This window comes from Saccoglossus kowalevskii, chromosome 1 (assembly GCF_978046115.1).
Source record: "Saccoglossus kowalevskii chromosome 1, keSacKowa6.1, whole genome shotgun sequence".
Classification (NCBI taxonomy): Eukaryota; Metazoa; Hemichordata; class Enteropneusta; family Harrimaniidae; genus Saccoglossus; species Saccoglossus kowalevskii.
The window spans coordinates 44715599-44787687 of record NC_140641.1 but is presented as its reverse complement, the minus strand read 5'-3'; the positions used below and the strand labels follow the sequence as shown (position 1 = coordinate 44787687).

General features: G+C 34.8%; 1 protein-coding gene and 1 pseudogene across 1 annotated transcript; one reads left to right on the top strand and one right to left on the bottom strand.

Annotated features, from left to right (window-relative positions):
* Positions 1–36011: 36011 nt before the first annotated feature.
* On the top strand, positions 36012–51307 carry LOC100374745 (F-box/SPRY domain-containing protein 1-like). Its single transcript, XM_002740068.4, has 2 exons — positions 36012–36616; positions 50995–51307. Exons 1-2 carry the CDS (start codon positions 36044–36046, stop codon positions 51178–51180), a joined length of 759 nt encoding a protein of 252 aa, XP_002740114.1. The 5' UTR covers positions 36012–36043; the 3' UTR covers positions 51181–51307.
* Positions 51308–59072: 7765 nt separating this feature from the next.
* On the bottom strand, positions 59073–61952 carry LOC100376757 (uncharacterized; annotated as a pseudogene).
* Positions 61953–72089: the final 10137 nt, after the last annotated feature.

The following is a 72089-nucleotide window of genomic DNA, read 5'->3' as shown; positions in this document are numbered from 1 at the left end:
ATCATTAGGAACCGTGATTCAATGTACAGGTGGAATGGGGAAATCATTTGGAACTGGGATTTAATGTACTGGTGAAATAGTGCAATCTTTAAGAATAGAGATTCAATGTACACATGTAATAGTGAAATCATTAGGAACTGGGATCTAATGTACCGGTGGAATAGTGAAATCATTAGGAACTGGGATTTAATGTACAAGTGGAATTGTACAATCATTAGGAAGTGGAATTTAATGTACCGATGGAATAGTGAAATCATTAGGAACTGCGAATTAATGTACAGGTGGAATAGTGAAATCATTAGGAATAGAGATTCAATGTATTGATGGAAAAGTGAAATTATTAGGAACTGGGATTTAATGTTCAAGTGCAATAGTACAATCATTAGGAACCGTGATTCAACGTAGAGATGGAATGGGGAAATCATTAGAATCTAGTATTCAATGTACCAATGGAATAGTAAAATTATTAGGAACTGGGATTTAATGTACAGGTGGAATAGTGAAATCATTAGGAATCGAGATTCGATGTACCGATGGAATAGTGAAAGCATTAGGAACTGGGATTTAATGTACTGATGGAATAGTGAAATCATTAGGAACCTTGATTCAATGTACAGGTGGAATGGGGAAATCATTTGGAACTGGGATTTAATGTACTGGTGAAATAGTGCAATCTTTAAGAATAGAGATTCAATGTACACATGTAATAGTGAAATCATTAGGAACTGGGATTTAATGTACAGGTGGAATAGTGAAATCATTAGGAACTGGGATTTAATGTACAATTGGAATAGTACAATCATTAGGAACCGGAATTTAATGTACCGATGGAATAGTGAAATCATTAGGAACTGTGATTTAATGTACAGGTGGATTAGTGAAATCATTAGGAATAGAGATTCAATGTATCGATGGAATAGTGAAATTATTAGGAACTGGGATTTAATGTTCAAGTGCAATAGTACAATCATTAGGAACGGTGATTCAACGTAGAGATGGAATGGGGAAATCATCAGAATCTAGTATTCAATGTACCGATGGAATAGTGAAATTATTAGGAACTGGGATTTAATGTACAGGTGGAATAGTGAAATCATTAGGAATCGAGATTCGATGTACCGATGGAATAGTGAAAGCATTAGGAACTGGGATTTAATGTACTGATGGAATAGTGAAATCATTAGGAACCGTGATTCAATGTACAGGTGGAATGGGGAAATCATTTGGAACTGGGATTTAATGTACTGGTGAAATAGTGCAATCTTTAAGAATAGAGATTCAATGTACACATGTAATAGTGAAATCATTAGGAACTGGGATTTAATGTACAGGTGGAATAGTGAAATCATTAGGAACTGGGATTTAATGTACAGGTGGAATAGTGAAATCATTAGAATATAGAATTAAATGTACCGATGGAATAGTGAAATCATTAGGAAATGGGATTCAATGTACAGATGGAATTGTAAAATCATTACAATCTATTATTCAATGTACCGATGGAATAGTGAAATCATTAGGAACTGGGATTTAATGTACAGGTGGAATAGTGAAATCATTAAAATCTAGTATTCAATGTACCGATGGAATAGTGAAATCATTAGGAACTGGGATTTAATGTACAGGCAGAATAGTAAAATTAATACTAACTGGGATTTAGTATACAAGTGGAATAGTACAATCATTAGGATCCGTGATTCAATGTAGAGATGGAATGGGGAAATCATTAGAATCCAGTATTCAATGTACCGATGGAATAGTGAAATTATTAGGAACTGGGATTTAATGTACAGGTGAAATAGTGAAATCATTAGGAATCGAGATTCGATGTACCGATGGAATAGTGAAGTCATTAGGAACTGGGATTTAATGTACAAGTGGAATAGTGAAATCAATAGGAGCTGGGATTTAATGTACAGGTGGAATTGTGAAATTATTAGGATATATGATTCAATGTCCAGATGGAATAGTACAATCATTAGGAACCGGGATTCAATGTACAGATGCAATAGTACATTCATTAGGAACCGGGATTTAAAGTACAGGTGGAATTGTGAAATCTCTAGGAACTCGGATTTAATGTACTGGTGGAATAGTATAATTATTAGGAACTGGGATTTAATGTACAGATGGAATAGTGAAATTATTAGAATCTAGTATTCAATGTACTGATGAATAGTGCAATCATTAGGAACCGAGATTTAATGTACAGATGGAATAGTGAAGTCACTGGGAACCGAGACTCAATGTACAGATGGAATAGTGAAATTATTTGGAACTGGAATTTAATGTACAGATGGAATAGTGCAATCATTGGGAATTGAGATTCAGTGCACAGGTGTAATAGTGCAATCATTAGGAACTGGGATTTAATGTACTGGTGGAATAGAGAAATTATTAGAATCTAGTATTCAATGTACAAGCACAAGGAACTATGATGCAATGTACTGATGGACTAGTGTAATTTATTGTAATCTAGTATGTAATGTACCGATGGAATAGTGAAATCATTAGGAACTGGGATTTAATGTACAGGTTGAATAGTGAAATCATTAGGAATAGAGATTCAATGTACATATGGAATAGTGAAATCATTAGGAACTGGGATTTAATGTACAAGTGGAATAGTACAATCATTAGGAACCGTGATTCAATGTACAGATGGGATGGGGAAATCATTAGAATCTAGTAATCAATGTACCGATGGAATAGTGAAATCATTAGGAACTGGGATTTAATGTACAGGTGGAATAGTGAAATCATTAGAATCTAGTATTCAATGTACTGATGGAATAGTGAAATCATTAGGAACTGGGATTTAATGTACTGGTGGAATAGAGAAATTATTAGAATCTAGTATTCAATGTACAAGCACAAGGAACTATGATGCAATGTACTGATGGATTAGTGTAATGTATTGTCATCTAGTATGTAATGTACCGATAGAATAGTGAAATCATTAAAATCTAGTATTCAATGTACAATCACAAGGAACTGTGATGCAATGTACAGATGGAATAGTGAAATTATTTAAATATAGTATTCAATGTACAATCACAAGGAACTATGATGCAATGTACAGATGGAATAGTGAAATCTTTAGAATCTAACATTGAATGTACTGATGGAATAGTGAAATCATTAGGAACCGTGATTCAATCAATGTACAGATGGAAAGGGGAAATCATTAGACACTGGGATTTAATGTACTGGTGAAATAGTGCAATCTTTAAGAATAGAGATTCAATGTACAGATGCAATAGTGAAATCATTAGGAACTGGGATTTAATGTACAGGTGGAATAGTGAAATCATTAGGAACTGGGATTTAATGTACAGGTGGAATAGTGAAATCATTAGAATCTAGAATTCAATGTACCTATGGAATAGTGAAATCATTAGGAACTGGGATTCAATGTACAGATGGAATTGTAAAATCATTAGAATCTAGTATTCAATGTACCGATGGAATAGTGAAATCATTAGGAACTGGGATTTAATGTACAGGTGGAATAGTGAAATCATTAAAATCTAGTATTCAATGTACCGATGGAATAGTGAAATCATTAGGAACTGCGATTTAATGTACAGGTGGAATAGTGAAATCATTAGGAATAGAGATTCAATGTATCGATGGAATAGTGAAATTATTAGGAACAGGGATTTAATGTTCAAGTGCAATAGTACAATCATTAGGAACCATGATTCAACGTAGAGATCGAATGGGGAAATCATTAGAATCTAGTATTTAATGTACCGATGGAATAGTGAAATTATTAGGAACTGGGATTTAATGTACAGGTGGAATAGTGAAATCATTAGGAATCGAGATTCGATGTACCGATGGAATAGTGAAAGCATTAGGAACTGGGATTTAATGTACTGATGGAATAGGGAAATCATTAGGAACCGTGATTCAATGTACAGGTGGAATGGGGAAATCATTTGGAACTGGGATTTAATGTACTGGTGAAATAGTGCAATCTTTAAGAATAGAGATTCAATGTACACATGTAATAGTGAAATCATTAGGAACTGGGATCTAATGTACCGGTGGAATAGTGAAATCATTAGGAACTGGGATTTAATGTACAAGTGGAATTGTACAATCATTAGGAAGTGGAATTTAATGTACCGATGGAATAGTGAAATCATTAGGAACTGCGAATTAATGTACAGGTGGAATAGTGAAATCATTAGGAATAGAGATTCAATGTATTGATGGAAAAGTGAAATTATTAGGAACTGGGATTTAATGTTCAAGTGCAATAGTACAATCATTAGGAACCGTGATTCAACGTAGAGATGGAATGGGGAAATCATTAGAATCTAGTATTCAATGTACCAATGGAATAGTAAAATTATTAGGAACTGGGATTTAATGTACAGGTGGAATAGTGAAATCATTAGGAATCGAGATTCGATGTACCGATGGAATAGTGAAAGCATTAGGAACTGGGATTTAATGTACTGATGGAATAGTGAAATCATTAGGAACCTTGATTCAATGTACAGGTGGAATGGGGAAATCATTTGGAACTGGGATTTAATGTACTGGTGAAATAGTGCAATCTTTAAGAATAGAGATTCAATGTACACATGTAATAGTGAAATCATTAGGAACTGGGATTTAATGTACAGGTGGAATAGTGAAATCATTAGGAACTGGGATTTAATGTACAATTGGAATAGTACAATCATTAGGAACCGGAATTTAATGTACCGATGGAATAGTGAAATCATTAGGAACTGTGATTTAATGTACAGGTGGATTAGTGAAATCATTAGGAATAGAGATTCAATGTATCGATGGAATAGTGAAATTATTAGGAACTGGGATTTAATGTTCAAGTGCAATAGTACAATCATTAGGAACGGTGATTCAACGTAGAGATGGAATGGGGAAATCATTAGAATCTAGTATTCAATGTACCGATGGAATAGTGAAATTATTAGGAACTGGGATTTAATGTACAGGTGGAATAGTGAAATCATTAGGAATCGAGATTCGATGTACCGATGGAATAGTGAAAGCATTAGGAACTGGGATTTAATGTACTGATGGAATAGTGAAATCATTAGGAACCGTGATTCAATGTACAGGTGGAATGGGGAAATCATTTGGAACTGGGATTTAATGTACTGGTGAAATAGTGCAATCTTTAAGAATAGAGATTCAATGTACACATGTAATAGTGAAATCATTAGGAACTGGGATTTAATGTACAGGTGGAATAGTGAAATCATTAGGAACTGGGATTTAATGTACAGGTGGAATAGTGAAATCATTAGAATATAGAATTAAATGTACCGATGGAATAGTGAAATCATTAGGAAATGGGATTCAATGTACAGATGGAATTGTAAAATCATTACAATCTATTATTCAATGTACCGATGGAATAGTGAAATCATTAGGAACTGGGATTTAATGTACAGGTGGAATAGTGAAATCATTAAAATCTAGTATTCAATGTACCGATGGAATAGTGAAATCATTAGGAACTGGGATTTAATGTACAGGCAGAATAGTAAAATTAATACTAACTGGGATTTAGTATACAAGTGGAATAGTACAATCATTAGGATCCGTGATTCAATGTAGAGATGGAATGGGGAAATCATTAGAATCCAGTATTCAATGTACCGATGGAATAGTGAAATTATTAGGAACTGGGATTTAATGTACAGGTGAAATAGTGAAATCATTAGGAATCGAGATTCGATGTACCGATGGAATAGTGAAGTCATTAGGAACTGGGATTTAATGTACAAGTGGAATAGTGAAATCATTAGCAACTGAGATTTAATGTACAGATGGAATGGGGAAATCATTAGAATCTATTATTCAATGTACTGCTGGAATAGTGAAATTATTAGGAACTGGGATTTAATGTACAGGTGGAATAGTGAAATCATTAGAATCTAGTATTCAATGTTCCGATGGAATAGTGAAATCATTAGGAACTGGGATTTAATGTACAGGTGGAATAGTGAAATCATTAGGAATAGAGATTTAATGTACCTATGGAATAGTGAAATCATTAGGAACTGGGATTTAATGTTCAAGTGCAATAGTACAATCATTAGGAACCGTGATTCAATGTAGAGATGGAATGGGGAAAGCATTAGAATCTAGTATTCAATGTACCGATGGAATAGTGAAATTATTAGGAACTGGGATTTAATGTACATGTGGAATAGTGAAATCATTAGGAATCGAGATTCAATGTCCCGATGGAATAGTGAAATTATTAGGAACAGGGATTTAATGTACTGGTGAAATAGAGTAATCATTAAGAATAGGTATTCAATGCACAAGTGGAATAGTGAAATTAGTAGAATGTAGTATTCAATGTACAGGTGGAATAGTACAACCTTTATGAACCGGGATTCAATGTACAGATGGAGTGGGGAAATCATTAGGAACTGGGATTTAATGTACTGGTGAAATAGAGCAATCATTAAGAATAGGGATTCAATGCATAAGTGAAATAGTGAAATTAGTAGAATGTAGTATTCAATGTACAGATGGAATAGTGAAATCATTAGGAACTGGGATTTAATGTACAGGTAGAATAGTGCAATCATTAGGAACTGGGATTTAATGTACTGATGGAATAGTGCAATCATTAGAAACTGGGATTCAATGTCCAGATGGAATAGAGAAATGATTAGAATCTAGTATTCAATGTACAGATGGAATAATGAAATCATTAGGAACTGGGATTTAATGTACAGGTGGAATAGTGAAATCATTAGAATCTAGTATTCAATGTACCGATGGAATAGTGAAATCATTAGAAACTGGGATTTAATGTACAGGTGGAATAGTGAATTCATTAGGAATCGAGATTCAATGTACAGATGGATTGGTGAAATCATTAGGAACTGGGTTTTAATGTACAGGTGGATTAGTGCAATCATTAGGAACTGGGATTTAATGTACTGATGGGATAGTGAAATCATTAGGAACTGGGATTTAATGTACAGGTGAAATAGTGAAATCATTAGGAATCGTGATTCAATGTGCAGATGGAATGGTGAAATCATTAGGAACTGGGATTTAATGTACAGGTGTTATAGTGCAATCATTAGGAACTGGGATTCAATGTTCTGGTAGAATTGTGAAATGATTAGGAACTGGGATTTAATGTACAGGAGGAATAGTGAAATCATTAGAATCTGGTATTCAATGTACCGATGGAATAGTGAAATCATTAGGAACTGGGATTCAATGTACAGATGGAATAGTGAAATTATTAGAGAATCTAGTATACAATGTTTAAAATCTATGTGGGTCACACTGCGGGTAAATAATTGACTACAAGGAAACGCGTTGTTATATAGTCTTTTATGGAAAGTAAAAAGGATCATCAGATCAATGTAGCAGCATGTAAATATGTTTACTATCCCACGATGCTCGGTGACAGACTCACTATGAAGTAGTGGAATAGTACAATCACAAGTAACTATGATGCAACGTACAGATGGAATAGTTACATTATTAGAATCTATTATTCAATGCACCGATGGAATAGTGAAATAATTAGGAACTGGGATTTAATGTACAGGTGGAATAGTGAAATTATTAGGATCTATGATTCAATGATTCAATGTTCAGATGGAATTGTACAATCATTAGGAACCGGGATTCAATGTACTGATGGAATAGTACAATCATTAGGAACCAGGATTTAAAGTACATGTGGAATTGTGAAATCTTAGGAACTCGGATTTAATGTACTGGTAGAATACTGCACTCATTAGGAACTTGGATTCAATGTACATATGGAATAGTGAAATCATTAGGAACGTAGATCCAATGTACATATGGAATAGTGAAATTATTGGGAACAAATATTCAATGCACAGGTGGAATAGTGCAATCATTGGAAACTGGGATTCAACGTACTGGTGGAATAGTGAAATTATTGGGAACTGGGATTCAATGAACAGGTGGAATATTGCAATCATTGGGAATTGGGATTTAATGTACTGGTGGAGTAGTGCAATCATTAGAAACTGGGATTCATTGTACATATGGAATAGTGAAATCATTAGGAACTGGGATTCAATGTACAGATGGAATATAATAGTGCAATCATTGGGAACTGGGATTTAAGATGCAGCTGGAACTGCGAAATCATTAGGAATTGGAATTTAATGTACAGGTGCAATAGTAAAATTATTGGGAACTGGGATTTAAAGTACAGGTGGAATACTGCAATCATTATAAACTGGGATTCAATGTACTGGTGAAATAGTGCAATCTTTAGGAACTGGGATTTGATGTACAGATGTAATAGTGAAATTACTGGGAACTGGGATTCAATGCACAGGTGGAATAGTGCAATCTTTGGGAATTGGGATTCAGTGCAAAGGTGGAATAGTGCAATCATTAGGAACTGGGATTTAAAGTACAGGTGGAATAGTGCAATCATTTTAAACTGGGATTTAATGTGCTGGTGAAATAGTGCAATCATTAGGAACTGGGATTTGATGCACAGATTTAATAGTGAAATTACTGGGAACTGGGATTCAATGCACAGGTGGAATAGTGCAAGCTTTGGGAATTGGGATTCAGTGCACAGGTGGAATAGTGCAATCATTAGGAACTGGGATTTAAAGTACTGGTGGAATAGTGCAATGATTAGGAACTGGGATTCATTGTACAGGTGGAATTGTGAAATCATTAGGAACTGGGATTTAATGAACAGATGGATTAGTGAAATTATTGGAGCTTGAATTCAATGTACACGTATATTCAACGTATATGCGGAATAGTGAAATCATTAGAAGCTGGGATTTAATGTACAAATGGAATAGTGGAATTATTAGGAATTGGGATTTAAAGTACAGATGGATTAGTGAAATCATTAGGAACTGGGATTTAATGTACAGATGGAATAGTGAAATCATTAGGAATCGAGATTCAATGTACCGATGGAATAGTGAAATCATTAGGAACTGGGATTTAATGTACAAGTGGTATAATACAATCATTAGGAAGCGTGATTCAATGTACAGATGGAATAGTGAAATCATTAGGAATCGAGATTCAATGTACCGATGGAATAGTGAAATCATTAGGAACTGGGATTTAATGTACAGGTGGTATAATACAATCATTAGGAAGCGTGATTCAATGTACAGATGGAATAGTGAAATCATTAGAATCTAGTATTCAATGTACCGATGGAATAGTGAAATCATTATGAACTGGGATTTAATGTACAGGTGGAATAGTGAAATCATTAGGAATAGAGATTCAATGTACCGATGGAATAGTGAAATCATTAGCAACTGGGATTTAATGTACTCGTGGAATAGTGAAATCATTAATATCTAGTATTCCATGTAACGATGGAATAGTGTAATCATTAGGAACTGAGATTTTGTGTACAGATGGAATAGTGAAATTATTTGGAACTGTGACTCAATGTATTTGCGGAATTGTGCAATCATTAGGAACTGGGATTCAATGTCCAGATGGTATAGTGAAATCATTAGAATCTAGTATTCAATGTACAATCACAAGGAACTATGATGCAATGTACAGATGGAATAGTGAAATTATTTGAATCTAGTATTCAATGTACCGATGGAATAGTGAAATCATTAGGAACTGGGATTTAATGTATAGGTGGAATAGTGAAATCATTAGGAATCGAGATTCAATGTACCGATGGAATAGTGAAATCATTAGGAACTGGGATTTAATGTACAGATGGAATAGTGAAATCATTAGAATCTAGTATTCAATGTACAATCACAAGGAACTATGATGCAATGTACAGATGGAATAGTGAAATTATTAGAATCTAGTTTACAATGTACCAATGGAATAGTGAAATTATTAGAATCTAGTATTCAATGTACCGATGGAATAGTGAAATCATTAGGAACTGGAATTTAATGTACAGGTGGAATAGTGAAATCTTTAGGAATCGAGATTCAATGTACAGATGGAATGGTGAAATCATTAGGAACTGGGATTTAATATACAGGTGGAATAGTGAAATCATTAGGAACTGGGATTTAATGTACAGGTGGAATAGTGAAATCATTAGGAACTGGGATTTATTGTACTGGTGGAATAGTGAAATCATTAGAATCTAGTATTCAATGTACCGATAGAATAGTGAAATCATTAGAATCTAGTATTCAATGTACAATCACAAGGAACTATGATTCAATGTCCAGATGGAATAGTGAAATCATTAGAATCTAGTATTCACTGACGGATGGAATAGTGAAATCATTAGGAACTGGGATTTAATGTACAGGTGGAATAGTGAAATCATTAGAATCTAGTATTGAATGTACCGATGGAATAGCGAAATCATTAGGAACTGAGATTTAATGTACAGGTGGAATAGTGCAATCATTAGCAACTGGGATTTAATGTACTGGTGGAATAGTGAAATCATTAAAATCTAGTATTCCATGTAACGATGGAATAGTGAAATCATTAGGAACTGGGATTTAGTGTACAGATGGAATAGTTAAATTATTTGGAACTGGGTTTTATTGTACAGATGGAATAGTGCAATCATTAGCAACTGGGATTTAATGTACTGGTGGAATAGTGAAATCATTAAAATCTAGTATTCACTGTAACGATGGAATAGTGAAATCATTAGGAACTGGGATTTAATGTCCAGATGGAATAGTGAAATCATTAGAATCTAGTATTCAATGTACAATCACAAGGAACTATGATGCAATGTACAGATGGAATAGTGAAATTATTTGAATCTAGTATTCAATGACCGATGGAATAGTGAAATCATTAGGAACTGGGATTTAATGTACAGGTGGAATAGTGAAATCTTTAGGAATCGAGATTCAATGTACCGATGGAATAGTGAAATCATTAGGAACTGGGATTTAATGTACAAGTGGAATAGAACAATCATTAGGAAGCGTGATTCAGTGTACAGATGGAATAGTGAAATCATTAGAATCTAGTATTCAATGTACCGATGTTATAGTGAAATCATTAGGAACTGGGATTTAATGTAGAGGTGGAATAGTGAAATCATTAGAATCTAGTATTCAATGTACCGATGGAATAGTGAAATCATTAGGAACTGGGATTTAATGTACAGGTGGAATAGTGAAATCATTAGGAATAGAGATTCAATGTACCGATGGAATAGTGAAATCATTAGCAACTGGGATTTAATGTACTGGTGGAATAGTGAAATCATTAAAATCTAGTATTCCATGTAACGATGGAATAGTGAAATCATTAGGAATTGAGATTTAGTGTACAGATGGAATAGTGAAATTATTTGGAACTGTGACTCAATGTATTTGCGGAATTGTGCAATCATTAGGAACTGGGATTCAATGTCCAGATAAAATAGTGAAATCATTAGAATCTAGTATTCAATGTACAATCACAAGGAACTATGATTCAATGTCCAGATGGAATTGTGAAATCATTAGAATCTATATTCAATGTACAATCACAAGGAACTATGATGCAATGTACAGATGGAATAGTGAAATTATTTGAATCTAGTATTCAATGTACCGATGGAATAGTGAAATCTTTAGGAACTGGGTTTCAATGTACCAATGGAATAGTGAAATCATTAGGAACTCGGTTTCAATGTATAGAGGGAATAGTGAAATTATTAGAATCTAGTTTACAATGTACCAATGGAATAGTGAAATTATTAGAATCTAGTATGCAATGTACCGATGGAATAGTGAAATCATTAGGAACTGGAATTTAATGTACAGATGGAATAGTGAAATCATTAGGAACTGGAATTTAATGTACAGGTGGAATAGTGAAATCATTAGGAACTGGGATTTATTGTACTGGTGGAATAGTGAAATCATTAGAATCTAGTATTCAATGTACCGATAGAATAGTGAAATCATTAGAATCTAGTATTCAATGTACAATCACAAGGAACTATGATTCAATGTCCAGATGGAATAGTGAAATCATTAGAATCTAGTATTCAATGTAAAATCACATGGAACTATGATGCAATGTACACATGGAATAGTGAAATTATTTGAATCTAGTATTCAATGACCGATGGAATAGTGAAATCATTAGGAACTGGGATTTAATGTACAGGTGGAATAGTGAAATCATTAGGAATCGAGATTCAATGTACCGATGGAATAGTGAAATTATTAGGAACTGGGATTTAATGTACAAGTGGAATAGTACAATCATTAGGAAGCGTGATTCAGTGTACAGATGGAAGAGTGAAATCATTAGAATCTAGTATTCAATGTACCGATGTTATAGTGAAATCATTAGGAACTGAGATTAAGTGTATAGATGGAATAGTGAAATTATTTGGAACTGTGACTCAATGTATTTGCGGAATTGTGCAATCACTAGGAACTGGGATTCAATGTCCAGATGGAATAGTGAAATCATTAGAATCTAGTATTCAATGTACAATCACAAGGACCTATGATTCAATGTCCAGATGGAACAGTGAAATCATTAGAATCTAGTATTCAATGTACAATCACAAGAAACTATGATGCAATGTACAGATGGAATAGTGAAATTATTAGAATCTAGTTTACAATGTACCAATGGAATAGTGAAATTATTAGAATCTAGTATTCAATGTACCGATGGAATAGTGAAATCATTAGGAAATGGAATTTAATGTACAGGTGGAATAGTGAAATCTTTAGGAATCGAGATTCAATGTACAGATGGAATGGTGAAATCATTAGGAACTGGGATTTAATATACAGGTGGAATAGTGAAATCATTAGGAACTGGGATTTAATGTACAGGTGGAATAGTGAAATCATTAGGAACTGGGATTTATTGTACTGGTGGAATAGTGAAATCATTAGAATCTAGTATTCAATGTACCGATAGAATAGTGAAATCATTAGAATCTAGTATTCAATGTACAATCACAAGGAACTATGATTCAATGTCCAGATGGAATAGTGAAATCATTAGAATCTAGTATTCAATGTACAATCACATGGAATTATGATGCAATGTACACATGGAATAGTGAAATTATTTGAATCTAGTATTCAATGACCGATGGAATAGTGAAATCATTAGGAACTGGGATTTAATGTACAGGTGGAATAGTGAAATCATTAGGAATCGAGATTCAATGTACCGATGGAATAGTGAAATTATTAGGAACTGGGATTTAATGTACAAGTGGAATAGTACAATCATTAGGAAGCGTGATTCAGTGTACAGATGGAATAGTGAAATCATTAGAATCTAGTATTCAATGTACCGATGTTATAGTGAAATCATTAGGAACTGGGATTTAATGTACAGGTGGAATAGTGAAATCATTAGAATCTAGTATTGAATGTACCGATGGAATAGCGAAATCATTAGGAACTGAGATTTAATGTACAGGTGGAATAGTGAAATCATTAGCAACTGGGATTTAATGTACTGGTGGAATAGTGAAATCATTAAAATCTAGTATTCCATGCAACGATGGAATAGTGAAATCATTAGGAACTGGGATTTAGTGTACAGAAGGAATAGTGAAATTATTTGGAACTGGGATTTATTGTACAGGTGGAATAGTTCAATCATTAGCAACTGGGATTTAATGTACTGGTGGAATAGTGAAATCATTAAAATCTAGTATTCACTGTAACGATGGAATAGTGAAATCATTAGGAACTGGGATTTAATGTCCAGGTGGAATAGTGAAATCATTAGAATCTAGTATTCAATGTACAATCACAAGGAACTATGATGCAATGTACAGATGGAATAGTGAAATTATTTGAATCTAGTATTCAATGACCGATGGAATAGTGAAATCATTAGGAACTGGGATTTAATGTACAGGTGGAATAGTACAATCATTAGGAAGCGTGATTCAGTGTACAGATGGAATAGTGAAATCATTAGAATCTAGTATTCAATGTACCGATGTTATAGTGAAATCATTAGGAACTGGGATTTAATGTACAGGTGGAATAGTGAAATCATTAGAATCTAGTATTCAATGTACCGATGGAATAGTGAAATCATTAGGAACTGGGATTTAATGTACAGGTGGAATAGTGAAATCATTAGGAATAGAGATTCAATGTACCGATGGAATAGTGAAATCATTAGCAACTGGGATTTAATGTACTGGTGGAATAGTGAAATCATTAAAATCTAGTATTCCATGTAACGATGGAATAGTGAAATCATTAGGAACTGAGATTTAGTGTACAGATGGAATAGTGAAATTATTTGGAACTGTGACTCAATGTATTTGCGGAATTGTGCAATCATTAGGAACTGGGATTCAATGTCCAGATAAAATAGTGAAATAATTAGAATCTAGTATTCAATGTACAATCACAAGGAACTATGATTCAATGTCCAGATGGAATAGTGAAATCATTAGAATCTATATTCAATGTACAATCACAAGGAACTATGATGCAATGTACAGATGGAATAGTGAAATTATTTGAATCTAGTATTCAATGTACCGATGGAATAGTGAAATCATTAGGAACTGGGATTCAATGCACTGGTGGAATAGTGCAATCTTTGGGAATTGGGATTCAGTGCAAAGGTGGAATAGTGCAATCATTAGGAACTGGGATTTAAAGTACAGGTGGAATAGTGCAATCATTTTAAACTGGGATTTAATGTGCTGGTGAAATAGTGCAATCATTAGGAACTGGGATTTGATGTACAGATAGTAATAATAGTGAAATTACTGGGAACTGGGATTCAATGCACAGGTGGAATAGTGCAAGCTTTGGGAATTGGGATTCAGTGCACAGGTGGAATAGTGCAATCATTAGGAACTGGGATTTAAAGTACTGGTGGAATAGTGCAATGATTAGGAACTGGGATTCATTGTACAGGTGGAATTGTGAAATCATTAGGAACTGGGATTTAATGTACTGGTGGAATAGTGAAATCATTGGGAACTGGGATTTAATGCACAGATGGAATAGTGAAATCATTAGGAATCGAGATTCAATGTGCCGATGGAATAGTAAAATCATTAGGAACTGGGATTTAATGTACAGATAGAATAGTGAAATTATTTGGAACTTGGATTTATTGTACTGGTGGAATAGTGAAATCATTAGAATCTAGTATTCAATGTACCGATGGAATAGTGAAATCTTTAGGAACTGGGTTACAATGTACCAATGGAATAGTGAAATCATTAGGAACTCGGTTTCAATGTATAGATGGAATAGTGAAATTATTAGAATCTAGTTTACAATGTACCAATGGAATAGTGAAATTATTAGAATCTAGTATTCAATGTACCGATGGAATAGTGAAATCATTAGGAACTGGGATTTAATGTACAGGTGGAATAGTGAAATCTTTAGGAATCTAGATTCAATGTACAGATGGAATTGTGAAATCATTAGGAACTGGGATTTAATGTACAGATGGAATAGTGAAATCATTAGGAACTGGGATTTAATGTACAGGTGGAATAGTGAAATCATTAGGAACTGGGATTTATTGTACTGGTGGAATAGTGAAATCATTAGAATCTAGTATTCAATGTACCGATAGAATAGTGAAATCATTAGGAACTGGGATTTAATGTACAGATAGAATAGTGAAATTATTTGGAACTTGGATTTATTGTACTGGTGGAATAGTGAAATCATAAGAATCTAGTATTCAATGTACCGATGGAATAGTGAAATCATTAGGAACTGGGTTTCAATGTACCAATGGAATAGTGAAATCATTAGGAACTCGGTTTCAATGTATAGATGGAATAGTGAAATTATTAGAATCTAGTATACAATGTACCAATGGAATAGTGAAATTATTAGAATCTAGTATACAATGTACCAATGGAATAGTGAAATCATTAGGAACTAGGATTTAATGTACAGGTGGAATAGTGAAATCATGAGGAATCGAGATTCAGTGTACAGATGGAATGGTGAAATCATTAGGAACTGGGATTTAATGTACTGATGGAATAGTGCAATCATTAGAAACTGGGATTCAATGTACTGGTAGAATTGTGAAATGATTAGGAACTGGGATTTAATGTACAGGTGGAATAGTGAAATCCTTTGGAATCGAGATTCAATGTACAGATGGAATGGTGAAATCATTAGGAACTGGGATTAAATGTACTAATAGAATAGTGAAATTATTTGGAACTTGGATTTAATGTACTGGTGGAATAGTGAAATCATTAGAATCTGGTATTCAATGTACCGATGGAATAGTGAAATCATTAGGAAATGGGATTCAATGTACAGATGGAATAGTGAAATTATTAGAATCTAGTATACAATGTTTAAAATCTATGTGGGTCACACTGCGGGTAAATAATTGACTACAAGGAAACGCGTTGTTATATAGTCTCTTCTGGAAAGTAAAAAGGATCATCAGATCAATGTAGCAGCATGTAAATATGTTTACTATCCCATGATGCTCGGTGACAGACTCACCATGAAGTAGTGGAATAGTACAATCACAAGGAACTATGATGCAACGTACAGATGGAATAGTTACATTATTAGAATCTATTATTCAATGCACCGATGGAATAGTGAAATAATTCGGAACTGGGATTTAATGTACAGGTGGAATAGTGAAATTATTAGGATCTATGATTCAATGATTCAATGTCCAGATGGAATCGTACAATCATTAGGAACCGGGATTCAATGTACTGATGGAATAGTACAATCATTAGGAACCGGGATTTAAAGTAAAGGTGGAATTGTGAAATCTTAGGAACTCGGATTTAATGTACTTGTAGAATACTGCACTCATTAGGAACTTGGATTCAATGTACATATGGAATAGTGAAATCATTAGGAACCTAGATCCAATATACATATGGAATAGTGAAATTATTGGGAACATATATTCAATGCACAGGTGGAATAGTGCAATCATTGGAAACTGGGATTCAATGCACTGGTGGAATAGTGCAATCTTTGGGAATTGGGATTCAGTGCAAAGGTGGAATAGTGCAATCATTAGGAACTGGGATTTAAAGTACAGGTGGAATAGTGCAATCATTTTAAACTGGGATTTAATGTGCTGGTGAAATAGTGCAATCATTAGGAACTGGGATTTGATGTACAGATAGTAATAATAGTGAAATTACTGGGAACTGGGATTCAATGCACAGGTGGAATAGTGCAAGCTTTGGGAATTGGGATTCAGTGCACAGGTGGAATAGTGCAATCATTAGGAACTGGGATTTAAAGTACTGGTGGAATAGTGCAATGATTAGGAACTGGGATTCATTGTACAGGTGGAATTGTGAAATCATTAGGAACTGGGATTTAATGTACTGGTGGAATAGTGAAATCATTGGGAACTGGGATTTAATGCACAGATGGAATAGTAGTCTTATAGTTGTAGTTGTCTTTTCTTGAAAGTAAATGGGATCATCAGATCAACGTAGCAGCATGTAAATATGTTTACCATCCCACATAGCGTACTAGATGCTCGGTGACAGACTCACTGTGAAGTAGTGGAATAGTACAAGGAACTATCATTCAATGCACAGATGGAAAAGTGAAATTATTACAATCTAGTATTGAATGTACCAATGGAATAGTGAAATAATTAGGAACTTGGATTTAATGTACAGGTGGAATAATGAAATTATTAGGAACTGGGATTTAATGTACAGGTGGAATAGTGCAATCATTAGGAATAGCGATTCTATGTACAGATGGAATAGTGAAATTATTAGGAACTGGGATTTAATGTAGTGGTGGAATAGTGAAATCATTAGGAATAGAGATTCAATGTACCGATGGAATAGTGAAATCATTAGCAACTGGGATTTAATGTACTGGTGGAATAGTGAAATCATTAAAATCTAGTATTCCATGTAACGATGGAATAGTGAAATCATTAGGAATTGAGATTTAGTGTATAGATGGAATAGTGAAATTATTTGGAACTGTGACTCAATGTATTTGCGGAATTGTGCAATCATTAGGAACTGGGATTCAATGTCCAGATAAAATAGTGAAATCATTAGAATCTAGTATTCAATGTACAATCACAAGGAACTATGATTCAATGTCCAGATGGAATTGTGAAATCATTAGAATCTATATTCAATGTACAATCACAAGGAACTATGATGCAATGTACAGATGGAATAGTGAAATTATTTGAATCTAGTATTCAATGTACCGATGGAATAGTGAAATCTTTAGGAACTGGGTTTCAATGTACCAATGGAATAGTGAAATCATTAGGAACTCGGTTTCAATGTATAGAGGGAATAGTGAAATTATTAGAATCTAGTTTACAATGTACCAATGGAATAGTGAAATTATTAGAATCTAGTATTCAATGTACCGATGGAATAGTGAAATCATTAGGAACTGGAATTTAATGTACCGATGGAATAGTGAAATCATTAGGAAATGGGATTCAATGTGCAGATGGAATAGTGAAATTATTAGAATCTAGTATACAATGTTTAAAATCTATGTGGGTCACACTGCGGGTAAATAATTGACTACAAGGAAACGCGTTGTTATATAGTCTCTTCTGGAAAGTAAAAAGGATCATCAGATCAATGTAGCAGCATGTAAATATGTTTACTATCCCATGATGCTCGGTGACAGACTCACCATGAAGTAGTGGAATAGTACAATCACAAGGAACTATGATGCAACGTACAGATGGAATAGTTACATTATTAGAATCTATTATTCAATGCACCGATGGAATAGTGAAATAATTCGGAACTGGGATTTAATGTACAGGTGGAATAGTGAAATTATTAGGATCTAAGATTCAATGATTCAATGTCCAGATGGAATCGTACAATCATTAGGAACCGGGATTCAATGTACTGATGGAATAGTACAATCATTAGGAACCGGGATTTAAAGTACAGGTGGAATTGTGAAATCTTAGGAACTCGGATTTAATGTACTTGTAGAATACTGCACTCATTAGGAACTTGGATTCAATGTACATATGGAATAGTGAAATCATTAGGAACCTAGATCCAATATACATATGGAATAGTGAAATTATTGGGAACAGATATTCAATGCACAGGTGGAATAGTGCAATCATTGGAAACTGGGATTCAATGCACTGGTGGAATAGTGCAATCTTTGGGAATTGGGATTCAGTGCAAAGGTGGAATAGTGCAATCATTAGGAACTGGGATTTAAAGTACAGGTGAAATAGTGCAATCATTTTAAACTGGGATTTAATGTGCTGGTGAAATAGTGCAATCATTAGGAACTGGGATTTGATGTACAGATAGTAATAATAGTGAAATTACTGGGAACTGGGATTCAATGCACAGGTGGAATAGTGCAAGCTTTGGGAATTGGGATTCAGTGCACAGGTGGAATAGTGCAATCATTAGGAACTGGGATTTAAAGTACTGGTGGAATAGTGCAATGATTAGGAACTGGGATTCATTGTACAGGTGGAATTGTGAAATCATTAGGAACTGGGATTTAATGTACTGGTGGAATAGTGAAATCATTGGGAACTGGGATTTAATGCACAGATGGAATAGTAGTCTTATAGTTGTAGTTGTCTTTTCTTGAAAGTAAATGGGATCATCAGATCAACGTAGCAGCATGTAAATATGTTTACCATCCCACATAGCGTACTAGATGCTCGGTGACAGACTCACTGTGAAGTAGTGGAATAGTACAAGGAACTATCATTCAATGCACAGATGGAAAAGTGAAATTATTACAATCTAGTATTGAATGTACCAATGGAATAGTGAAATAATTAGGAACTTGGATTTAATGTACAGGTGGAATAATGAAATTATTAGGAACTGGGATTTAATGTACAGGTGGAATAGTGCAATCATTAGGAATAGCGATTCTATGTACAGATGGAATAGTGAAATTATTAGGAACTGGGATTTAATGTAGTGGTGGAATAGTGAAATCATTAGGAATAGAGATTCAATGTACCGATGGAATAGTGAAATCATTAGGAACTGGAATTTAATGTACCGATGGAATAGTGAAATCATTAGGAAATGGGATTCAATGTACAGATGGAATAGTGAAATTATTAGAATCTAGTATACAATGTTTAAAATCTATGTGGGTCACACTGCGGGTAAATAATTGACTACAAGGAAACGCGTTGTTATATAGTCTCTTCTGGAAAGTAAAAAGGATCATCAGATCAATGTAGCAGCATGTAAATATGTTTACTATCCCATGATGCTCGGTGACAGACTCACCATGAAGTAGTGGAATAGTACAATCACAAGGAACTATGATGCAACGTACAGATGGAATAGTTACATTATTAGAATCTATTATTCAATGCACCGATGGAATAGTGAAATAATTCGGAACTGGGATTTAATGTACAGGTGGAATAGTGAAATTATTAGGATCTAAGATTCAATGATTCAATGTCCAGATGGAATCGTACAATCATTAGGAACCGGGATTCAATGTACTGATGGAATAGTACAATCATTAGGAACCGGGATTTAAAGTACAGGTGGAATTGTGAAATCTTAGGAACTCGGATTTAATGTACTTGTAGAATACTGCACTCATTAGGAACTTGGATTCAATGTACATATGGAATAGTGAAATCATTAGGAACCTAGATCCAATATACATATGGAATAGTGAAATTATTGGGAACAGATATTCAATGCACAGGTGGAATAGTGCAATCATTGGAAACTGGGATTCAATGCACTGGTGGAATAGTGCAATCTTTGGGAATTGGGATTCAGTGCAAAGGTGGAATAGTGCAATCATTAGGAACTGGGATTTAAAGTACAGGTGAAATAGTGCAATCATTTTAAACTGGGATTTAATGTGCTGGTGAAATAGTGCAATCATTAGGAACTGGGATTTGATGTACAGATAGTAATAATAGTGAAATTACTGGGAACTGGGATTCAATGCACAGGTGGAATAGTGCAAGCTTTGGGAATTGGGATTCAGTGCACAGGTGGAATAGTGCAATCATTAGGAACTGGGATTTAAAGTACTGGTGGAATAGTGCAATGATTAGGAACTGGGATTCATTGTACAGGTGGAATTGTGAAATCATTAGGAACTGGGATTTAATGTACTGGTGGAATAGTGAAATCATTGGGAACTGGGATTTAATGCACAGATGGAATAGTAGTCTTATAGTTGTAGTTGTCTTTTCTTGAAAGTAAATGGGATCATCAGATCAACGTAGCAGCATGTAAATATGTTTACCATCCCACATAGCGTACTAGATGCTCGGTGACAGACTCACTGTGAAGTAGTGGAATAGTACAAGGAACTATCATTCAATGCACAGATGGAAAAGTGAAATTATTACAATCTAGTATTGAATGTACCAATGGAATAGTGAAATAATTAGGAACTTGGATTTAATGTACAGGTGGAATAATGAAATTATTAGGAACTGGGATTTAATGTACAGGTGGAATAGTGCAATCATTAGGAATAGCGATTCTATGTACAGATGGAATAGTGAAATTATTAGGAACTGGGATTTAATGTAGTGGTGGAATAGTGAAATCATTAGGAATAGAGATTCAATGTACCGATGGAATAGTGAAATCATTAGGAACTGGAATTTAATGTACCGATGGAATAGTGAAATCATTAGGAAATGGGATTCAATGTACAGATGGAATAGTGAAATTATTAGAATCTAGTATACAATGTTTAAAATCTATGTGGGTCACACTGCGGGTAAATAATTGACTACAAGGAAACGCGTTGTTATATAGTCTCTTCTGGAAAGTAAAAAGGATCATCAGATCAATGTAGCAGCATGTAAATATGTTTACTATCCCATGATGCTCGGTGACAGACTCACCATGAAGTAGTGGAATAGTACAATCACAAGGAACTATGATGCAACGTACAGATGGAATAGTTACATTATTAGAATCTATTATTCAATGCACCGATGGAATAGTGAAATAATTCGGAACTGGGATTTAATGTACAGGTGGAATAGTGAAATTATTAGGATCTAAGATTCAATGATTCAATGTCCAGATGGAATCGTACAATCATTAGGAACCGGGATTCAATGTACTGATGGAATAGTACAATCATTAGGAACCGGGATTTAAAGTACAGGTGGAATTGTGAAATCTTAGGAACTCGGATTTAATGTACTTGTAGAATACTGCACTCATTAGGAACTTGGATTCAATGTACATATGGAATAGTGAAATCATTAGGAACTGGAATTTAATGTACAGATGGAATAGTGAAATCATTAGGAACTGGAATTTAATGTACAGGTGGAATAGTGAAATCATTAGGAACTGGGATTTATTGTACTGGTGGAATAGTGAAATCATTAGAATCTAGTATTCAATGTACCGATAGAATAGTGAAATCATTAGAATCTAGTATTCAATGTACAATCACAAGGAACTATGATTCAATGTCCAGATGGAATAGTGAAATCATTAGAATCTAGTATTCAATGTAAAATCACATGGAACTATGATGCAATGTACACATGGAATAGTGACATTATTTGAATCTAGTATTCAATGACCGATGGAATAGTGAAATCATTAGGAACTGGGATTTAATGTACAGGTGGAATAGTGAAATCATTAGGAATCGAGATTCAATGTACCGATGGAATAGTGAAATCATTAGGAACTGGGATTTAATGTACAAGTGGAATAGTACAATCATTAGGAAGCGTGATTCAGTGTACAGATGGAATAGTGAAATCATTAGAATCTAGTATTCAATGTACCGATGTTATAGTGAAATCATTAGGAACTGAGATTTAGTGTACAGATGGAATAGTGAAATCATTAGGAACTGTGACTCAATGTATTTGCGGAATTGTGCAATCACTAGGAACTGGGATTCAATGTCCAGATGGAATAGTAAAATCATTAGAATCTAGTATTCAATGTACAATCACAAGGAACTATGATTCAATGTCCAGATGGAACAGTGAAATCATTAGAATCTAGTATTCAATGTACAATCACAAGGAACTATGATGCAATGCACAGATGGAATAGTGAAATTATTAGAATCTAGTTTACAATGTACCAATGGAATAGTGAAATTATTAGAATCTAGTATTCAATGTACCGATGGAATAGTGAAATCATTAGGAAATGGAATTTAATGTACAGGTGGAATAGTGAAATCTTTAGGAATCGAGATTCAATGTACAGATGGAATGGTGAAATCATTAGGAACTGGGATTTAATATACAGGTGGAATAGTGAAATCATTAGGAACTGGGATTTAATGTACAGGTGGAATAGTGAAATCATTTGGAACTGGGATTTATTGTACTGGTGGAATAGTGAAATCATTAGAATCTAGTATTCAATGTACCGATGGAATAGTGAAATCATTAGAATCTAGTATTCAATGTACAATCACAAGGAACTATGATTCAATGTCCAGATGGAATAGTGAAATCATTAGAATCTAGTATTCAATGTACAATCACATGGAATTATGATGCAATGTACACATGGAATAGTGAAATTATTTGAATCTAGTATTCAATGACCGATGGAATAGTGAAATCATTAGGAACTGGGATTTAATGTACAGGTGGAATAGTGAAATCATTAGGAATCGAGATTCAATGTACCGATGGAATAGTGAAATCATTAGGAACTGGGATTTAATGTACAAGTGGAATAGTACAATCATTAGGAAGCGTGATTCAGTGTACAGATGGAATAGTGAAATCATTAGAATCTAGTATTCAATGTACTGATGTTATAGTGAAATCATTAGGAACTGGGATTTAATGTACAGGTGGAATAGTGAAATCATTAGAATCTAGTATTGAATGTACCGATGGAATAGCGAAATCATTAGGAACTGAGATTTAATGTACAGGTGGAATAGTGCAATCATTAGCAACTGGGATTTAATGTACTGGTGGAATAGTGAAATCATTAAAATCTAGAATTCCATGTAACGATGGAATAGTGAAATCATTAGGAACTGGGATTTAGTGTACAGAAGGAATAGTAAAATTATTTGGAACTGGGATTTATTGTACAGGTGGAATAGTTCAATCATTAGCAACTGGGATTTAATGTACTGGTGGAATAGTGAAATCATTAAAATCTAGTATTCACTGTAACGATGGAATAGTGAAATCATTAGGAAATGGAATTTAATGTACAGGTGGAATAGTGAAATCTTTAGGAATCGAGATTCAATGTACAGATGGAATGGTGAAATCATTAGGAACTGGGATTTAATATACAGGTGGAATAGTGAAATCATTAGGAACTGGGATTTAATGTACAGGTGGAATAGTGAAATCATTAGGAACTGGGATTTATTGTACTGGTGGAATAGTGAAATCATTAGAATCTAGTATTCAATGTACCGATAGAATAGTGAAATCATTAGAATCTAGTATTCAATGTACAATCACAAGGAACTATGATTCAATGTCCAGATGGAATAGTGAAATCATTAGAATCTAGTATTCAATGTACAATCACATGGAATTATGATGCAATGTACACATGGAATAGTGAAATTATTTGAATCTAGTATTCAATGACCGATGGAATAGTGAAATCATTAGGAACTGGGATTTAATGTACAGGTGGAATAGTGAAATCATTAGGAATCGAGATTCAATGTACCGATGGAATAGTGAAATCATTAGGAACTGGGATTTAATGTACAAGTGGAATAGTACAATCATTAGGAAGCGTGATTCAGTGTACAGATGGAATAGTGAAATCATTAGAATCTAGTATTCAATGTACCGATGTTATAGTGAAATCATTAGGAACTGGGATTTAATGTACAGGTGGAATAGTGAAATCATTAGAATCTAGTATTGAATGTACCGATGGAATAGCGAAATCATTAGGAACTGAGATTTAATGTACAGGTGGAATAGTGCAATCATTAGCAACTGGGATTTAATGTACTGGTGGAATAGTGAAATCATTAAAATCTAGTATTCCATGTAACGATGGAATAGTGAAATCATTAGGAACTGGGATTTAGTGTACAGAAGGAATAGTGAAATTATTTGGAACTGGGATTTATTGTACAGGTGGAATAGTTCAATCATTAGGAACTGGGATTTAATGTACTGGTGGAATAGTGAAATCATTAAAATCTAGTATTCACTGTAACGATGGAATAGTGAAATCATTAGGAACTGGGATTTAATGTCCAGATGGAATAGTGAAATCATTAGAATCTAGTATTCAATGTACAATCACAAGGAACTATGATTCAATGTCCAGATGGAATAGTGAAATCATTAGAATCTAGTATTCAATGTACAATCACATGGAACTATGATGCAATGTACAGATGGAATAGTGAAATTATTTGAATCTAGTATTCAATGACCGATGGAATAGTGAAATCATTAGGAACTGGGATTTAATGTACAGGTGGAATAGTACAATCATTAGGAAGCGTGATTCAGTGTACAGATGGAATAGTGAAATCATTAGAATCTAGTATTCAATGTACCGATGTTATAGTGAAATCATTAGGAACTGGGATTTAATGTACAGGTGGAATAGTGAAATCATTAGAATCTAGTATTCAATGTACCGATGGAATAGTGAAATCATTAGAAACTGGGATTTAATGTACAGGTGGAATAGTGAAATCATTAGGAATAGAGATTCAATGTACCGATGGAATAGTGAAATCATTAGCAACTGGGATTTAATGTACTGGTGGAATAGTGAAATCATTAAAATCTAGTATTCCATGTAACGATGGAATAGTGAAATCATTAGGAACTGAGATTTAGTGTACAGATGGAATAGTGAAATTATTTGGAACTGTGACTCAATGTATTTGCGGAATTGTGCAATCATTAGGAACTGGGATTCAATGTCCAGATAAAATAGTGAAATAATTAGAATCTAGTATTCAATGTACAATCACAAGGAACTATGATTCAATGTACAGATGGAATAGTGAAATCATTAGAATCTATATTCAATGTACAATCACAAGGAACTATGATGCAATGTACAGATGGAATAGTGAAATTATTTGAATCTAGTATTCAATGTGCCGATGGAATAGTGAAATCATTAGGAACTGGGATTTAATGTACAGGTGGAATAGTGAAATCATTAGGAATCGAGATTCAATGTGCCGATGGAATAGTGAAATCATTAGGAACTGGGATTTAATGTACAGATAGAATAGTGAAATTATTTGGAACTTGGATTTATTGTACTGGTGGAATAGTGAAATCATTAGAATCTAGTATTCAATGTACCGATGGAATAGTGAAATCATTAGGAATCGAGATTCAATGTGCCGATGGAATAGTGAAATCATTAGGAACTGGGATTTAATGTACAGATAGAATAGTGAAATTATTTGGAACTTGGATTTATTGTACTGGTGGAATAGTGAAATCATTAGAATCTAGTATTCCATGTAACGATGGAATAGTGAAATCATTAGGAACTGAGATTTAGTGTACAGATGGAATAGTGAAATTATTTGGAACTGTGACTCAATGTATTTTCGGAATTGTGCAATCATTAGGAACTGGGATTCAATGTCCAGATAAAATAGTGAAATAATTAGAATCTAGTATTCAATGTACAATCACAAGGAACTATGATTCAATGTCCAGATGGAATAGTGAAATCATTAGAATCTATATTCAATGTACAATCACAAGGAACTATGATGCAATGTACAGATGGAATAGTGAAATTATTTGAATCTAGTATTCAATGTACCGATGGAATAGTGAAATCATTAGGAACTGGGATTTAATGTACAGGTGGAATAGTGAAATCATTAGGAATCGAGATTCAATGTGCCGATGGAATAGTGAAATCATTAGGAACTGGGATTTAATGTACAGATAGAATAGTGAAATTATTTGGAACTTGGATTTATTGTACTGGTGGAATAGTGAACTCATTAGAATCTAGTATTCAATGTACCGATGGAATAGTGAAATCTTTAGGAACTGGGTTACAATGTACCAATGGAATAGTGAAATCATTAGGAACTCGGTTTCAATGTATAGATGGAATAGTGAAATTATTAGAATCTAGTTTACAATGTACCAATGGAATAGTGAAATTATTAGAATCTAGTATTCAATGTACCGATGGAATAGTGAAACCATTTAGGAACTGGGATTTAATGTACAGGTGGAATAGTGAAATCTTTAGGAATCTAGATTCAATGTACAGATGGAATTGTGAAATCATTAGGAACTGGGATTTAATGTACAGATGGAATAGTGAAATCATTAGGAACTGGGATTTAATGTACAGGTGGAATAGTGAAATCATTAGGAACTGGGATTTATTGTACTGGTGGAATAGTGAAATCATTAGAATCTAGTATTCAATGTACCGATAGAATAGTGGAATCATTAGGAACTGGGATTTAATGTACAGATAGAATAGTGAAATTATTTGGAACTTGGATTTATTGTATTGGTGGAATAGTGAAATCATAAGAATCTAGTATTCAATGTACCGATGGAATAGTGAAATCATTAGGAATTGGGTTTCAATGTACCAATGGAATAGTGAAATCATTAGGAACTCGCTTTCAATGTATAGATGGAATAGTGAAATTATTAGAATCTAGTATACAATGTACCAATGGAATAGTGAAATTATTAGAATCTAGTATACAATGTACCAATGGAATAGTGAAATCATTAGGAACTAGGATTTAATGTACAGGTGGAATAGTGAAATCATGAGGAATCGAGATTCAGTGTACAGATGGAATGGTGAAATCATTAGGAACTGGGATTTAACGTACTGATGGAATAGTGCAATCATTAGAAACTGGGATTCAATGTACTGGTAGAATTGTGAAATGATTAGGAACTGGGATTTAATGTACAGGTGGAATAGTGAAATCATTTGGAATCGAGATTCAATGTACAGATGGAATGGTGAAATCATTAGGAACTGGGATTAAATGTACTAATAGAATAGTGAAATTATTTGGAACTTGGATTTAATGTACTGGTGGAATAGTGAAATCATTAGAATCTGGTATTCAATGTACCGATGGAATAGTGAAATCATTAGGAACTGGGATTCAATGTACAGAAGGAATAGTGAAATTATTAGAATCTAGTATACAATGTTTAAAATCTATGTGGGTCACACTGCGGGTAAATAATTGACTACAAGGAAACGCGTTGTTATATAGTCTCTTCTGGAAAGTAAAAAGGATCATCAGATCAATGTAGCAGCATGTAAATATGTTTACTATCCCACGATGCTCGGTGACAGACTCATCATGAAGTAGTGGATTAGTACAATCACAAGGAACTATGATGCAACGTACAGATGGAATAGTTACATTATTAGAATCTATTATTCAATGCACCGATGGAATAGTGAAATAATTCGGAACTGGGATTTAATGTACAGGTGGAATAGTGAAATTATTAGGATCTATGATTCAATGATTCAATGTCCAGATGGAATCGTACAATCATTAGGAACCGGGATTCAATGTACTGATGGAATAGTACAATCATTAGGAACCGGGATTTAAAGTACAGGTGGAATTGTGAAATCTTAGGAACTCGGATTTAATGTACTTGTAGAATACTGCACTCATTAGGAACTTGGATTCAATGTACATATGGAATAGTGAAATCATTAGGAACCTAGATCCAATGTACATATGGAATAGTGAAATTATTGGGAACAGATATTCAATGCACAGGTGGAATAGTGCAATCATTGGAAACTGGGATTCAATGCACTGGTGGAATAGTGCAATCTTTGGGAATTGGGATTCAGTGCAAAGGTGGAATAGTGCAATCATTAGGAACTGGGATTTAAAGTACAGGTGGAATAGTGCAATCATTTTAAACTGGGATTTAATGTGCTGGTGAAATAGTGCAATCATTAGGAACTGGGATTTGATGTACAGATAGTAATAATAGTGAAATTACTGGGAACTGGGATTCAATGCACAGGTGGAATAGTGCAAGCTTTGGGAATTGGGATTCAGTGCACAGGTGGAATAGTGCAATCATTAGGAACTGGGATTTAAAGTACTGGTGGAATAGTGCAATGATTAGGAACTGGGATTCATTGTACAGGTGGAATTGTGAAATCATTAGGAACTGGGATTTAATGTACTGGTGGAATAGTGAAATCATTGGGAACTGGGATTTAATGCACAGATGGAATAGTGAAATCATTAGGAATCGAGATTCAATGTGCCGATGGAATAGTGAAATCATTAGGAACTGGGATTTAATGTACAGATAGAATAGTGAAATTATTTGGAACTTGGATTTATTGTACTGGTGGAATAGTGAAATCATGAGAATCTAGTATTCAATGTACCGATGGAATAGTGAAATCTTTAGGAACTGGGTTACAATGTACCAATGGAATAGTGAAATCATTAGGAACTCGGTTTCAATGTATAGATGGAATAGTGAAATTATTAGAATCTAGTTTACAATGTACCAATGGAATAGTGAAATTATTAAAATCTAGTATTCAATGTACCGATGGAATAGTGAAATCATTAGGAACTGGGATTTAATGTACAGGTGGAATAGTGAAATCTTTAGGAATCTAGATTCAATGTACAGATGGAATTGTGAAATCATTAGGAACTGGGATTTAATGTACAGATGGAATAGTGAAATCATTAGGAACTGGGATTTAATGTACAGGTGGAATAGTGAAATCATTAGGAACTGGGATTTATTGTACTGGTGGAATAGTGAAATCATTAGAATCTAGTATTCAATGTACCGATAGAATAGTGAAATCATTAGGAACTGGGATTTAATGTACAGATAGAATAGTGAAATTATTTGGAACTTGGATTTATTGTACTGGTGGAATAGTGAAATCATAAGAATCTAGTATTCAATGTACCGATGGAATAGTGAAATCATTAGGAACTGGGTTTCAATGTACCAATGGAATAGTGAAATCATTAGGAACTCGGTTTCAATGTATAGATGGAATAGTGAAATTATTAGAATCTAGTATACAATGTACCAATGGAATAGTGAAATTATTAGAATCTAGTATACAATGTACCAATGGAATAGTGAAATCATTAGGAACTAGGATTTAATGTACAGGTGGAATAGTGAAATCATGAGGAATCGAGATTCAGTGTACAGATGGAATGGTGAAATCATTAGGAACTGGGATTTAATGTACTGATGGAATAGTGCAATCATTAGAAACTGGGATTCAATGTACTGGTAGAATTGTGAAATGATTAGGAACTGGGATTTAATGTACAGGTGGAATAGTGAAATCATTTGGAATCGAGATTCAATGTACAGATGGAATGGTGAAATCATTAGGAACTGGGATTAAATGTACTAATAGAATAGTGAAATTATTTGGAACTTGGATTTAATGTACTGGTGGAATAGTGAAATCATTAGAATCTGGTATTCAATGTACCGATGGAATAGTGAAATCATTAGGAAATGGGATTCAATGTACAGATGGAATAGTGAAATTATTAGAATCTAGTATACAATGTTTAAAATCTATGTGGGTCACACTGCGGGTAAATAATTGACTACAAGGAAACGCGTTGTTATATAGTCTCTTCTGGAAAGTAAAAAGGATCATCAGATCAATGTAGCAGCATGTAAATATGTTTACTATCCCACGATGCTCGGTGACAGACTCACCATGAAGTAGTGGAATAGTACAATCACAAGGAACTATGATGCAACGTACAGATGGAATAGTTACATTATTAGAATCTATTATTCAATGCACCGATGGAATAGTGAAATAATTCGGAACTGGGATTTAATGTACAGGTGGAATAGTGAAATTATTAGGATCTATGATTCAATGATTCAATGTCCAGATGGAATCGTACAATCATTAGGAACCGGGATTCAATGTACTGATGGAATAGTACAATCATTAGGAACCGGGATTTAAAGTACAGGTGGAATTGTGAAATCTTAGGAACTCGGATTTAATGTACTTGTAGAATACTGCACTCATTAGGAACTTGGATTCAATGTACATATGGAATAGTGAAATCATTAGGAACCTAGATCCAATGTACATATGGAATAGTGAAATTATTGGGAACAGATATTCAATGCACAGGTGGAATAGTGCAATCATTGGAAACTGGGATTCAATGCACTGGTGGAATAGTGCAATCTTTGGGAATTGGGATTCAGTGCAAAGGTGGAATAGTGCAATCATTAGGAACTGGGATTTAAAGTACAGGTGGAATAGTGCAATCATTTTAAACTGGGATTTAATGTGCTGGTGAAATAGTGCAATCATTAGGAACTGGGATTTGATGTACAGATAGTAATAATAGTGAAATTACTGGGAACTGGGATTCAATGCACAGGTGGAATAATGCAAGCTTTGGGAATTGGGATTCAGTGCACAGGTGGAATAGTGCAATCATTAGGAACTGGGATTTAAAGTACTGGTGGAATAGTGCAATGATTAGGAACTGGGATTCATTGTACAGGTGGAATTGTGAAATCATTAGGAACTGGGATTTAATGTACTGGTGGAATAGTGAAATCATTGGGAACTGGGATTTAATGCACAGATGGAATAGTAGTCTTATAGTTGTAGTTGTCTTTTCTTGAAAGTAAATGGGATCATCAGATCAACGTAGCAGCAAGTAAATATGTTTACCATCCCACATAGCGTACTAGATGCTCGGTGACAGACTCACTGTGAAGTAGTGGAATAGTACAAGGAACTATCATTCAATGCACAGATGGAAAAGTGAAATTATTACAATCTAGTATTGAATGTACCAATGGAATAGTGAAATAATTAGGAACTTGGATTTAATGTACAGGTGGAATAATGAAATTATTAGGAACTGGGATTTAATGTACAGGTGGAATAGTGCAATCATTAGAAACAGCGATTCTATGTACAGATGGAATAGTGAAATTATTAGGAACTGGGATTTAATGTAGTGGTGGAATAGTGTAATTGTGAAATGGTCGAGAATTGGGATTTAACGTACTGTTCGAATAGTGAAATCATTAGGAACTGTGGTTCAATGTACAGATGGAATAGTGAAATTATTAGGAACTGGGATTTAATGTAGTGGTGGAATAATGCAATCATTAGGAACTGGGATTTAATCTACAGGTGGTATAGTGAAATTATTGGGAATTGGGATTTAATGTACAGATGGTATAGTGACATTTTTGGAAACTGGGATTTAATGTACAGATGGAATAGTGAAATTATTGAGAACTGGGATTTAATGTACAGATGGAATAGTCAAATTTTTGGGAACTGGGATTCAATGTACTGGTGGAATAGTGAAATTATTAGGAACTGGGATTTAATGTACAGATGGAACAGTGAAATTATTACGCACTGGAATTCAATGTACAGATGGTATGGTGAAACATTAGGAACTGGGATTTAATGTACAGATGGAATAGTGAAATCATTGGGAACTGGGATTTAATGCACAGATGGAATAGTAGTCTTATAGTTGTAGTTGTCTTTTCTTAAAAGTAAATGGAATCATCAGATCAACGTAGCAGCATGTAAATATGTTTACCATCCCACGTAGCGTACTAGATGCTCGGTGACAGACTCACTGTGAAGTAGTGGAATAGTACAAGGAACTATCATTCAATGTACAGATGGAAAAGTGAAATTATTACAATCTAGTATTGAATGTACCGATGGAATAGTGAAATAATTAGGAACTTGGATTTAATGTACAGGTGGAATAGTGAAATTATTAGGAACTGGGATTTAATGTACTGGTGGAATAGTGCAATCATTAGAAACAGCGATTCTATGTACAGGTGTAATTGTGAAATGGTCGAGAATTGGGATTTAACGTACTGTTCGAATAGTGAAATCATTAGGAACTGTTGTTCAATGTACAGATGGAATATAATAGTGCAATCATTGGGAACTGGGATTTAAGATACAGCTGGAACTGTGAAATCATTAGGAATTGGAATTTAATGTACAGGTGCAATAGTAAAATTATTGGGAACTGGGATTTAATGTAATGTGGAATAGTGAAATTATTGGGATTTGGGATTCAGTGCACAGGTGGAATAGTGCAATCATTAGGAACTGGGATTTAAAGTACAGGTGGAATAGTGCAATCATTATAAACTGGGATTTAATATAGTGGTGGAATAGTGCAATCATTAGGAACTGGGATTTAATCTACAGGTGGTATAGTGAAATTATTGGGAACTGGGATTTAATCTACAGGTGGTATAGTGAAATTATTGGGAACTGGGATTTAATGTACACATGGTATAGTGAAATGTTTGGGAACTGGGATTTAATGTACAGATGGAATAGTCAAATTATTGGGAACTGGGATTTAATGTACAGATGGTATAGTGAAATTATTGGGACCTGGGATTTAATGTACAGATGGAATAGTGAAATTATTGGGAACTGGGATTTAATGTACAGAGGGTTTAGTGAAATTATTAGGAACTGGGATTTAATGTACAGATGGATTAGTGAAATTATTAGGAACTGGGATTTAATGTACAGATGGAATAGTGAAATTATTGGGAACTGGGATTTAATGTACAGATGGTATAGTGAAATCATTAGAAGCTGAGATTTAATGTACAGATGGAATAGTGGAATTATTAGGAATTGGGATTTAAAGAACAGATGGATTAGTGAAATTATTGGGAGCTTGGATTCAATGTACATATAGAATAGTGAAATAATTGGGAACTGGGATTTAACGTACTGGTGGAATAGTGAAATTATTTGTAACTGGTATCCAATGTACAGATGGAATAATGAAATTAATAGGGACTGAGATTCAATGTAGAGATTGCATATTGGAATTATTGGGAACTGTTATACAATGTACATGTGGAATGGTGAAATCATTGGAAACTGTGACACAAAGCATGACTGGAATAGAGGAGCCAATAGAAAAATGTTGTCTTTCGTTTGTTTCGAGCCAAATTAGTACCAATGTTATTTGCCACCAGGAATACGTTTCTGGTACACAGTGTGACGCCAAATACCCAGTGTTATGCGTCACTGGGAACACATGTCTTATACACAGTGTGACGCCAAATACCCAGTGTTATACATCACCGGGAAAACATTTTTTATACACAGTGTGACGCCAAATACCCAGTGTTATGCGTCACCGGGAACACATTTCTTATACACAGTGTGACGCCAAATACCCAGTGTTATGCGTCATCGGGAAAACATTTCTTATACACAGTGTGACGCCAAATACCCAGTGTTATACGTCATCGGGAAAACATTTTTTATACACAGTGTGACGCCAAATACCCAGTGTTATGCGTCATCGGGAAAACATTTTTTATACACAGTGTGACGCCAAATACCCAGTGTTATGCGTCATCGGGAACACATTTCTTATACACAGTGTGACGCCAAATACCCAGTGTTATACGTCATCGGGAAAACATTTCTTATACACAGTGTGACGCCAAATACCCAGTGTTATGCGTCACCGGGAACACATTTTTTATATACAATGTGACGCCAAATACCCAGTGTTACAAGTCATCGGGAAAACATTTCTTATACACAGTGTGACGCCAAATACCCAGTGTTATGCGTCACCGGGAACACATTTCTTATACACAGTTTAACGCCAAATACCCAGTGTTATACGTCATCGGGAAAATATTTTTTATACACAGTGTGACGCCAAATTCCCAGTATTATGCGTTATCGGCAATACATTTCTCACACACAGTGTGACGCCAAATACCCAGTGTTATGCGTCATCCGGAAAACATTCCTCATACACAGTGTTACGCCAAATACCCAGTGTTATACGTCATCGGGAAAACATTTTCTATACACAGTGTGACGCCAGATACCCAGTGTTATACGTCATCGGGGAAAATTTTTTTTTTTTCACAGTGTTACGTCAAATACCCAGTGTTATACGTCACCGGGAAAACATTTCTCACACTGGCACACAGTGTGACGCCAAATACCCAGTGTTAAACGTCACCGGGAACATATTTCTTACAAACAGTGTGACGCCAAATACCCAGTGTTATACGTCATCGGGAAAACATTTCCTATACACAGTGTGACGCCAAATACCCAGTGTTACACGTCATCGAGGACAAATTTCTTATACACAGTGTGATGCCAAATACCCAGTGTTAAACGTCATCGGGAACACATTTCTCATAGACAGTGTTACGCCAAATACCCAGTGTTATACGTCATCGGGAAAACATTTCCTATACACAGTGTGACGCCAAATACCCAGTGTTAAACGTCATCAGGAACACATTTCTTACAAACAGTGTGACGCCAAATACCCAGTGTTAAACGTCATCGGGAACACATTTCTTATACACAGTGTGACGCCAAATACCCAGTCTTTAACGTCATCGGGAACACATTTTGCTGTGACGCCAAATACCCAATTAAATAAATAAAATAAAATAAATAAATAAATAAATAAATAAATAAATAAATAAATAAATAAATAAATAAATAAATAAATAAATAAATAAATAAATAAAATCATAGCCCATCATAGTGAAGACAGCATCAAGTTGGAACGAAACAGAACCGTGAACACCAGCGAAATAAATGATTGATGACGCGTTGAATCAAATTTGCATATACATGCCTGTCGAATTCAGCCAAGACACAAAACATTGGTAACCCGTATGATACTCATACGAAGTTTGAAAAAAGTCGACCTCGGCAGCTGATGGCATTTTGAAATTTTTATTTTTCTTTGTCAAAAATTTCATCCGGCCACAAACATCCTAAATAACTGAAAAGAACATGCGATCCACCATATCCTTCCTGTACCATATTTAAATAAAATCTAAAATGATATTATTATTATTATTATTATTATTATTATTATTATTATTATTATTATTATTATTATTATTATTATTATTATTATTATTATTATTATGCTAATTTGACAAATTTTGATTGTTCAAAATATCTGCATCATCTTCAACCTGGTATTACACGTAAAGTGTTTGGTTTTTAGTTACTCCAATAAATACTCGGCGACTGCTTTGCTCATGCGTGTTAGTGCCGTCCAAAATGGCGGCGGCCAATCTGCCTTCTCCGGTTTACGAAGTTATCTTTTCATATGTTGACTTACCGGACCTATTTAATTGTGCATTAGTCTGTAAATCATGGAATCAATTCCTTCAAGATGAGAACAATTCTGTATGGAGGTTAGTGTGTCTTAGAACGCTTTCCAAAGAGGCACTAAAAGGTGACATTCTCTCGAATGTGCTAACGTATAAGGGGAAAGTACGGTCATTTCTACATAGCTGGAACGCCAATGACTGTTCTCGGAACGTTTACGTAAGCGCTAATGGTTTTACAATTCATCGAAACCCTGTAGCACAAAGTACTGATGGCTCAAGGGGTAAACGAGGATTTAACAGTGGCCGTCATGCCTGGGAAATATGGTGGGAAGGTCCTCTCGGCACTGTAGCAGTTGTAGGAATTGCTACGAAAATTGCCCCCATGCAGTGTCATGGATACGTTGCTCTTCTTGGAGGCGACGATCAAAGCTGGGGTTGGAATCTTGTGGATAACTATCTTATACACAATGGTGACAATCAGGGAAATTTTCCACAATGTAATAATGCACCAAAATATGAGGTAAGTCTAAACTTTACATTACATTACATAGGCCATCTTTTGAAAATAGCCCGGAAGCTAAAAATGTATCCTGAACACAGTAATGTGAGTGATTAGGAGTTGTGGTAATAAAATCTCTTCAAAGTTATATTGATTGAGAGAGGTGTAATTAGCTCTTTTGGGCCATGACTTGGGCGAGTCATAGGCAAATGATGGGATCACTCGCCTTAGAAAATAAGGTCTTTAGGCGTGGTATTGCTAAACCACTCCTAATAAATAAGAAGCAATATACCAGCTGTGAATATAGTTTTTAAGTCGGGTAATATTTGCATCTCTACAATCTTATTATTATGAATAATTTATCATGACAACTATCAAATGTTTGGATCAAAATTAGAAATTATGTGTCTGAGTTCATAATTCTCAATCTCATGGATATGTCATGATATATTGGATAAATACTGTATATTATATTATACCAGTATATTGATGGTGTTAATCCATTGATTTGATTGGTCCAAACACAAAATTTGCATATGCAATCCATGGTATATTGGCTGATAATGCACGGCTAAACCAAGTGGCCCTGGAACATGAATTGACTACAGGTTTAATACGAAAATGCATAAAACCGGTATTATTTGATTTTTAGGTAAATATAGTGGTTGAATTTTAGAAGAATATTGAAAAAAAAACTGAATTAAAAACATCTGAAAAGTTATTTAACTATAATATTGCTTTTTGTTAATGGTGGGATCCAAGTTGTGAGCGTCGGTCGTTGGGTGATTGTCGTTCGCCACACAAACCTAAACCACCGTCCCTTAACACCGTGAGGTGCCGACACGAACGCCAGAACGCTATGTTCTCAGTGCTGTTACTTTGAGATGGATTGCGAGCTTCCAACAAAGAAAACATGATCTTTAAGTACAAGATATAATTGAGGGATTTAATGACATAAAAATGCAAAAAAACTATGAGTCACAGGCAAAAATGTATGCCAGTTTGCCACTAATAACAACCGGTGTCCGGTAGCGGCAGGTGACAAAATTGCAGTGCACCCGGGTAATTGTCATCTGTTTCAAAAAACACGGGACAACGCAGGATTCGACGACGATATATGGTATTGCAATTCTTCACTATGGGTGAATAAATTACAGGAGATGATGAAGGTAATTTCGAAAGCTACAGATTTGTGCCGAGTGTACACCAACCACTGTATTATATTAGAGCGACGGCGTGCAAAGTCTTTCGGCCTTAGTTGAGACAAGGCATATCATGTACGTGTCACAAAAACGATGTGAAAATCCGATCTTACACCATCAAACTTACCCCAGAACAACGACAAAACTTGTCAGTCATACTGTCACAAAACTTTGGTTATACCAAAGGTATCCAGGTCAGATGTTTGAACTGAGGTCGCTGTGCCGGTCGCCGTACATGATACACCGCGTCCCGCCGCGTACCGCTGAACGTCAAATATACACAGTTACAAGTAGTATGATGAGTCACAAAACCGGTTTATTTCACAACTGTACTTTCAATGGGCAAATTACAGTCCAAATTGTACAAAAACCGGAATGAAAACGTGGAAAATCCGTTGTTTGAAATACAGGGTCGTGTACAGTTTGGATCATTTAGATCCAAACTGTACACGACCCTGTATTTCAAATCGCGTTGTGCGTCAGTAAAAGGTCAGAAAGGTCATCCTTTGTTATGCTAATTTGTGTGTTTACGCTGCTCTATTCAACGTGGATGTTGTTTTTTTCATGTGGAATACAAAATTAGTTTGTATTCAATTTGAACTGTGTTGCGCATGTAATTTTTGTATGCATTCAGCGTACAACTACATACTATTCTTATAAATATTCATGTTCAAGGGCCATAATCATGATCTTTTAGTAGATGAAAGTAAACTCTTTTTTTACAAGTTTTATCGAATTGTCAATATACTGGTATAATATAATAGCAATAACCCCCGCCGAAGTTGGGTATACCACTTGATATTGCACAATTCACTCCATATATGCACTCGCCTGCGGCTCGTGCATATATGTCGTGAATTGTGCAATATCTCGTGGTATACCCGCCTTCGGCGGGGGTTATTGCTTAATTATATCACATTTTATTATGGATATGTCATGATATATTGGATAATTATATTATACCAGTATATTGATGGTGTTAATCCATTGATTTGATTGGTCCAAACACAAAATTTGCATATGCAATCCATGGTATATTGGCTGATAATGCACGGCTAAACCAAGTGGCCCTGGAACATGAATTGACTACAGGTTTAATACGGAAATACATAAGACCGGTATTATTTGATTTTTAGGGAAATATAGTGGTTGAATTTTAGAAGAATATTGAAAAAAATACTGAATTAAAAACATCTGAAAAGTTATATAACTATAATATTGCTTTTTGTTAATGGTGGGATCCAAGTTGTGAGCGTCGGTCGTTGGGTGATTGTCGTTCGCCACACAAACCTAAACCACCGTCCCTTAACACCGTGAGGTGCCTACACGAACGCCAGAACGCTATGTTCTCAGTGTTGTTACTTTGAGATGGATTGCGAACTTCCAACAAAGAAAACATAATCTTTAAGTACAAGATATAATTGAGGGATTTAATGACATAAAAATGCAAAAAACTATGAGTCACAGGCAAAAATGTATGCCACCAATAACAACCGGTGTCCGGTAGCGGCAGCTGACAAAATTGCAGTGTACCCGGGTAATTGCCATCTGTTTCAAAAAACACGGGACAACGCAGGATTCGACGACGATATATGGTATTGTAATTCTTCACTATGGGTAAATAAATTACAGGAGATGATGAAGGTAATTTCGAAAGCTACTGATTTGTGACGAGTGTACACCAACCACTGTATTAGAGCGACGGCGTGCAAAGTCTTTCGGCCGGAGTTGAGACAAGGCATATCATGTACGTGTCACAAAACCGATGCGAAAATCCGATCTTACACCATCAAACTTACCCCAAAACAACGACAAAACTTGTCAGTCATACTGTCACAAAACTTTGGTTATACCAAAGGTATCCAGGTCAGATGTTGGAACTGAGGTCGCTGTGCCGGTCGCCGTACATGATACACCGCGTCCCGCTGAACGTCAAATATCCACAGTTACAAGTAGTATGATGAGTCACAAAACCGGTTTATTTCACAACTGTACTTTCAATGGGCAAATTACAATCCAAATTGTACAAAAACCGGAATGAAAACGTGGAAAATCCGTTGTTTAAATGATCCAAACTGTACACGACCCTATATTTCAAATCGCGTTGTGCGTCAGTAAAAGGTCAGAAAGGTCATCCTTTGTTATGCTAATTTGTGTGTTTACGCTGCTCTATTCAACGTGGATATGTTTTTTTTCATGTGGAATAAAAATTAGTTTGTATTCAATTTGAACTGTGTTGCGCATGTAATTTTTGTATGCATTCAGCGTACAACTCCATACTATTCTTATAAATATTCATGTTCAAGGGCCATAATCATGATCTTTTAGTAGATGAAAGTAAACTCTTTTTTTACAAGTTTTATCGAATTGTCAATATACTGGTATAATATAATAGCAATAACCCCCGCCGAAGTTGGGTATACCACTTGATATTGCACAATTCACTCCATATATGCACTCGCCTGCGGCTCGTGCATATATGTCGTGAATTGTGCAATATCTCGTGGTATACCCGCCTTCGGCGGGGGTTATTGCTTAAATATTGTATATTATATCACATTTCATTATGGATATGTCATGATATATTGGACTGTATACTAAATATTGGACTGTATACTAAATACAGTATTGGACTAAATACATTTTTATTATCATGGATATGTCATGATATATTGGATAAATATTGTATATTATATCACATTTCATTATGGATATGTCATGATATATTGGACTGTATACTAAATATTGGACTGTATACTAAATACAGTATTGGACTAAATACATTTTTATTATCATGGATATGTCATGATATATTGGATAAATATTGTATATTATATCACATTTCATTATGGATATGTCATGATATATTGGATAAATATTGTATATTATATCACATTTTATTATGGATATGTCATGATATATTGGACTGTATACTAAATATTGGACTGTATACTAAATACAGTATTGGACTAAATACATTTTTATTATCATGGATATGTCATGATATATTGGATAAATACTGTATATTATATCACATTTCATTATGGATATGTCATGATATATTGGACTGTATACTAAATATTGGACTGTATACTAAATACAGTATTGGACTAAATACATTTTTATTATCATGGATATGTCATGATATATTGGATAAATATTGTATATTATATCACATTTCATTATGGATATGTCATGATATATTGGACTGTATACTAAATATTGGACTGTATACTAAATACAGTATTGGACTAAATACATTTTTATTATCATGGATATGTCATGATATATTGGATAAATATTGTATATTATATCACATTTTATTATGGATATGTCATGATATATTGGACTGTATACTAAATATTGGACTGTATACTAAATACAGTATTGGACTAAATACATTTTTATTATCATGGATATGTCATGATATATTGGATAAATACTGTATATTATATCACATTTCATTATGGATATGTCATGATATATTGGACTGTATACTAAATATTGGACTGTATACTAAATACAGTATTGGACTAAATACATTTTTATTATCATGGATATGTCATGATATATTGGATAAATATTGTATATTATATCACATTTCATTATGGATATGTCATGATATATTGGATAAATATTGTATATTATATCACATTTTATTATGGATATGTCATGATATATTGGACTGTATACTAAATATTGGACTGTATACTAAATACAGTATTGGACTAAATACATTTTTATTATCATGGATATGTCATGATATATTGGATAAATATTGTATATTATATCACATTTCATTATGGATATGTCATGATATATTGGATAAATATTGTATATTATATCACATTTTATTATGGATATGTCATGATATATTGGACTGTATACTAAATATTGGACTGTATACTAAATACAGTATTGGACTAAATACATTTTTATTAACATGGATATGTCATGATATATTGGATAAATACTGTATATTATATCACATTTCATTATGGATATGTCCATGATATATTGGACTGTATACTAAATATTGGACTGTATACTAAATACAGTATTGGACTAAATACATTTTTATTATCATGGATATGTCATGATATATTGGATAAATATTGTATATTATATCACATTTCATTATGGATATGTCATGATATATTGGATAAATATTGTATATTATATCACATTTTATTATGGATATGTTATGATATATTGGACTGTATACTAAATATTGGACTGTATACTAAATACAGTATTGGACTAAATACATTTTTATTATCATGGATATGTCATGATATATTGGATAAATACTGTATATTATATCACATTTCATTATGGATATGTCATGATATATTGGACTGTATACTAAATATTGGACTGTATACTAAATACAGTATTGGACTAAATACATTTTTATTATCATGGATATGTCATGATATATTGGATAAATACTGTATATTATATCACATTTCATTATGGATATGTCATGATATATTGGACTGTATACTAAATATTGGACTGTATACTAAATACAGTATTGGACTAAATACATTTTTATTATCATGGATATGTCATGATATATTGGATAAATATTGTATATTATATCACATTTCATTATGGATATGTCATGATATATTGGATAAATATTGTATATTATATCACATTTTATTATGGATATGTCATGATATATTGGACTGTATACTAAATATTGGACTGTATACTAAATACAGTATTGGACTAAATACATTTTTATTATCATGGATATGTCATGATATATTGGATAAATATTGTATATTATATCACATTTTATTATGGATATGTCATGATATATTGGATAAATATTGTATATTATATCACATTTTATTATGGATATGTCATGATATATTGGACTGTATACTAAATATTGGACTGTATACTAAATACAGTATTGGACTAAATACATTTTTATTATCATGGATATGTCATGATATATTGGATAAATATTGTATATTATATCACATTTCATTATGGATATGTCATGATATATTGGACTGTATACTAAATATTGGACTGTATACTAAATACAGTATTGGACTAAATACATTTTTATTATCATGGATATGTCATGATATATTGGATAAATATTGTATATTATATCACATTTCATTATGGATATGTCATGATATATTGGACTGTATACTAAATATTGGACTGTATACTAAATACAGTATTGGACTAAATACATTTTTATTATCATGGATATGTCATGATATATTGGATAAATACTGTATATTATATCATATTTTATTATGGATATGTCATGATATATTGGATAAATACTATATATTATATCACATTTCATTATGGATATGTCATGATACATGTATATTGGACTGTATACTAAATACAGTATTGGACTAAATACATTTTTATTATCATGGATATGTCATGATATATTGGATAAATATTGTATATTATATCACATTTCATTATAGATATGTCATGATATATTGGACTGTATACTAAATATTGGACTGTATACTAAATACAGTATTGGACTAAATACATTTTTATTATCATGGATATGTCATGATATATTGGATAAATATTGTATATTATATCACATTTTATTATGGATATGTCATGTATATTGGATAAATACTGTATATTATATCACATTTCATTATAGATTTGTCATGATATATTGGATAAATACTGTATATTATATCACATTTCATTATAGATATGTCATGATATATTGGATAAATACTGTTTAATATATTATATCACATTTTATTATGGATATGTCATGATATATTGGACTGTATACTAAATATTGGACTGTATACTAAATACAGTATTGGACTAAATACATTTTTATTATCATGGATATGTCATGATATATTGGATAAATACTGTATATTATATCACATTTCATTATGGATATGTCATGATATATTGGACTGTATACTAAATACAGTATTGGACTAAATACATTTTTATTGTCATGGATATGTTATGATATATTGGATAAATACTGTATATTATATTATACCAGTATATTGATGGTGTTAATCCATTGATTTGATTGGTCCAAACACAAAATTTGCATATGCAATCCATGATATATTGGCTGATAATGCACTGCTAAACCAAGTGGCCCCGGAACATGAATTGACTACAGGTTTAATACAGAAATACATAAAACCTGTATTATTTGATTTTTAGGGAAATATAGTGGTTGAATTTTGTAAGAATATTGAAAAAAATACTGAATTAAAAACATCTGAAAAGTTATATAACTTTAATATTGCTTTTTGTTAATAGTGGGATCCAAGTTGTGAGCGTCGGTCGTTGGGTGATTGTCGTTCGCCACACAAACCTAAACCACCTCCCTCAACATCGAGAGGTGCCTAAACGAACGCCAGAACGCTGTGTTCACGGTGTTGTGGCTTTGAGATGAATTGCGAACCTACAACAAAGAAAACATGATCTTTAAGTACTAGATACCGTACTTATCCGGGTAAGAGCCCATGCCTAGACAAACGCCCACCCCCTACTTTTGACACAATAAAGAAGTTGAGGTCATATCCGTGCACACGCCCAGGGGGTCTTTTACTACACAAAACAAAAAAACTATTTTCCATTTGTTGACTGTGGTTGTATTAACAGTTAGTTGACTTTCTTGAAGTCTGTCGTGATACTTCTCTTTTTGAAATATGCCGTGGCCCTAAAAAGGGCCGGCCGTTTTGTTTGTGCTTCCTTAGAAATTATTCAAGCAAATCGTATAAGGAGAGCTGCTAAGCAAGTGTCGTACTCGTTTGGCTTTAGCGTCGTCGACAATGAAAACAATGTTGTAATATTGTAGCAACCCGTACCAGGGAGAATGGTTTAAATCACGTTATTTTGGCTTTATAAATATTTTGTAGCAGCTTGCGAATCCCCATAACTTGGGCCAGCAATGTTGCAATGTCACGCCGAAGACTGCCAACTTTTTTACCATCTTTTATCACCGCTATTGCATTTCTGTCATGGAAACTATTCTTCTGTCCTTGGATAAAAAAAAAACTTCCTATTTCAAGTCCCCCGCGATATCCATACAGTGAGACATTCCTACCGACGGAACTTGCTGAATGATAACTTTCACCGTGATTAATAAGCGTTGAGTCTGATAAGAAAGCAATGTTACAATTTGACCTTTATGATGAAATACTAGTAGTGATGTCATTCTTAGCCAATCAGTAAAGCAGATGCATAAAGGTCAAAGATGATTGCTAGACTGTAAACAAAAGCATCGTGTGCCATCACAGCAGAGCGACCCCATTTTTCTTGTCTCTTTATTATGATTAGACATGAATGAAAAATGCCAAGCTGACAGACTGTGAAATCTGTGGATTAAAAGTGCTAAGTCCAAATTGTGTGAGACGATATCGACGAACTTCAGGAAGAAGTTGTAGGGATTTTGTTCAACGGCTACAGTGACGCCGACTTGGACATTTGAGGGTTTTGAGTTTGATGAAGATGGCAATGAACGTACAAATAAAGATCTGAGAAGTTTTTTCAAACAGCTATGAATTTTTATAATTTTTACTGTGTAAATTTGTAAATTATTATTGATCTTGTATGACGGTTGATTCGTAATTTGTCGAGACCGGAAATCATTTTACGCAGTTTAACCCCTGACCTTTTAATTCATTTTTAGTTCACGCATATTGGGCGTGTCTGTCGGCGGGAAAATCCTAATTCAAATGATTCCTCACTGTCGATTTTTATTATTTCTGGTTTATTTGTCACATTTTAAGCAATACATTATTTTTGTTTTACTTCTAATGTTGCATATTGTTCATTTATTTCCGTTGCATGTTTTCATTTGCTGTTCTATTCCCTACCGCAGTTCAATCTGCGTGTTGTCAATTTTCGTGAATTTTCATGTTTTTTTGCTGGGGATCTCCTGGCAAACACCCACCCCTTCTTTTTGGCAATTTTCCATGTTCAGGACCCTGGGCTTAAACCCGGATAAATACGGTAAGATTGAGGGATTTAAGAACAAAAAAATGCAAACAACTACGAGTCACAGGCAAAAATGTATACCACCAATAACAATCGGTGTCCCGTAGCGGTGTTTGAATTCTAACTGACAAAATTGCAGTGAAATTGCACCCGGGTAATTGCCATCTGTTTCAAAGAACACAGGACAACGCAGGATTCGGCGATGATATATGGTATTGTAATTCTCCACTATGGGTAAATAAATTACAGGAGATGATGAAGGTGATTTTGAAAGCTGCAGATTTGTGCCGAATGTACACCAACCACTGCATTAGAGCGACGGCGTGCAAAGTCTTTCTTTCGGCTGGAGTTAAGACAAGGCATATCATGTACGTGTCACAAAAATGATGCAAGAATCTGTTCTTACCCCATCAAACTTACCCCAGAACAATGACAAAACTTGTCAGTTATACTGTCACAAAACTTTGGTTATACCAAAGGTATCCAGGTCAGATGTTGGAACTGAGGTCACGTGATGTTCGCCGTACATGATACACCACTTCCCGCCGCGGCTCAAATTTCGGTCAAACCAAGTACTGCTGAACATCAAATATCCACAGTTACAAGTAGTATGATGAGTCACATTTCAGTATCATATATTAGATAAATACTGAATATTATATCACATTTCAGTATCATGGATATGTCATGATATATTGGATAAATATTGTATATTATATCACATTTTATTATGGATATGTCATGATATATTGAATAAATACTGTATATTATATCACATTTCAATATTATAAATATGTCATGATATATGGGATATATTCTGTATATCATATAATATCACATTGCAGTATCACAGATATAATATGCACTATACTATCAATAAACATAATATCATATATAATACATTGAACAAATTTATGTGGGGAACATGGTTAATCAATTTGGGGAATTCAGGTAATATTTACCTGTTTAATTAATATTGCATTGCAGTATCATTGAAATACATATATTGGTTTTCTTTTCACTGTGTCAACATGAACACTGACTGACTTTTTATCTCTTTATTATGATAGACAAGTGCTATAAGCAATGAATTCTGAATGACGAGATACGTGTACATGTGTATGAATATAAATCTGTATTCAGATTACACAACAAATACTATTACAAACTAATTTTTTTCACTTATAGTCATGGCATCACTGTCCTATCCCACAATCTTGATAAAATGATAAATAATTGATGAGTAAAAACAACAATATCAGAGATTAGACTAAAAGTGTATTTGTTACTAATCCTGAGATGTTACCGTGAGTGCCTTTTATTATCATGCTATTTTTTTATCATTTCTTTCAGCTTTACAATATTTTGGCAGAAATAATTACAAAAGTCTTGAGCGATCCCTTTTGAACTGATATGTGCGAAACAATTACTATTGTTTTGGTCTTACCAATCCAAATATATATATTATTATTTTTTTGCAACCAAACAATAAAAGGTATGGAGTTGTAGATCAAAATGCTTGAAAATAATGGTGTATTACATTTGATGTGAGCATTTTACATTGATATTTAATGGACATTTATTACTCCATTTAATCTAATTGACAATTAAATCTATTTAATCAAATTAATAATTCTAGGACACATTGACATTGTTGTAATATATCCACCATTGTTTGTCATTCATTAGTTAATTGACCTTGATATTTAAATATGTTGTGTGACCTTAATGATAAATGATAAACTGAAAATGTATCACTTTCCAGAAAAAGTACATTCATTCAATTCAATGTTTGTGATAAATTAAGTGTTGAATTTAACAACAAGCACTGCAGTCATTAACCCCTGTTAGTTTTAATTACAAAACCAATATATATACATAGTAGACCAATTCACTATAATTGGCTGCTGCATTATGCATTTTTTATTACAAGTTTCAATCATGTGAGCTATGGTTATACCTAAATGTGTTATTGATCCACCTATGCAGATTTATGGGTACTATTTCTCTGGCTATTTTAACACCATTAGAGCTTAATTAATGGGGTTTATGGTCTGGTTGAAACTAATCCTTGACATGCCCTTGAAGACCTTGTTTTATTTTTCAGTAAAATTCCAGGCTTTCAATCATAATTCTGTTTTTTCTTCTCAAATCTTGCTCTATATCCTAACATCACTATTAAATATACCTACTGAGATCCTTATCTATATACTGCTATCAGTATTGAAATATACTTACTGAGATCCTGCTCTATATTCTGATATCAGTATTGAAATATACCTACTGAGATCCTGCTCTATATTCTGATATCAGTATTAAAATATATCTACAGAGATTCTGCTCTATATCCTGATATCAGTATTGAAATATATCTACTGAGATCCTGCTTTATGTCCTGATATCAGTATTGAAATATACCTACTGAGATACTGCTCTATATCCTGATATCACTATTGAAATATACCTACTGAGATCCTGCTTTATGCCCTGATATCAGTATTGAAATATACCTACTGAGATTCTGCTCTATATCCTGATATCAGTATTGAAATATACCTACTGAGATCCTAATCTATATACTGATATCAGTATTGAAATATATCTACAAAAATTCTGCTCTATATCCTGATATCAGTATTGAATATACCTACTGAGATCCTGATCTATATCCTGATATCAGTATTGAAATGTACCTACTGAGATGCTGCTCTATATTTTGATATCAGTATTGAAATATATCTACTGAGATTCTGCTCTATATCCTGATATCAGTATTGAAATATACCTACTGAGATCCTGCTCTATATTCTGATATCAGTATTGAAATATACCTACTGAGATCCTGCTCTATATTCTGATATCAGTATTGAAATATACCTACTTAGATTCTGCTCTATATCCTGATATAAGTATTGAAATATACCTACTGAGGTACTGCTCTATATCCTGATATCAGTATTGAAATATACCTACTTAGATTCTGCTCTATATCCTGATATAAGTATTGAAATATACCTACTGAGGTACTGCTCTATATCCTGATATCAGTATTGAAATATACCTACTGAGATCCTGATCTATATCCTGATATAAGTATTGAAATATACCTACTGAAATCCTACTCTATATTCTGATATCAGTATTGAAATATACTACTGAGATTCTGCTCTATATCCTGATATCAGTATTGAAATATACCTACTGAGGTACTGCTCTATATTCTGATATCAGTATTGAAATATTCCTACCGAGATCCTGCTTTATGTCCTGATATCAGTATTGAAATATACCTACTGAGGTACATGTACTGCTCTATATCCTGATATCAGTATTGAAATATTCCTACCGAGATTCTGCTCTATATTCTGATATCAGTATTGAATATACCTACTGAGATCCTGATCTATATTCTGATATCAGTATTGAAATATACCTACTAAGATTCTGCTCTATATCCTGATATCAGTATTAAAATATACCTACTGAGATCCTGCTCTATATTCTGATATCAGTATTGAAATATACCTACTAAGATTCTGCTCTATATCCTGATATCAGTATTAAAATATACCTACTGAGATCCTGCTCTATATTCTGATATCAGTATTGAAATATACCTACTGAGATTCTGCTCTATATCCTGATATCAGTATTGAAATATTCCTACTAAGATCCTGCTCTATATTCTGATATCAGTATTGAAATATATCTACTGAGATTCTGCTCTATGTTCTGATATCAGTATTGAAATATACCTACTGAGATTCTGCTCTATATCCTGATATCAGTATTGAAATATACCTACTGAGATCCTGCTTTATGCCCTGATATCAGTATTGAAATATACCTACTGAGATTCTGCTCTATATCCTGATATCAGTATTGAAATATACCTACTGAGATTCTGCTCTATATCCTGATATAAGTATTGAAATATACCTACTGAGGTACTGCTCTATATCCTGATATCAGTATTGAAATATTCCTACCGAGATTCTGCTCTATATTCTGATATCAGTATTGAATATACCTTCTGAGATCCTGCTCTATATTCTGATATCAGTATTGAAATATACCTACTAAGATTTTGCTCTATATCCTGATATCAGTATTAAAATATACCTACTGAGATCCTGCTCTATATTCTGATATCAGTATTGAAATATACCTACTAAAGTTCTGCTCTATATCCTGATCTCAGTATTAAAATATACCTACTGAGATCCTGCTCTATATTCTGATATCAGTATTGAAATATACCTACTGAGATTCTGCTCTATATCCTGATATTAGTATTGAAATATTCCTACTGAGATCCTGCTCTGTATTCTGATATCAGTATTGAAATATATCTACTGAGATTCTGCTCTATATTCTGATATCAGTATTGAAATATACCTACTGAGATCCTGCTCTATATTCTGATATCAGTATTGAAATATACCTATTTAGCAAATACACATAATAGGCAAATATTTTAAACAAAATTATATAAACTTCTGGAAAGATCTTCCAAAATTGCACAGTAAATTTAAAACAACATACATTTGTATGTCATGGAAGAGTACCTGATAAAATAGAGTATTCCTTTTTTTATATTCAGAACAAGTAATCATAACCTGGCATAGAAAAGGGGAGGCATAATTAGCCTATAACAGCAAAACAACATAGTATATGCTGTCATTGTTCTCTTCAGCATATAGAAGACTAAATACCCTTTCTTATGATATACCCCAAATACCAAAACCATTAAACTGATTTGCTTTCAAACAAAGTATGACTAATAATTGATATGCTATAGAACTATAGAAAGTACTAACAAAAATATAATCACAATTAATACATTTCTCCTTCCTTGCAAGGAACGAAAGCAACACTTTTGACTCATTTTTTTTGCTTTTCTTTGTTGTTTGTATTTCATCTTTATTGCTATAACTGTTAGAAATAACCATGCCAACTTCAATTGACACATTTAATAGGAAGTTGCTTTGTTCTGCAATTGCACAAAATTGTCCTCACATTCATGACATGTGTTTAGCTCATATGAATATTACTTTCATTAAAAATACCCACAAGTACTGTGTCATTTTCAGTGAATTATTACACACTTAACAAACAACAGATTTCTATATGCTTATACATGTATATGGTCTCTAACATTAAATACACATTACATTGTTTTATTGATCTTTCTTGTTTACTTTGCAGGTGGGTGAAAGAATACGGGTTATCCTAGATATGGAGGACAATTACTTGGCATTTGAAAGGGGATATGAATTTCTAGGTGTTGCATTCCGTGGTTTACCCAGTGTCAATCTTTACCCATCAGTTTCTGCTGTCTATGGAAACACTGAAATCACAATGGTATATCTTGGTCCACCTCTTGATGGATGACATCTAATATTGTACTAGGTTATAGTTTGTTAGTATTTTCAAATTGTTTAGGAAGAATTCAGGTATTTTGTATGACCTCATAGCAGACATAGTGGCTGAATCTGCTGTGTCATTCTGTCTTGAATGCAGTGGTGCTTTGTTAGTGAATGCTGAATATTCCTTATAATCTACTCTTCACTGATAGTTAGTCCCAAATGGAAGATAGATACTGTATTGCTTTTGTTTAGATTCATATTCAACCCCTACTTTTATCTAGTACATCAAGAGGAAGTCTTGCTTACATGAATCTGCCACTACAGTTACTGTACTGGTCACATGACATACAATCATGTGACTGCCATGAAACAATGAGATATTGTATGTACTACATACATGTGACAATAATTGCATTTTCAATCTAATCTCAAATGAAACCAGGAAAATAATTAATATTGTTGTTTTGAAGAAGACCAATGGTTGCAACACGTCAGTAACAGACGATTAACTGGAGTCAACAAACATTATAAAATATTCATGAACCAAAATATTTATGAACATCAGTTGTACATTGAATTGACACTACACACATGTCAGTTTAATACAGTGAGGTAGGAAAGTGTTGACCAATCACAATTTGTCATAGGCTGGCTGAAAAATGTCGACCAATCACAATTTGTCATAGATTGGTTGAAAAGTGTCGACCAATCTCAAATTGTCATAGGTTGGTGGGAAAGTGTTAACTGATCACAACTTGTCATAGGCTGGTTGAAAAATGTCGACCAATCACAATTTGTCATAGGCTGGTTGAAAGTGTTGAATAATCACAATTTGTCATAGGCTGGTTGAAAGTGTTGACTGATCACAACTTGTCATAGATTGGTTGAAAAGTGTTGACCAATCACAAATTGTCATAGGTTGGTTGGAAAGTGTTGACCGATCACAACTTGTCATAGGCTGTCTGATTGATGCTTGTTCACTTGGCTGAATAGAGGGAGGTACCAACTGATCCAGTTGCCTCATTTGAAGGAGGTGCCAGCCTATCCAAGAAAAATCCATTTTAAAAACTGTATATAAACATGGGTTTGTTGACTCTGCTTTATTATATAAAGATTGTTAAAATATCATAAAATAGACTCAAATTATAGAAACTTACTGAGACACCAAGCAATGCAACTGTTATAGTTGGAAGTAATCTGCTTCAATTTCCAAAGACACTAATTTTCATCAAGATATTGTAGTAAGTGATATGTGTTCAGTGAAGTTCAATGTATCAGTGACTTTTGTGAAAATCTTTTTTGAATTGTCTAATTGACATCATTCAACATTTGACAATATTTGTTGAAATAGCATTCCATGTCCATTGGCATTGTGCAACTGATGGACAACGATTCAGATGTCATTACCCCCTTATATACATTTCAGTTAATTTGCATTGAGTATTCTGCAATTACTGACAAGTAAGTGAACCACATGTAAATTTCCTAATTAATAAATTGTAAAATAAATATAAAATAAAATTAAATGAACATTGAATATTATTAAGAGGACCAAAAACTAGATGTAAAATGTCCACATTAGAGGACTCAATTGTGGTCTTTAAATATTTGTACTTCCATCCCGAGGGACCACTGTTAAAACTTGGCTGTGCAACTTGAAAGGAAACACATTTTTTTGTTGCTAGTCACATTATGGGATGTGTACTTACCGAGATTAATAATCAATAAATGTGTTTTGAAGCATAACTTGCTGGAATTTTCACTGAAATAAAACTAACAAATTCAGGTTTTTGTTAGTTTGTACATTTCACATGCTTTGTGTACACACATATTTCTTTTTACCTTTGTTGTGCATGAACAGGGTTATTAATTCAGGTTATCAGAATGTGAATTTGAAATTGTATTTTTAGGTTGGGTATCCAGATTTCATCTCGGTGACCCACTCAGGACTCCTATCCATTGTGCCTGGACCCTCCTCCTACCATAGAGCTCACTCCTGTTGTGCATTCTAGTTGTGCATTTACTAGTCTAGCATCTTGCAAGCTTTACTTTTAGACTCCTTACCAATTTTTTTTTAAATGTAAAAAAAAGAAAAAAAATCCATTGTTTATGACTACCTGCATGAAATGTTGTATATATATCTTAAGTCACGATGCCTTGTTACAATTATGGTAGATTGCACTTAAATGCTGATTGTGTCCTGCTGTATTTGTCTAAATTAAAATTCATATTTCTAGCAACAAGTATGAGGAGTCAGGTACACACCAACAGCATCTCTACTGTCATTACAACATTGCTATAAATTCACATGTGTGAAAATCAACAAGCGCCCTCGAGCTGAAGAATGAAGACATGATGTCAAACACTCTCAACTTATCATTGTGTGTCATTCAAATCTGTCATACAACTGACATATAATTCTCAATGGTTTGATGGCCATGCACTTAAAACACAATTACAGTAACCAGAGAACAGTGCAGAGAACTTTCGTGTATTTGACACAGATACCAAAAAAGATACAAAAGCACACCTATTATGAATTGATTTGTCGATTTTATCATGTAGGTTATTTCTTTCAGGCCTGATTTGTTTCACCTTTCACTATATGTCCCTACTCTATAGTAAATTTGTTTTGACACAGAATAAATAGATGTATTTCATCAATATTCCACCATTCCAAAAAGTGTATGAAATTAACACTAATAATCTCAGGTTTAAATACAATGTATATATTGGGTTTTGCTCATGTTTATATAAATTCTTTTTTGACAACTGTTTGTCATTGTACTTGAATTTTAGCATCACATTCAATCGTTTCATTGCCCACACTCCTTATTTGCACTGATTTTATACATCTGCCAAAGTGCTCACCCCTTCCAGAATACTGGCATCTGTCTGACTAGTCATTTATCATTGTTATCAGATGTATTAAGTAATTTTTGACGTATAACTCTTTGCCCACTCCCAAAAAATGTGCTCTTGCGACTGGCAAAAAACAATGACACATAATTTATATACTTCATTAGATTGCAGTGAACCATCACAATGGACACTGTATTGACCAGTGCTCATTTTGAAACCATATAGTGCAGTGAATCATCACACCGAACACTGTATTGACCAGTGCTTACTTTGAAACCATATAGTTCAGTGAACCATCGCACTGGACACTGTATTGACCAATGTTAACTTTGAAACCATTATATTGCAGTGAATCATCACACTGAACACTGTATTGACCAGTGCTCACTTTGAAACCATATAGTGCAGTGAACCATCGCACTGGTCACTGTATTGACCAATATTCACTTTGAAACCATTATAGTACAGTGAACCATCATACTGGACACTGCATTTACCATGGCTCACTTTGAAACTATATAATGCAGTGAACCATCACACTGGACACTATTGAACAGTGCTCATTTTGAAACCATATAGTGCAGTGAACCATCCCAGTAGACACTGCATTGACCAGTGCTCACTTTGAAACCGTTTAGTGCAGTGAACCATCACACTGGTCACTGTATTGACCAATATTCACTTTGAAGCAATATAGTACAGTAAATCATAACGCTGAGCACTGTATTGACCAATGTTAACTTTAAAATCATTATAGTGCAGTGAATCATCACACTGGACACTGTATTGACCAATATTCACTTTGAAACCATTATAGTACAGTGAACCATCATACTGGACACTGCATTTACCATGGCTCACTTTGAAACTATATAATGCAGTGAACCATCACACTGGACACTATTGAACAGTGCTCATTTTGAAACCATATAGTGCAGTGAACCATCCCAGTAGACACTGCATTGACCAGTGCTCACTTTGAAACCATATAGTGCAGTGAACCATTGCACTGGACACTGTATTGACCAATGTTAACTTTGAAACCATTATATTGCAGTGAATCATCACACTGAACACTGTATTGACCAGTGCTCACTTTGAAACCATATAGTGCAGTGAACCATCGCACTGAACACTGCATTGAACAGTGCTCACATTGAAACCATATAATGCAGTGAACCATCACACTGGACACTGTATTGACCAATATTCACTTTGAAACCATTATAGTACAGTGAACCATCATACTGGACACTGCATTTACCATGGCTCACTTTGAAACTATATAATGCAGTGAACCATCACACTGGACACTATTGAACAGTGCTCATTTTGAAACCATATAGTGCAGTGAACCATCCCAGTAGACACTGCATTGACCAGTGCTCACTTTGAAACCGTATAGTGCAGTGAACCATCACACTGGTCACTGTATTGACCAATATTCACTTTGAAGCAATATAGTACAGTAAATCATAACGCTGAGCACTGTATTGACCAATGTTAACTATAAAATCATTATAGTGCAGTGAATCATCACACTGAACACTGTATTGACCAGTGCTCACTTTGAAACCATATTGTACAGTGAACCATCACACTGTACACTGCATTGACCAATGCTCACTTTGAAACCATATAGTGCAGTGAACCATCACACTGGACACTGTTTTGACCAATGTTAACTTTGAAACCATTATAGTGCAGTGAACCATCACACTGGACACTGCCTTGACCAGTGCTCACTTTGAAACCATATAGTGCAATGAACAATCACACTGGACACTGCCTTGACCAATTCTCACTTTGAAACCATATAGTGCAGTGAACCATCATAATGGACACTATTCACCAGTGCTCACTTTGAAACCATATAGTACAGTGAACCATCACACTGTACACTGCATTGACCAATGCTCACTTTGAAACCATATAATGCAGTGAACCATCCCGGTAGACACTGCTTTGACCAGTGCTCACTTTGAAACCATATAGTGCAGTGAATCATCACACTGGACACTGTATTGACCAATGTTAACTTTGAAACCATTATAGTGCATTGAACCATCACACTGGACACTGCCTTGACCAGTGCTCACTTTGAAACCATATAGTGCAATGAACAATCACACTGGACACTGCCTTGACCAATTCTCACTTTGAAACCATATAGTGCAGTGAACCATCATAATGGACACGATTCACCAGTGCTCACTTTGAAACCACATAGTACAGTGAACCATCACACTGTACACTGCATTGACCAATGCTCACTTTGAAACCATATAATGCAGTGAACCATCCCGGTAGACACTGCTTTGACCAGTGCTCACTTTGAAACCATATAGTGCAGTGAATCATCACACTGGGCACTGCCTTGACCAGTGCTCAATTTGAAACCATTATAGTGCAATGAACCATCACACTGGACACTGCATTGACCAGTGCTCTCTTTGAAACCATTATAGTGCAGTGAACCATCACACTAAACACTGTAGTGACCAGTGCTTACTTTGAAACCCACTGGACACTGCCTTCACCAGTGCTCACATTGAAATCATATAGTGCAGTGAATCATGACACTGGACACTGTAGTGACCAGTGCTCACTTTAAAACTATATAGTGCAATGAACATCACACTGGACACTGCATTGAACAGTGCTCGCTTTGAAACCATACAGTGCAGTGAACCATCACACTGGACATTGCATTGAACAGTGCTCGCCTTAAAGCCATACAGTGCAGTGAACTGTCACACTGGACACTGCATTGACCAATGCTCACTTTGAAACCATTATAGTGCAGTGAACCACCATACTGAACATAGTGACCAGTGTTTACTTTGGAACCCACTGGACACTGCTTTGACAGTGCTCACTTTAAAACTATATAGTGCAATGAACCATCACACTGAACACTGCATTGAACAGTGCTCGCTTTGAAACCATACAGTGCAGTGAACCATCACACTGGACATTGCATTGAACAGTGCTCGCTTTAAAGCCATACAGTGCAGTGAACTGTCACACTGAACACTTCATTGACCAGTGCCCGCTTTGAAACCATTATAGTGTAATAAACCATCACACTGAACATTGTAGTGACCAGTGCTCACTTTGAAACCATTATAGTGCAGTGAACCATCACACTGGGCACTGCCTTGACCAGCGCTCACTTTGAAACCATATAGTGCAGTGAAGCATCCCAGTGGACACTGCCTTGACCAGTGCTCACTTTGAAAGCATTATAGTGCAGTGAACCATCGCACTGAACACTGCTTTGACCAATGCTCACTTTGAAACCATTATAGTGCAGTGAACCACCATACTGGACACTGTAGTGACCAGTTCTTACTTTGAAACCCACTGAACACTGCATTGACCAATGCTCACTTTGAAACCATTATAGTGCAGTGAACCACCATACTGGACACTGTAGTGACCAGTTCTTACTTTGAAACCCACTGGACACTGCCTTGACCAGTGCTCATTTTGAAACCATATAGTGCAGTGAACAATCACACTGAATACTTCATTGACCAGTGCCCACTTTGAAACCATTATTGTGTAATAAACCATCACACTGAACACTGCAGTGACCAGTGCTCACTTTGAAACCCAGTGGACACTTCATTGACAAGTGCTCACTTTGAAAACCATTATATTACAATGAACCATCACACTGGACACTGTATTGACCAGTGTCACTTTGAAACCACTATAGTGTAGTTGGCCATCACACTGGACACTGTATTGACATGTGTCACTTTGAAACAATTGAAGTTCACTGAAGCATCGCACTGACCATAGCTCTCTGCAAAACCATTATAGTGTAGTGAGCCATCATGCTGAACACTGTGTTGACATGTGTCACTTTGAAACCATTATAGTGCAGTGAACCATACCAGTGGACACTGCATTTACCTTGGCTCACTTTGAAACCATATAGTGCAGTGAACCATCCTAGTGGACACTGCATTCACCTTGGCTCACTTTGAAACCATTTTTTTCGCAGTGAACCATCACACTGGGCACTGCCTTGACCAGTGCTAACTTTGAAACCACTATAGAATAGTGAACCATCACACTGGACACTGTATTTACCATGGCTCACTTTGAAACCATATAGTGCAGTGAACCAGCACACTGGACACTATTGACCAGTGCTCACTTTGAAACCATTATAGTGCAGTGAACCATCACACTGGGCACTGCCTTGACCAGCGTTCACTTTGAAACCATATAGTGCAGTGATCCATCCCAGTGGACACTGCCTTGACCAGTGCTCACTTTGAAACCATTATAGTGCAGTGAACCATCGCTCTGAACACTGCTTTGACCAATGCTCACTTTGAAACCATTATAGTGCAGTGAACCATCACACTGAACACTGTAGTGACCAGTGCTTACTTTGAAACCTACTGGACACTGCATTGATAAGTGCTCACTTTGAAACCATATAGTGCAGTGAACAATCACACTGAACACTTCATTGACCAGTGCCCACTTTGAAACCATTATAGTGTAATAAACCATCACACTGAACACTGTAGTGACCAGTGCTCACTTAGAAACCCAGTGGACACGTCATTGACAAGTGCTCACTTTAAAAACCATTATATTGCAATGAACCATCACACTGGACACTGCATTGACCTGTGCTCACTTTGAAACCATTATAGTGCAGTTAACCATCACACTGGACACTGCATTGACCAGTGCTCATTTTGAAACCATATTGTGCAATGAACCATCACACTGGACACTGTAGTGACCAGTGCTCACTTTGAAACCATTATAGTGCAGTGAATCATTACTGTCACAGAACGCTATAACAAAACCAGTACGACAGATCACTCACCATCAGTCCTCGCTAGCTACTCCGCCATCTTAGCCCCGCCTGTGTGTTTTCACCCTGCCACAGAGGGCGCACCTCGTAAAACCACTTATGCAAATTAATGTAAGAATAAATAATAAGAATTCATGACATCACTCCCTTTTCAAGAGGAAACTTATAAAGTTTCTGCACAGCACATGAATTCTGTTACATAGTCCTTAAACTGCTCTACTTAGAAAATCAGCTCCATGGTTATCTGAGCCCTTAATACATTCAACGGTAAATCGGTAGTTCTGCAGAAACATTGCCCATCGCATTACTTTGTCATTGATGAATTTAGCCTTGTCAACATACAATAACAGCTGATGGTCTGTCTGGAGAATGAACTGGGTTCCATACAAATACATCATATACTTCTTTACAGACCACACGATTGCCAAGCATTCCTTTTCGATAGTCGAATATGCCTTTTCTCTTTGTGACAACTTCTTGCTAGCATAACTCACAGGGAATAACTTTCCATCATGACCTTGTAACAGGACTGCTGCAGTCCCAACATCAGAAGCATCTGTACGTAACACATAACGCTTGTGTGAATCATGCAACCTCAATATAGGTTTACTGGTTATTACATGAATAAGAGTTCGGTAAGCCTTCTCTTGTGCTTCTCCCCACACAACTTTGATGGGTTGGTCATTCTTTGTTAAATCAGTTAATGGTACTGCAATAGCTGCATAGTTAGGTATATACTCCCCGTAAAATCCAGTTAGACCAAGAAACGACCCGACTTCCTTCTTAGTCATGGGCCGAGGAACATTTCTAACCTTTTTTACATTATCCTCATGTGGACTCAGAAAACCCTGACCAACTTAATGACTGACAAAATCAATAACATCAGAAGCTATTATGCACTTGGATGGTCTAGCAGTAAGCTGAGCATCAGCCATCCTGCTGAACAACTCTTTGAGTGCAGTTATATGCTCACACCAAGTGATGGTGTGAACCAAAATATCGTCAACATAACTAACCACCTTACACATCCCACTCAACATCTTTCTGACACCACGGACCAGGGTTGCACCATAATTCATCATTCCGAATGGCATTTTCAAAAACTCGTAGGTACCATCTGGGGTAACAAAAGCTGTTTTGTGTATGTCCTCCCCCGCCACAGGAACCTGCCAAAACCCCTTACTAAGATCCTCCTTAGTAAAGTACTTGTCTTTACTGAGATCTTGGAACATATCATCTGCTGTCACCATTGGCTCTGGATCAAACACTGTTACCTTGTTTAGCTTTCGGTAGTCAATACATATACGATTCGATTCATCTTTTTTGCGTACTATCACGACAGGTGATGCATATGGGGATTCGGTTTCTCTTATAACTCCCATCTTCAACATACTTTGAATGTCCTCTTTCAAAGACTCTCGTACACTATATGGCACCGGGTAAGGCCTCGATCTTGTAGGTTCATCGGTTCTCAGTTGAATACGATGCTGGATAAGGTTGGTAGTGCCAGGTAGGTCTGTAAATATGTGCTTATACTCGTGCACTAGACAGCGAACTGATTGCTCCTGATCATGAGTTAGGTTCCTGCCATACTTCACGTCAGCTACTGACTCCTTTGGCATGCAAGAATTCAGCACCAACAAGTCATCATCCTGTACAGCGTCTTCATCTAAAGACTCTTCATACTCTATGACAGCTGCACTAGCAATGCCCAAGACACGAAGATTGTCATCAGCTTCACTACTCTGCTCATTTCGTTGAATATACTTCTTCAGCAAGTTAGCATGATATGTTTTGTACTTTCCACGTACCTTTACTCTATAGTCATTTACAACAATCACACTATCAATTTCATACGGCCCCTTCCACTGCATTAATAACTTGTTACTATCAGTTGGTAGTAGAATAAGAACCATTTGTCCAGGTTGAAACCTTCTGACTTTCACCTTCCTATCATAGTAGTGCTTGTACCGTTGCTGGGATTTCTGCATCTCTACCTGTGCAATTTTCAGTGTTTCGTCCAAGCACTCTCTTAACTCAAACACATACTGATAACTGTTTCTAATTTCTGGTTCCTCAGTCTCTGTTGTCCAGAGTTGCTTCAAAATATGCATAGGACCTCTGATTGTCCTCCTTGATTCTTGGGGCACTTCTCTATAGGCGAATAGCAATGCATTGATGTAGCAGTGCCACTGCTTTGGCTGCTCACTGCACAAACGCTTCAACATTGCTTTTAACGTACCATTAAACTTTTCAACCAGTCCATTACACATTGGATGATAAGGGGTGGTTGACAGTTGTCTAATACTCAACAGACGAGAAACTTCACACATACACTCTGACACGAACTGAGTTCCCATGTCATGTAAAATCTCCTCTGGTATACCTAGGCGACTGTACATATCAACCAGTGCTTCAGCTACATCCTCTGTACTGATATGTTTCAGGGGTATTGCCTCTGGATACCTGGTAGCATAGTCTACTAATGTCAAGATGTACTTATGACCTTTTTCACTAGGAGGGTGAATAGGACCAACTAAATCAATAGCAACCCTTTTGAACGGCACATCTATCAGTGGCATCTTCTGAAGGGGGACTTTTGCAATTTTACCTTTAGGTACCGTTCTCTGGCAAATATCACAAGATCTACAGAATCTTGTTATGTCACCATGTATTCCTGGCCAGTAGAAATTGCTCAGGACTCTATCACCAGTTTTCTTTACGCCCATATGCCCTCCCGTTATCGAATCATGCGCCACCATCATGACCTGGTTACGCAATGGCATAGGTACAACCATCTGCTTAACAGACCTACCCTGATTCACATGAGGATGAGTAAACTGTCTGTATAGTATACTGCCTTTCTCCAGAAACATAACTTCCTGGTTACCTTTAAACTTAGGTTCCTTCAAGGACCAATATTTACTGAGAGATGAATCGTCATGCTGCAATTTTACTAGCTGAGCCTTATTTACATCTAATGACTTACCCCCGTCAGGTACACACAGAGGGACTATTTTGTTACCTTTCTTAGTCAAAACATTGACATAGTTGAAAGTCTCCAATCTCAGTACCTCTGCCTTCATTCAATGTTAGCACCAGAGATGTACAGTCAACTATTTCGTGTTCAAACCAAAACAATTCTTATCTCAATTGTATAATTATAAGATTTGTAAAAAGTCACTGATAGACAATTTGATTTTGTCAGAAACTCAATAAAACATTTTAATCTTTTTTTAATGCAGTTTTCATCACATGCTAGCCTAACGGTTTCCTTGCACACCAGCTCACATCACTTGCTACCCTAATGGTTTCCTTTCATTCCAGCTGACATCACATGTTACCATAACGATTTCCTCTCAAACCAGCTCACGTCACATGCTACCCTAACTGTTCTCTCTCATACCAGCTCACATCATATGCCACCCTAACGTTTCCTCTACTGCCAGCTCACATCATATGCTACCCAAACTGTTTCCTATCATATCAGCTCACATCACACGCTACCCTAACAGGGTCCTCTCAAGCCAGCTGACGTCATGTGCTACCTTAACAAGGTTCTCTCATACCTGTTCACATCACATTCTACCATAACGATTTCCTCTCAAACCAGCTCACGTCACATGCTACTCTAACAAGGTCCTCTCAAACCAGCTCACATCATATGCTACCCTAATGGTTTCCTCTCATACCAGCTCACATCACATGCCGACCTAAGGGGTTCTCTCAAACCAGTTGACGTCACATGCTACTCTAACAGGGTCCTATCATACCAGCTCACATCACATGCTACCGTAACAGGGCTCTCTCATATCAGCTCACATCACCTGCTCGCCTAACGGCTCCCTCTCAACCAGCTCACATCACATGCTACCATAACAGGGTTCTCTCATACCAGCTCACATCACATGCTACTGTAGCAGGGTTCTTTCATACCAGCTCACAGCACATGCTAGCCTAACGGTTTGTTCTCAAACCAGCTGTCATCATATGCTACCCTAACTGTTTCCTGTCCTACCAGCTCACATCATATGCTACCCAAACTGTTTCCTGTCATACCAGCTCACATCACATGCTACCCTAACAGGGTCCTCTCAAGCCAGATCACATCACATGCAACCCTAACAGTGTCCTCTCAAACCAGCTCACATCATATGCTAACCAAACGGTTTCCTCTCATACAAGCTCACGTCACATGCTACCCTAACTGTTACATATCAAACCAGCTCATGTCACATGCTACCCTAACAGGGTCCTCTCAAACCAGCTCACATAACATGCAACCCTAACAGGGTCCTCTCAAGCCAGCTGACGTCATGTGCTTCCTTAACAAGGTTCTCTCATACCTGCTCACATCCCATTCTACCATAACGATTTCCTCTCAAACCAGCTCACGTCACATGCTACCCTAACAAGGTCCTCTCAAACCAGCTCACATCATATGCTACCCTAATGGTTTCCTCTCACACCAGCTCACATCACATGCCGACCTAAGGGGTTCTCTCAAACCAGTTGACGTCACATGCTACTCTAACAGGGTCCTATCATACCAGCTCACATCACATGCTACCGTAACAGGGCTCTCTCATATCAGCTCACATCACCTGCTCGCCTAACGGTTCCCTCTCAACCAGCTCACATCACATGATACCAGAACAGGGTTCTCTCATACCAGCTCACATCACATGCTACTGTAACAGGGTTCTTTCATACCAGCTCACAGCACATGCTAGCCTAACGGTTTGTTCTCAAACCAGCTGTCATCATATGCTACCCTAACTGTTTCCTGTCCTACCAGCTCACATCATATGCTACCCAAACTGTTTCCTGTCATACCAGCTCACATCACATGCTACCCTAACAGGGTCCTCTCAAGCCAGATCACATCACATGCAACCCTAACAGTGTCCTCTCAAACCAGCTCACATCATATGCTAACCAAACGGTTTCCTCTCATGCAAGCTCACGTCACATGCTACCCTAACTGTTACATATCAAACCAGCTCACGTCACATGCTACCCTAACAGGGTCCTCTCAAACCTGCTCACATCACAGCTAGCCTAACAGTTTGCTCTCATACAAGCTCACATCATATGCTACCCAAACTGTTACATATCAAACCAGCTCACATAACATGCAACCCTAACAGGGTTCTCTCAAACCAGCTCACATCATATGCTAACCAAACGGTTTCCTCTCATACAAGCTCACGTCACATGCTACCCTAACTGTTACATATCAAACCAGATCACGTCACATGCTACCCTAGCAGGGTCCTCTCAAACCAGATCACATCACATGCTACCTTAACAGGGTCCTCTCATACAAGCTCACTCCATATGCTACCCTAAAGTTTTCCTCTCATATAAGCTCACACCATTTGCTACTCAACTCATTTCTGGTTTAAACTATCCGACTGTATGGAAACATATTAAATCTACTTCTCAACTCATATCAACCTTAAACTATCCGACTGTATGGAAACATAATAAATCTAACTCTCAACTCATTTCTGCTTTAAACTATCCGACTGTATGGAAACATAATCAATCTATCTCTCAACACATATCAGGCTTAAACTATCCGACTGTATGGAAACATAATAAATCTACCTCTCAACTCATTTCCAATTTAAACTCTCCGACTGTTTGGAAACGTAATAAATCTACCTCTCAACTCATTTCTGGTTTAAACTATCCGACTGTTTGGAAACATAATAATAAATCTAGCTCTCAACTCATTTCTGGTTTAAACTATCCGACTGCATGGAAACATAATAAATCTACCTCTCAACTCATATCAGGCTTAAGCTATCCGACTGTATGGAAACATAATAAATCTACCTCTCAACTCATTTCTGGTTTAAACTATCCGACTGTATGGAAACATAATCAATCTACCTCTCAACTCATATCAGGCTTAAACTATCCGATTGTATGGAAACATAATAAATCTACCTCTCAACTCATAACAGGCTTAAGCTATCCGACTAAATGGAAACATAATAAATCTTCCTCTCAACTAATTACTAATTTAAACTATCCGACTGTATGGAAACATAATAAATCTACCTCTCAACTCATTTCCAATTTAAACTACCCGACTGTATGGAAACATAATAAATCTTCCTCTCAACTAATTTCTAATTTAAACTATCCGACTGTATGGAAACATTATAAATCTACCTCTCAACTCATATCAGGCTTAAATTATCCAACTGTATGGAAACATAATAAATCTTCCTCTCAACTAATTTCTAATTTAAACTATCCGACTGTATGGAAACATAATCAATCTACCTCTCAACTCATATCAGGCTTAAACTATCCGACTGTATGGAAACATAATAAATCTACCTCTCAACTCATTTTTGGTTTAAAGTATCCGACTGTATGGAAACATAAAAAATCTACCTCTCAACTCATTTCTAATTTAAAGTATCCGACTGTATGGAAACATAATAAATCTACCTCTCAACTCATTTCTAATTTAAACTATCCGACTGTATGGAAACATAATAAATCTACCACTCAACTCATTTACAATTTAAACTATCCGACTGTATGGAAACATAATAAATCTTCCTCTCAACTAATTTCTAATTTAAACTATCCGACTGTATGGAAACATTATAAATCTACCTCTCAACTCATATCAGGCTTAAACTATCCGACTGTATGGAAACATAATAAATCTACCTCTCAACTCATTTCTAATTTAAACTACCCGACTGTATGGAAACATAATAAATCTTCCTCTCAACTAATTTCTAATTTAAACTATCCGACTGTTTGGAAACATTATAAATCTACCTCTCAACTCATATCAGGCATAAACTATCCAAATGTATGGAAACATAATAAATCTTCCTCTCAACTAATTTCTAATTTAAACTATCCAACTGCATGGAAACATAATCAATCTACCTCTCAACTCATATCAGGCTTAAACTATCCGACTATATGGAAACATAATAAATCTAACTCTCAACTCAGTTCTAATTTAAAGTATCCGACTGTATGGAAACATAATCAATCTACCTCTCAACTCATATCAGGCTTAAACTATCCGGCTGTATGGAAACATAATAAATCTTCCTCTCAACTAATTTCTAATTTAAACTATCCGACTGTATGGAAACATTATAAATCTACCTCTCAACTCATATCAGGCTTAAACTATCCAACTGTATGGAAACATAATAAATCTTCCTCTCAACTAATTTCTAATTTAAACTATCCGACTGTATGGAAACATAATCAATCTACCTCTCAACTCATTTTTGGTTTAAAGTATCCGACTGTATGGAAACATAAAAAATCTACCTCTCAACTCATTTCTAATTTAAAGTATCCGACTGTATGGAAACATAATAAATCTACCTCTCAACTCATTTCTAATTTAAACTATCCGACTGTATGGAAACATAATAAATCTACCACTCAACTCATTTACAATTTAAACTATCCGACTGTATGGAAACATAATAAATCTTCCTCTCAACTAATTTCTAATTTAAACTATCCGACTGTATGGAAACATTATAAATCTACCTCTCAACTCATATCAGGCTTAAACTATCCGACTGTATGGAAACATAATAAATCTACCTCTCAACTCATTTCTAATTTAAACTACCCGAATGTATGGAAACATAATAAATCTTCCTCTCAACTAATTTCTAATTTAAACTATCCGACTGTTTGGAAACATTATAAATCTACCTCTCAACTCATATCAGGCATAAACTATCCAAATGTATGGAAACATAATAAATCTTCCTCTCAACTAATTTATAATTTAAACTATCCAACTGCATGGAAACATAATCAATCTACCTCTCAACTCATATCAGGCTTAAACTATCCGACTGTATGGAAACATAATAAATCTACCTCTCAACTCATTTCAAGCTTAAACAATCCGACTGTATGGAAACATAATAAATCTACCTCTCAACTCATTTCTGGTTTAAACTATCCGACTGTATCGAAACATTAAAATTCTCCCTCTCAACTCATATCAGGTTTAAACTATCCGACTGTATGGAAACACAATAAATCTACCTCACAACTCATATCAGGATTAAACTATCCGACTGTATGGAAACATAATAAATCTACCTCTCAACTCATATCAGGATTAAACTATCCGACTGTATGGAAACATAATAAATCTACCTCTCAACTCATTTCTAATTTAAACTATCCGATTGTATGGAAACATAATAAATCTACCTCTCAACTAATTTCCAATTTAAACTATCCGACTGTATGGAAACATAATAAATCTTTCTGTCAACTAATTTCTAATTTAAACTATCCGACTGTATGGAAACATTATAAATCTACCTCTCAACTCATATCAGGCTTAAACTATCTGATTGTATGGAAACATAATGAATCTACCTCTCAACTCATTTCTGGTTTAAACTATCCGACTGTATCGAAACATTATAATTCTCCCTCTCAACTCATATCAGGTTTAAACTATCCGACTGTATGGAAACACAATAAATCTACCTCTCAACTCATATCAGGATTAAACTATCCGACTGTATGGAAACATAATAAATCTACCTCTCGACTCATATCAGGATTAAACTATCCGACTGTAAGGAAACATAATAAATCTACCTCTCATCTCATTTCTGGTTTAAACTATCCGACTGTATGGAAACATAATAAATCTACCTCTCAAATCATTTCTGGTTTAAACTATCCGACTGTATGAAAACATAATAAATCTTCCTCTCAACTAATTTCTAATTTAAACTAACCGACCGTATGGAAACATAATTAATCTACCTCTCAATTCATATCAGGCTTAAACTATCCGACTGTATGGAAACATAATAAATCTACCTCTCAACTCATTTTTGGTTTAAAGTATCCGACTGTATGGAAACATTATAAATCTACCTCTCAACGCATATCAGGCTTAAACTATCCCACTGTATGGAAACATAATAAATCTACCTCTCAACTCATTTCCAATTTAAACTATCCGAATGTATGGAAACATAATAAATCTACCTCTCAACTCATATCAGGCTTAAACTATCCGACTGTATGGAAACATAATAAATCTACCTCTCAACTCATTTCTAATTTAAACTATCCGACTGTATGGAAACATAATAAATCTACCTCTCAACTCATTTCCAATTTAAACTATCCGACTGTATGGAAACATAAATAAATCTTCCTCTCAACTAATTTCTAATTTAAACTATCCGACTGTATGGAAACATTATAAATCTACCTCTCAACTCATATCAGGCTTAAACTATCCGACTGTATGGAAACATAATAAATCTACCTCTCAACTCATTTCAAGCTTAAACAATCCGACTGTATGGAAACATAATAAATCTACCTCTCAACTCATTTCTGGTTTAAACTATCCGACTGTATCGAAACATTATAATTCTCCCTCTCAACTCATATTAGGTTTAAACTATCCGACTGTATGGAAACACAATAAATCTACCTCACAACTCATATCAGGATTAAACTATCCGACTGTATGGAAACATAATAAATCTACCTCTCAACTCATATCAGGATTAAACTATCCGACTGTATGGAAACATAATAAATCTACCTCTCAACTCATTTCTGGTTTAAACTATCCGACTATATGGAAACATAATAAATCTACCTCTCAACTCATTTCCAATTTAAACTACCCGACTGTATGGAAACATAATAAATCTTCCTCTCAACTAATTTCTAATTTAAACTATTCGACTGTATGGAAACATTATAAATCTCCTCTCAACTCTTATCAGGCTTAAACTATCCAACTGTATGGAAACATAATAAATCTTCCTCTCAACTAATTTTTAATTTAAACTATCCGACTGTATGGAAACATAATAAATCTTCCTCTCAACTAATTTCCAATTTAAACTATCCGACTGTACGGAAACATTATAAATCTACCTCTCAACTCATATCAGGCTTAAATCATCCGACTGTATGGAAACATAATAAATCTACCTCTCAACTCATTTCTGGTTTAAACTATCCGACTGTATGGAAACATAATAAATCTACCTCTCAACTCATTTCTGGTTTAAACTATCCGACTGTATGGAAACATTATAAATCTACCTCTCAACTCATTTCTGGTTTAAACTATCCGACTGTATGGAAACATAATAAATCTACCTCTCAACTCATTTCTGGTTTAAACTATCCGACTGTATGGAAACATTATAAATCTACCTCTCAACTCATTTCAAGCTTAAACAATCCGACTGTATGGGAACATAATAAATCTACCTCTCAACTCATATCAGGCTTAAATCATCCGACTGTATGGAAACATAATAAATCTACCTCTCAACTCATTTCTGGTTTAAACTATCCGACTGTATGGAAACATTATAAATCTACCTCTCAACTCATTTCTGGTTTAAACTATCCGACTGTATGGAAACATTATAAATCTACCTCTCAACTCATATCAGGCTTAAACTATCCAACTGTATGGAAACATAATAAATCTACCTCTCAACTAATTTCTAATTTAAACTATTCGACTGTATGGAAACATTATAAATCTCCTCTCAACTCTTATCAGGCTTAAACTATCCAACTGTATGGAAACATAATAAATCTTCCTCTCAACTAATTTCTAATTTAAACTATCCGACTGTATGGAAACATAATCAATCTGCCTCTCAACTCATATCAGGCTTAAACTATCCGACTGTATGGAAACATAATAAATCTACCTCTCAACTCATTTTTGGTTTAAAGTATCCGACTGTATGGAAACATAATAAATCTACCTCTCAACTAATTTCTAATTTAAACTACCGACTGTATAGAAACATAATAAATCTTCCTCTCAACTCATTTCTAATTTAAACTATCCGACTGTATGGAAACATTATAAATCTACCTCTCAACTCATAATAGGCTTAAACTATCCAACTGTATGGAAACATAATAAATCTTCCTCTCAACTAATTTCTAATTTAAACTATCCGACTGTATGGAAACATAATCAATCTACCTCTCAACTCATATCAGGCTTAAACTATCCGACTGTATGGAAACATAATAAATCTACCTCTCAACTCATTTCTAATTTAAACTATCCGACTGTATGGAAACATAATAAATCTACCTCTCAACTCATTTCTAATTTAAACTATCCGACTGTATGGAAACATAATAAATCTACCTCTCAACTCATTTCCAATTTAAACTATCCGACTGTATGGAAACATAATAAATCTTCCTCTCAACTAATTTCCAATTTAAACTATCCGACTGTACGGAAACATTATAAATCTACCTCTCAACTCATATCAGGCTTAAATCATCCGACTGTATGGAAACATAATAAATCTACCTCTCAACTCATTTCTGGTTTAAACTATCCGACTGTATGGAAACATTATAAATCTACCTCTCAACTCATTTCTGGTTTAAACTATCCGACTGTATGGAAACATAATAAATCTACCTCTCAACTCTTATCATGCTTAAACTATCCGACTGTATGGAAACATGATAAATCTACCTCTCAACTCATTTCCAATTTAAACTATCCGAATGTATGGAAACATAATAAATCTACCTCTCAACTCTTATCAGGCTTAAACTATCCGATTGTATGGAAACATGATAAATCTACCTCTCAACTCATTTCCAATATAAACTATCCGAATGTATGGAATCATTATAAATCTACCACTCAACTCATATCAAGCTTAAACTATCCGACTGTATGGAAACATATTAAATCTACTTCTCAACTCATATCAAGCTTAAACTATCCGACTGTATGGAAACATAATGAATCTACCTCTCAACTCATTTCTGGTTTAAACAATCCGACTGTATCGAAACATTATAATTCTCCCTCTCAACTCATATCAGGTTTAAACTATCCGACTGTATGGAAACACAATAAATCTACCTCTCAACTCATATCAGGATTAAACTATCCGACTGTATGGAAACATAATAAATCTACCTCTCAACTCATATCAGGATTAAACTATCCGACTGTAAGGAAACATAATAAATCTACCTCTCATCTCATTTCTGTTTTAAACTATCCGACTGTATGGAAACATAATAAATCTACCTCTCAACTCATTCTGGTTTAAACTATCAGACTGTATGGAAACATAATAAATCTTCCTCTCAACTAATTTCTAATTTAAACTAACCGACCGTATGGAAACATAATTAATCTACCTCTCAACTCATATCAGGCTTAAACTATCCGACTGTATAGAAACATAATAAATCTACCTCTCAACTCATTTTTGGTTTAAAATATCCGACTGTATGGAAACATTATAAATCTACCTCTCAACTCATATCAGGCTTAAACTATCCGACTGTATGGAAACATAATAAATCTACCTCTCAACTCATTTTTGGTTTATAGTATCAGACTGTATGGAAACATTATAAATCTACCTCTCAACTCATATCAGGCTTAAACTATCCGACTGTTTGGAAACATAATAAATCTACCTCTCAACTCATTTCTGGTTTAAACTATCCAACTGTATGGAAACATAATAAATCTACCTCTCAACTCATTTCTGGTTTAAATTATCCGACTGTATGGAAACATTATAATTCTCCCTCACAACTCATATCAGGTTTAAACTATCCAACTTTGTGGAAACATAATAATTCTACCTCTCAACTCATTTGTATGGAAACATAATAAATCTATCTCTCAACTCATTTCTGGTTTAAACTATCCGACTGTATCGAAACTTTATAATTCTCCCTCTCAACTCATATCAGGTTTAAACTATCCGACTGTATGGAAACACAATAAATCTACCTCTCAACTCATATCAGGATTAAACTATCCGACTGTATGGAAACATAATAAATCTACCTCTCAACTCATATCAGGATTAAACTATCCGACTGTAAGGAAACATAATAAATCTTCCTCTCAACTAATTTCTAATTTAAACTAACCGACCGTATGGAAACATAATTAATCTACCTCTCAACTCATATCAGGCTTAAACTATCCGACTGTATAGAAACATAATAAATCTACCTCTCAACTCATTTTTGGTTTATAGTATCAGACTGTATGGAAACATTATAAATCTACCTCTCAACGCATATCAGGCTTAAACTATCCCACTGTATGGAAACATAATAAATCTACCTCTCAACTCATTTCTGGTTTAAACTATCCGACTGTATGGAAACATAAT

Coding starts and splice junctions, on each gene's coding strand:
- LOC100374745 (XM_002740068.4), top strand. CDS start 36,044: ATGGCGGCGGCCAATCTGCCTTCTCCGGTTTACGAAGTTATCTTTTCA. Junction 36,617..50,994: donor ATAATGCACCAAAATATGAG/GTAAGTCTAAAC, acceptor TTTACTTTGCAG/GTGGGTGAAAGAATACGGGT.